Source organism: Oncorhynchus mykiss, chromosome 8 (assembly GCF_057628025.1).
Source record: "Oncorhynchus mykiss isolate SJ-2025 chromosome 8, ASM5762802v1, whole genome shotgun sequence".
NCBI classification, from domain to species: domain Eukaryota; kingdom Metazoa; phylum Chordata; class Actinopteri; order Salmoniformes; family Salmonidae; genus Oncorhynchus; species Oncorhynchus mykiss.
In genome coordinates this window covers 3840695-3912783 of record NC_143029.1, presented here as the reverse complement: position 1 = coordinate 3912783, position 72089 = coordinate 3840695, and the positions used below count along the sequence as shown (strand labels likewise).

Genomic DNA, 72089 nt, shown 5'->3' with positions numbered 1-72089 from the left:
CACCCCTGGGGGGCCCCATTGTTGAGGATCAGCTTGGCAGATGTGTTGTTGCCTATCCTTACCACCTGGGGGCGGCCCGTCAGGAAGTCCAGGATCCAGTTGCAGAGGGAGGTGTTCAGTCCCAGGGTCCTTAGCTTAGCGATGAGCTTTGAGGGTACTATGGTGTTGAACGCTGAGCTGTAGTCAATGAACAGCATTCTCACGTAAGTGTTCATTTTTGTCCAGGTGGCGAAGGGCAGTGTAGAGTGCGATTGAGATTGCATCATCTGTCGATCTGTCGGGGCGGTATGTGAATTGGAATGGGTCTCGGGTTTCTGGCATGATGCGGTTGACGTGATCAACCCCAAGCAGGCAGGAACATTATGGACCTATCAAGTATCAGACATGGGGGTGCTATTACGAGGAGCATGTTGTTGAACTAGTCCATCAGGCAACGAGCGACAGGAACGTCACTGAGGTGGCCATGGCAACTCACTCAGGTCAACAATCCTGCTGCTCATTCTCACTGCTTTTATACTTAGGCTGTCCATCACAATGTGTGTGTGTGTGTGTGTGTGTGTGTGTGTGTGTGTGTGTGTGTGTGTGTGTGTGTGTGTGTGTGTGTGTGTGTGTGTGTGTGTGTGTGTGTGTGTGTGTGTGTGGCACTCAAGGTATGAGCAAACTTGTAAAGAGAGTGTGGGGCATAGTGAATCGTTATGGTTTGGTACTTAGGAAACATGGCCTCAATTCTTAATTACTTAAACAGTTCAATTAAATTACATTGTTAATGAAGTTGTTCCACACTTGGCAAACGGCTCATCAGACAGACTGACAGACAGACAGACAGACAGACAGACAGACAGACAGTCTGTCAGGAATGTGACGATAAGAAAGGTGAGGAAGAGGAGGAAAAGAACATCTCTGACGGTTCATCTGGGATCAATGAAGTTGTCCTGAGGATTGGATGGAAGGGCAACAACCAATCATATTGTCCATTTGGAGGAGGAGGAAGAGGGCGAGGAAGAAGAGGAAGGGGAGGGAGAGGAAGTGGAGGAAGAGGGCGAGGGAGAAGAGGAAGGGGAGGGAGAGGAAGTGGAGGGGGAGGAAGATGAGGAAGAGGGCAAGGAAGAAGAGGAAGGGGAGGGAGAGGAAGAGGAAGGGGAGGAAGATGAGGAAGAGGGCAAGGAAGAAGAGGAATAGGAGAGAGAGAAAGAGGAAGGGGAGGGGAGGAAGATGATGAAGAGGAGGAAGAAAAGGAGGAATTCTGTGATAGTTCATCTCAGGTCTCTCCTGTGTCTGAGGGTCAATGAGATTGTTCCACGTATCGGGGTGGTAGCAACAACTAAAAGCTGTTAATAACCCACTACAGTCTGAGGGCTTGGGACTGGGTTGTTACTAAACTAACAGTCTGAGGGCCTGGGACAGTCTGAGGGACTGGGACTGGGTTGTTACTAAACTAACAATCTGAGAGCCTGGGACAGTCTGACGGACTGGAACTGGGTTGTTACTAAACTAACAGTCTGAGGGCCTGGGACTGGGTTGTTACTAAACTAACAGTCTGAGGGCCTGGGACTCGGTTGTTACTAAACTAACAGTCTGAGGGCCTGGGACTGGATTGTTACTAAACTAACAGTCTGAGGGCCTGGGACAGTCTGAGGGCCTGGGACTGGGTTGTTACTAAACTAACAGTCTGAGGGACTTGGACTGGGTTGTTACTAAACTAACAGTCTGAGGGCCTGGGACAGTCTGACGGACTGGAACTGGGTTGTTACTAAACTAACAGTCTGAGGGCCTGGGACTGGGTTGTTACTAAACTAACAGTCTGAGGGCCTGGGACTGGATTGTTACTAAACTAACAGTCTGAGGGCCTGGGACAGTCTGAGGGCCTGGGACTGGGTTGTTACTAAACTAACAGTCTGAGGGCCTGGGACAGTCTGACGGACTGGAACTGGGTTGTTACTAAACTAACAGTCTGAGGGCCTGGGACTGGGTTGTTACTAAACTAACAGTCTGAGGGCCTGGGACTGGATTGTTACTAAACTAACAGTCTGAGGGCCTGGGACAGTCTGAGGGCCTGGGACTGGGTTGTTACTAAACTAACAGTCTGAGGGCCTGGGACTGGGTTGTTACTAAACTAAGTCTAAGGATCTTGGACTGGGTTGTTACTAAACTAACAGTCTGAGGGCCTGGGACTGGGTTGTTACTAAACTAACAGTCTGAGGGCCTGGGACTGGGTTGTTTCTAAACTAACAGTCTGAGGGCCTGGGACTGGGTTGTTACTAAACTAACATTCTGAGGGACTGGGACAGTTTGAGGGCCTGGGATTGGGTTGTTTCTAAACTAACAGTCTGAGGGCCTGGGACTGGGTTGTTACTAAACTAACAGTCTGAGGGCCTGGGACTGGGTTGTTACTAAACTAACAGTCTGAGGGCCTGGGACAGTCTGAGAGCCTGGGACTGGGTTGTTTCTAAACTAACAGTCTGAGGGCCTGGGACTGGGTTGTTACTAAACTAACAGTCTGAGGGCCTGGGATTGGGTTGTTACTAAACTAACAGTCTGAGGGCCTGAGACAGTCTGAGGGACTGGGACTGGGTTGTTAATAAACTAACAGTCTGAGGGCCTGGGACAACAACTCATTTTAGAGCAAGATGAGCAAAACTCTAATGAGAGAACATTAGTTCTATTTGGATGTCAAATTTGCACCGATAAACGATGGGGAATATTCGCCTGGTCCTTCTGCAGCTTGCTTGTATGCTTGTCCCAACCAAATATGTATTGTCAAGGCTGTTGAAGGACGAGGACCAAGGTGCAGCGTTCCTTTATTAATCCAAATGACGCCAAACAAAACAATAAACAAAACAAACGGTGACGCTCACAAGCAAAGTGCTCTAAACAGAGACAACCTCCCACACACACAGGTGGGAAAAGGGCTGCCTAAGTATGGTTCCCAATCAGAGACAACGATAGACAGCTGTCCCTGATTGAGAACCATACCAGGCCAAACAACAAATAAATAGAAAACATAGAACACAAAACGTAGAATTCCCACCCCAACTCACTCCCCGACCAAACCAAAACAGAGACATAAAATGGATCTCTAAGGTCGGGGCGTGACACGTATATAACCATGGATTGCTGCGACTATGTCTTGGCCATTGAAAGGCTTTGGAGTCTGGACAGTAACATTAGTACCCTCTAAAATTAATACTAAGGAAAATATATTTGTTAAGCTCACATAATTGAATTTAAAAGGTATGCATGGTGTATGCAATGGAATACGCATGTAAATATATGCTATAGCTTCCAAAATGTTTTTTACAATTTAGGAGTAGTGCCATGATGGCTATGTTGTTGCTTCTATACAGTGCCCCCTGACAGTTACCCAGGGTTTATACACTGCTGGAGGAGAGCCAAGATGTCTGCCCAGTGGCTTCAATACAGTGCCCCCTGTCAGTCATCCAGGGTTTATACACTGCTGGAGGAGAGCCAAGATGTCTGCCCAGTGGCTTCAATACAGTGCCCCCTGTCAGTCATCCAGGGTTTATACACTGCTGGAGGAGAGCCAAGATGTCTGCCCAGTGGCTTTAATACTGTGCCCCCTGTCAGTCATCCAGGGTTTATATACATCATGGAGGAGAGCCAAGATGTCTGCCCAGTGGCTTTAATACTGTGCCCCCTGTCAGTCATCCAGGGTTTATATACATCATGGAGGAGAGCCAAGATGTCTGCCCAGTGGCTTTAATACAGTTTCCCCTGTCAGTCATCCAGCATGAATCGGTGTAGATAGCCAAAGTTAATTTACAAACACAAGAGATAAACTCAGGGAAAAAAGAAACGTCCCTTATTCAAGGACCCTGTCTTTCAAAGAGACACTAACAGCTTACAGACGGTAGGCAATTAAGGTCACAGTTATGAAAACCTAACACACTAAAGAAGCCTTTCTACTGACTCTGAAAAACATCAAAAGAAAGATTCCCAGGGACCCTGCTCATCTGCGTGAACGTGCCTTAGGCATGCTGCAAGGAGGCATGAGGACTGCTGATGTGGCCAGGGCAATACATTGTAATGTCCGTACTGTGAGATGCCTAAGACAGCGCTACAGAGAGACAGGACGGACAGCTGAACGTCCTCGCAGTGGCAGACCACTTGTAACAACACCTGCACAGGATCAGTACATCCGAACATCACACCTGCGGGACAGGTACAGGATGGCAACAACAACTGCCCGAGTTACACCAGGAACGCACAATACCTCCATCAGCGCTCAGACTGTCCACAATAGGCTGAGAGAGGGTGGACTGAGGGCTTATAGGCCTGTTGTAAGGCAGGTCCTCACCAGACATCACCAGCAACTACATCGCCTATGGGCATGTTCAGTTTATGTCTCAGTTGTTGAATCTTCTGCTCATACAAATATTTACATATGTTAAGTTTTCTGAAAATAAACGCAGTTGACAGTGAGAGGATGTTTTCTTTTTTTGCTGAGTTTATGTTAACTGGATAACAGTCGTTCAAGTTAGCTAGCTAGCTAGCAAAGTGATTACATTTCTTGCTAGCTAACCAACTGACGCCTGCATCTCTAGCTGTAGCCACCAAAAATGATATGAGGTAGGTCACTGACCTGAGATGGTTTCTGACACTGGCCATTGAAGGTGAGCATTTGCCCACTGAAGTAGGTTACAACGCCAAACTGCAGTCATGTCAAGGATGACAAGCACGCAGATGAGCTTCCCTGAGACGGTTTCTGACAGTTTGTGCAGAAATTCTTCAGTTTTACAAACCCACAATTTCATCAGCTGTCCGTCCGATGGCTGGTCTCAGACGATCCCGCTGGTGAAGAAGCTGGTTGTGGAGGTACTGGGCTGGCGTGGTTACACCTGGTCTGAGGATGTGAAGCCGGTTGGACAGACTGACAATATCTCTAAAAAATGAACATTAAATTATCTGGCAAAAGCTCTGGTGGACATTGCTGCAGTCAGCATGCCAATTGCACCCTCAAAATGTAAGACATTACTGTGTTGTGACACAAAACAGCACATTTTAGAGTGGCCTTTAATTGTCCCCAGTACAAGGTGCACCTGCGTAATGATCATGCTGTTTAATCAGTTTCTTGATTTGCCACACCTTTCAGGTCTTGGCAATGGAGAAATGCTCACTAACAGGGATGTTAACAAATTTGCCCACAAAAATTGAGAGAAATAAACTTTTTATGCATATGTCAAATTTCTGGGTTATTTTATTTCAGCTCATGAAATATTGGGATTTTATTTACATATTGTGTTTATATTTTTGTAGATTGTTCAAATGCAGGCAGACATTTTATAGTTACTTCGGAAAGTATTCAGACCCCTTAACATTTTGTTAAGTTACAGACGTATTCTAAAATGAATACCTTATTTACATAAGTATTCAGACCCTTTGCTATGAGACTCAAAATGTAGCTCAGGTGCATCCTGTTTCCATTGATCATCCTTGAGATGTTTCTACAACTTGATTGGACTCTACCTGTGTTAAATTCAAATTGAATGGACATGATTTGGAAAGGCACACTCCTGTCTATATGAGATCCCACAGTTTTCGTGAGAAGACCGATTTTAAGGATATCTCCAGGCCTGGAGTCCAAATATCTGAAAAGCCGAAAGACGGCCAAGACTGGAGGAACTCCCATCACTCAGAGTGACTGCTCTGCATGCTGGTTCCCAACCAGGGCGACTAGGATCTAACCACAGGGTGTACTTGAGAAGACTCAGGAGACCATAGGCCTACCGACAAAATGCACAAGTGGGGGTACTTCAGGGGTAATCCAGGCAGAGCAAAATTCTCTTGGTGGTACAAAAGGAGCCACTGGTCTAGAGAGGCCAGTCAACCATATGCTGGCTACTGCATGGTTCTTCATATCTCATCTCCACTGATCCTGAACGGTACCTTGTTCCCTTTTGACCAGGGCCAATACGACACCATGTAGGGAACACATTGGGTGTTATTTGGGATGCATGTCTACTGATCCTGAACGGTACTGTGGGCAGTACTAGTCCTCCTTTCCCTCCTACTGCCAGCGTCCCATAAAGCACCCTGTTCCCTATGTCGTACACTTAACGCGGGCCCTATCAAGGGAATAGGGTGCGATTGGGGAGGCACACCTGACTTTGACCTGATGGTTGACCTGGTGCTCTCTGACTGACTGACAGACTGACTGACTGATTGGCTGGTTGGCTGGGTGACTGAGGAGTAATGGAAGTGGATGGCTGGTTTAATAACAACCACCTCCCTCCCTCCCCTCACTCCCTCTCCATCCCTCATCTCCTCTCCCTCCCTCCCTCCCTCCCTCCCTCACTCCCTCCCTCCCTCCCCTCACTCCCTCCCCTCACTCCCTCTCCATCCCTCATCTCCTCTCCCTCCCTCCCTCCTCCCCTCTCTCACTCCCTCTCCATCCCTCACCTCTCTCACTCCCTCTCCATCCCTCCCCTCTCTCACTCCCTCTCCATCCCTCCCCTCTCTCACTCCCTCTCCATCCCTCCCCTCTCTCACTCCCTCTCCATCCCTCATCTCATCTCCCTCCCTCCCTCCCCTCTCTCACTCCCTCTCCATCCCTCCCTCCCCTCTCTCACTCCCTCATCTCCCCTCCCTCCCTCCCTCCTCCCCTCTCTCACTCCCTCTCCATCCCTCACCTCTCTCACTCCCTCTCCATCCCTCCCCTCTCAAACTCCCTCTCCATCCCTCCCCTCTCTCACTCCCTCTCCATCCCTCATCTCATCTCCCTCCCTCCCTCCCCTCTCTCACTCCCTCTCCATCCATCCCTCCCCTCTCTCACTCCCTCTCCATCCCTCTCCTCTCTCACTCCCTCTCCATCCCTCCCCTCTCTCACTCCCTCTCCATCCCTCCCTCCCTCCCCTCTCTCACTCCCTCTCCCACCCTCCCCTCTCTCACTCCCTCTCCATCCCTCACCTCTCTCACTCCCTCTCCATCCCTCACTCCCTCTCCATCCCTCATCTCCCTCCCTCCCTCCCTCCCTCCCTCACCTCCTCTCTCTCCATACCTCCCTCCCCTCTCTCACTCCCTCTCCATCCCTCACCTCCTCTCTCTCCTTACCTCCCTCCCCTCTCTCCTCAATTGCACCATCTCTATCCTTTACCTTGTCACTCCGTCTCTCTCTCTCTCTCCCCACCGCTCTCTCTCCCCACCGCTCTCTCTCTCTCTCTCTCTCTCTCCCCACCGCTCTCTCTCCCCACCGCTCTCTCTCTCTCTCTCTCTCTCTCTTTCCCCTCCCCTTCACCTCCCTTTCCCTCGCTCGGTGACCAGCTGCTCTGGTTAAGTTGACCGGACCGATCCAACCAACCCAGCACTAGCTGATGGAGTGCTGCTCTGACCACAGTCACGTGTCTGCAGTCTAAACACAGCCAAGGTAGGGCTCAGGTCTCCTGAGCCACAGGACAGTCGACTGTAGGGCTCAGGTCTCATGAGCCACAGGACAGTCGACCATAGGGCTCAGGTCTCCTGAGTCACAGGACAGTCAACCATAGGGCTCAGGTCTCATCAGCCACAGGACAGTCGACCGTAGGGCTCAGGTCTCCTGAGACACAGGACAGTCGACCGTAGGGCTCAGGTCTCCTGAGCCACAGGACAGTCGACCGTAGGGCTCAGGTCTCCTGAGCCACAGCACAGTCAACCGTAGGGCTCAGGTCTCCTGAGCCACAGGACAGTTGACCGTAGGGCTCAGGTCTCATGAGCCACAGGACAGTCGACCGTAGGGCTTAGGTCTCATCAGCCACAGGACAGTCGACTGTAGGGCTCAGGTCTCCTGAGCCACAGGACAGTCGACCGTAGGGCTCAGGTCTCCTGAGCCACAGGACAGTCGACCGTAGGGCTCAGGTCTCATGAGCCACAGGACAGTCGACCGTAGGGCTCAGGGCTCCTGAGCCACAGGACAGTCGACCGTAGGGCTCAGGGCTCCTGAGCCACAGGACAGTCGACCATAGGGCTCAGGGCTCCTGAGTCACAGGACAGTCGACCATAGGGCTCAGGTTAAAGGTAGTGTACTCTAAAAGGAATTAGGGTCCATCTGGCAGGAAAACAATGGTGTCCGAAATGGCACCCTATTAGTTCACTTCAGGCTTGGGCGGTATCCACATTTCCATCTCATCCAGGGATTTATGGTATTTCTGGCATAACACACAAGGGGGCGCTTCTGGTATTAAGTAGCACAAACGAATAGCGAAATAACATAGACGTTGTTAGCTAAATGCTAACGGGCGAAAACGAACATAAACGAATTGCAAAGCCAGGAAATTACAGTTCATACAGTTATACCAGCATAGCTCATTTTCAATGAGTGTGGACATTTAGAAGCAAAAGTGAATGAGAGAAAATTGTGCAAATGAAGTAAGTTGTGATGCATGCTTTTCTGAAAACTCAGAACTTCATGAACCTCTTCTTGGACATCTTTGACTTCTTCTCCAGGCTGAAGGACTGCTGTTTCTCCACTGATTGGGGCTTCCAAAACAAACACAAAAACTATCCAAACCATTATAGTAGCTTGTCGTTGCATAAACATGTCTGCTAAATGTGGAGTACATTATTTATGTTATGACTGGTCTCAACATGTGCCAAGACATCTGAATCTCTCTTTTTCCATCAAACTTGGCATAGATTGGATTTCTAATTTACTTCAGTTTAAAGTGGATTGATAACCAATAACCATACGAGCTAATAACCACGTGTCACGACCTGACCTTAGTTCCTTTTTATGTCTCTATTTTGGTTTGGTCGGGGCGTGAGTTGGGGTGGGCATTCTATGTTGTTGTTCTATGTTTTTGTATTTCTATGTGTTTGGCCGGGTATGGTTCCCAATCAGAGGGCCAGCTGTCTATCGTTGTCTCTGATTGAGAACCATACTTAGGCAGCCTTTTCCCACCTGGTGTTTGTGGGTAGTTGTTTCCTGTTTAGTGTTTTCACCTTTCAGTAATGTTTCGATTTTTATTTCTTACATTCACTTGGTTATTTTGTATTTTCGTGTTCTGGTATAAATAATAATCATGGACACTTACCACGCTGCGTTTTGGTCCGATCCTTCCTACTCCTCATCCGATGAAGACGAAGATCGTTACACCACGCTAGTTTCCATTAACTTGTCCAAAGATTTTTTTTTTAAGTTCTCATAAAAATAGACACAACCATTATTGCCTACTGAAGGGCATTTCCATGTGACTATCTCATAAGAATAGAAACAGCTGGATATAATGAAGTTGCACCCCAAAAAATGTTTTTACAACAATTGAAGACAGCCTGTAACGGATGTCGTCTGGAGATAGAGAGGAGGACCAAGGTGCAGCGTGATAAGTGTTCATGTCTTTTTAATAAACAAACTGAACACTGGAACAAAACAATAAACAATGTGAACAAAACGAAACAGTACCGTGTGGCCCAAACACTCACACGGAAACAAACACCCACAAACCAAAAGTGAAACAGTACCGTGTGGCCCAAACATTCACACGGAAACAAACACCCACAAACCAAAACGAAACAGTACCGTGTGGCCCAAACACTCACACGGAAACAAACACCCACAAACCAAAAGTGAAACCCAGGCTACCTAAGTATGATTCTCAATCAGAGACAACTAACGACACCTGCTTCTGATTGAGAACCATACCAGGCCGAACACAAAAACCAACCTAGAAAAACAAACACAGACTGCCCACCCCAACTCACGCCCTGACCATACTAAAACAAAGAATAAAACAACAGAACTAAGGTCAGAACGTGACACAGCCTGTATACCCTCCCACCTTTCTGTTTAATGTCTCAGGTAGCCAAGCAAATGCCCGCATGGATACAAGTAAAAAAATGTATTTTTTATATTCTAATAATTATCATGTGACGTATCGTTACGGACTGCGCCATGGTGAAATTTGCAACCCTTGTTAATATGAAATAATTGGACGGTGAAACTTTTATAAATTTGATATTTGAACAAAATTAATTTTGCAAGCAGTAGCCTATGCATTTAGAATTCAAATGGCAGTACTGCATCATATGATTAGTATTATCAATGCATCTGATTCATTTGATTAAAATGCAATTTAGTCAACTGGTCGATTGTTTGGTCAATAGGCAGATAATTTTTTTGCTGTAAAGTTGCAAATGTATTAATTTTTTTCATGCCACATGAGACACCTGTCTGATTCCCGCCTGTCTCAGTGGACTAATCCATTGAGGAAGCCACAGGGATGACACAGTCCATCAGCCTAAGATTCCCGCCTGTCTCAGTGGACTAATCCATTGTGGAGGCCACAGGGATGACACAGTCCATCAGCCTAAGATTCCCGCCTGTCTCAGTGGACTAATCCATTGCGGAGGCCACAGGGATGACACAGTCCATCAGCCTAAGATTCCCGCCTGTCTCAGTGGACTAATCCATTGCGGAGGCCACAGGGATGGCACAGTCCAACAACCTAAGATTCCCACCTGTCTCAGTGGACTAATCCATTGCGGAAGCCACAGGGATGCCACAGTCCATCAGCCTAAGATTCCCGCCTGTCTCAGTGGACTAATCCATTGCGGAGGCCACAGGGATGACACAGTCCATCAGCCTAAGATTCCCGCCTGTCTCAGTGGACTAATCCATTGCGGAGGCCACAGGGATGGCACAGTCCAACAACCTAAGATTCCCACCTGTCTCAGTGGACTAATCCATTGCGGAGGCCACAGGGATGCCACAGTCCAACAACCTAAGATTCCCGCCTGTCTCAGTGGACTAATCCATTGCGGAGGCCACAGGGATGGCACAGTCCATCAGCAACTTAAATCACACGTGACGTGAGAGTATGCCTAGTTAATTTCAATAAAGGTTCAATAAATAAAATATACACATTTACAAAAAAAAATACTTGGCACACCAAGCAATTAGATCAAATTGAGAAAATAAGGGGAATTACATTATTTTTCCATAAAATGGCTACTGCTTTGGATCTGACCCCATTTGTGAGACTATTCCCATAGGTCTACAGTACGTGTGAAGATATTGTGTCTTGGGTATAGTTTACAACGTTGAGTAGAACCCTATCAGTCCCTAGAGCCCATCAGTCTTTTCATTTATCTGACATGTCCAGCCATGACATTTAGCCTCACGATGAAGGGTTTTTACCATGTTCTGTTCAGGATAACCAGGACTACAAGTAGAAAACAAAACTATTTGACATAAACAGTTGCATTTAATTAGTTTTTTTTACAAATGTCAAAGCAAAAACCTGAAAAAAAAATCTATTTACGGTATAGAAATGCTGTAAGTACAAAAAATTGTTTGCACACAGGGAAATGAATATCCAACTAGTCAGTGAGAACTGTGTGGAGTTTGTGACGGCAACTATGACATTATTACAGTATTATAGAGACTATGTCCTGGGATTTACTATGGTCTTCTAGATTAACCCCTTACAGTATTATAGACACTATGTCCTGAGATTTACTATGATCTATGTAGAAAAACCCCTTACAGTATTATAGACACTATGACCTGGGATTTCCTGTGGTCTTCTATGTAGATGGACCCCTTAGCTTCTAATGACTATTGTGTACCTCCGGGATCCTTGTGAGCGTCATAGATCAAAAAACAGCTTTTCATAGACAGCTTTTAATAGTTTGTAGCTCAAACCATCCATCATTTGGATGATAGTCTGATAGTATTTATGATTGTCTTAACTCACCACCACTAATGAAATGTGATATTTATTCTACTTTGGTATTTTATTATTTTTACAAATCTTGTTTTTGCTTTGTCGTTATGGGGTATTGTGTGTAGCTTGATGAGGGGGGAAAAAGTGATGTAATCCATTTTAGAATAAGTCTGTAACGTAAAACAAAATGTGGAAAAAGTAAATGGGTTTGAATGCTTTCCGAATGCCAGATAATGCCTTATATCTGCCATGTCCATTACACATGTCATAATGCTTCATCAGTGACGTCGCTTAAACCAACCTGAGTCAATGGAAACCTTCCTATTGTTTAACAGTGGAATTTAGCATCAACTGCCTTCCCCTGAATGTTGCAATAGCACCCCCTAGTGGTCTACTACCTTCCCCTGAATGTTACACTAGCACCCCCTAGTGGTCTACTACCTTCCCCTGAATGTTACACTAGCACCCCCTAGTGGTCTACTACCTTCCCCTGAATGTTACACTAGCACCCCCTAGTGGTCTACTACCTTCCCCTGAATGTTACAATAGCACCCCCTAGTGGTCTACTACCTACCCCTGAATGTTACAATAGCACCCCCTAGTGGTCTACTACCTTCCCCTGAATGTTACAATAGCACCCCCTAGTGGTCTACTACCTTCCCCTGAATGTTACACTAGCACCCCCTAGTGGTCTACTACCTTCCCCTGAATGTTACAATAGCACCCCCTAGTGGTCTACTACCGTCCCCTGAATGTTACAATAGCACCCCCTAGTGGTCTACTACCTTCCCCTGAATGTTACAATAGCACTCCCTAGTGGTCTACTACCTTCCCCTGAATGTTACAATAGCACTCCCTAGTGGTCTACTACCTTCCCCTGAATGTTACAATAGCACCCCCTAGTGGTCTACTACCGTCCCCTGAATGTTACAATAGCACTCCCTAGTGGTCTACTACCTTCCCCTGAATGTTACAATAGCACCCCAAGTGGTGTTTTAACTTCCCCTGAATGTTACAATAGCACCCCTAGTGGTCTACTACCTTCCCCTGAATGTTACAATAGCACCCCCAAGTGGTGTTTTAACTTCCCCTGAATGTTACAATAGCACCCCTAGTGGTCTACTACCTTCCCCTGAATGTTACAATAGCACCCCCAAGTGGTGTTTTAACTTCCCCTGAATGTTACAATAGCACCCCTAGTGGTCTACTACCTTCCCCTGAATGTTACAATAGCACCCCCAAGTGGTGTTTTAACTTCCCCTGAATGTTACAATAGCACCCCTAGTGGTCTACTACCTTCCCCTGAATGTTACAATAGCACCCCCAAGTGGTGTTTTAACTTCCCCTGAATGTTACAATAGCACCCCCTAGTGGTCTACTACCTTCCCCTGAATGTTACAATAGCACTCCCTAGTGGTCTACTACCTTCCCCTGAATGTTACAATAGCACCCCCAAGTGGTGTTTTAACTTCCCCTGAATGTTACAATAGCACCCCCTAGTGGTCTACTACCTTCCCCTGAATGTTACAATAGCACTCCCTAGTGGTCTACTACCTTCCCCTGAATGTTACAATAGCACCCCCTAGTGGTCTACTACCTTCCCCTGAATGTTACAATAGCACCCCCAAGTGGTGTTCTATCTTCCCCTGAATGTTACAATAGCACTCCCTAGTGGTCTACTATCTTCCCCTGAATGTTACAATAGCACCCCCTAGTGGGTCAAGCATGCATATCTGATGAGTGTGTTTATGCACAATCTATTGTGCATTGTATTTTATATCCTCTGTGTGTGTGTGTGTGTGTGTGTGTGTGTGTGTGTGTGTGTGTGTGTGTGTGTGTGTGTGTGTGTGTGTGTGTGTGTGTGTGTGTGTGTGTGTGTGTGTGTGTGTGTGTGTGTGTGTGTGTGTGTGTGTGTGTGTGTGCGTGTGTGTGCGTGTGTGTGTGTGTTATTGAGGTTATCTTGTTTGGCAATCTAGCTGCCCTGGAAACAGAACACTTGAACATCAAAACTAGGAAATAGCTTGTAAAGAAGGATGAATTACCAGGGACCTCGTGATCTTATCATGATACTGAGGTAGTTGAAACAATATGTACTGTGATTCTATACTGTATGTATCACGATTCATCAGGATTCTTACTGCGATTTTATTGCAATTCAATGATTCAAACATCTTGCTCAAAGAAAGCGCCTTCGGGAAGGTATTCAGACCCTTTGACCTTTTCACCATTTTGTTACGTTACAGCCTTATTCTAAAATGGATTCAATAAATAACTAAAAATCCTCAGCAATCTACACACAATACCTCATAATGACATCACAATACCCCATAATGACATCACAATACCTCATAATGACATCACAATACCCCATAATGACATCACAATACCCCATAAAGGCAAAGCAAAAAATATATTTTGTTTTGCTATTTTTGCAAATGTATTCAAACTAAAAAAAACTGAAATATTATTTACATAAATACGTTGTTTACATAAGTATTCAGACCCTTTGCTATGAGACTCCAAATTGAGCTCACATGCGTCCTGTTTCCATTGATCATCCATCAGAAGTTTCTACAATTTGATTGGAGTCCACCTGTGGTAAATTCAATTGATTGGACATGCTTTGGAAAGGAACACATGTCTATTTATAAGTCCCACAGTTGACAGAGCATGTCAGAGCAAAAACCAAGCCATGAGGTCGAAGGGATTGTCTGTAGAGCTCAGAGACAGGATTGGGTCGAGGCACAGATCTGAGGAAGGGTACCAAAACAATTCTGCAGCATTGAATGTCCCCAAGAACACAGTGGCCTCCATCATTCTTAAATGGAAGATGTTTGGAACCACCAAGACAATTCCTAGAGCTGGCGCCCCATCCAAACTGAGCAATCGGGGGAGGAAGCGAACAAGAACCTGATGGTCACTCTGACAGAGCTCTAGAGCTCCTCTGTAGAGATGGAAGAAACTTCCAGAAGGACAACCATCTCTGTAGAACTGCACCAATCAGGCCTTTATGATAGAGTGGCCAGAAGGACAACCATCTCTGCAGAACTGCACCAATCATGCCTTTATGATAGAGTGGCCAGAAGGAGAAACATCTCTGCAGAACTGCACCAATCAGGCCTTTATGATAGAGTGGCCAGAATGACAACCATCTCTGCAGAACCAATCAGGCCTTTATGGTAGAGTGGCCAGAAGGACAACCATCTCTGCAGAACTGCACCAATCAGGCCTTTATGGTAGAGTGGCCAGAAGGACAACCATCTCTGCAGAACTGCACCAATCAGGCCTTTATGGTAGAGTGGCCAGAAGGACAACCATCTCTGCAGAACTGCACCAATCAGGCCTTTATGATAGAGTGGCCAGACGGAAAGGCACATGACAGCCCGCTTGGAGTTTGCCAAAAGGCACCTAAAGACTCCCAGACCATGAGAAACAAAATATCTCTGGTCTGATGAAACCAAGATTGAACTATTTGACCTGGATGCCAAGCGACACGTCTGTAGGAAACCTGGCACCATCCCTACGGTGAAGCATGGTGGTGGCAGCATCCCTACGGTGAAGCATGGTGGTGACAGCATCATGCTGGGGGGATGTTTTTCAGTGGCAGGGACTGAGAGACTAGTCAGGATTAAGGAAAGATGAACAGAGCAAAGTACAGAGAGATCCTGATGAAAACCTGCTCCAGTGCACTCAGGACCTCAGTCTGGGGGCGAAGGTTCACCTTCTAACAGGATAATGACTCTAAGCACACAGCCAAGACAATGCAGGATTGGCTTCTGGACAAGTCTCTGAATGTCCTTGAGTGGCCCAGCCAGAGCCTGGACTTGAACCTGATTGAGCATCTCTGGAGAAACCTGAAAATAGCTGTGCAGCAACACTCCCCATCCAACCTGATAGAGCTTTAGAGGATCTGCAGAGAAGAATGGGAGAAACTCCCCAAATACAGGTGTGCCAAGCTGGTAGCGTCATACCCAAGAAGAATCGAGGCTGTAGTCGCTGCCAAAGGTGCTTCAGCAAAGTACTGAGTAAAGGGTCTGAACACTTACGTAAATGTAATATTCATTTTTTCATTTCATAAATAAGCAAAAAAAAAATCTAATTTTGCTTTGTCATTATGGGCTATTGTGTGTAAATTGATGAGCGAGTACAAACGATTGAATCCATTTTAGGTTAAGGCTGTAACGTAACCAAATGTGGAAAATGTCAAGGGGTCTGAAAACTTTCCCAAAGCCCTGTATGTTTCAGATTCAGAGAGCCAAGAGGGAGCATTGGTTTTGATCAGTCATGGAAATAAAAGTGTTGAAAACGTATTGGCTCACCATTTCAAACGATGATTTGGGAGGCCAGAGAATGAAGAAATGCCAGAGTTTTGGCGCAGGTACAGCCGACTAGCGCTAGCTAACGTTAACTAGTACTCGTACTGTAGAATCAACATAATATTGTGATAGTCACCGTAGCGATTCCATCCCTACTAGAGGAGACACTACTTGGCGAAACACTGTACGTCACACTTCCTCTAGTTCCCTGAACACCTACCTCTTCCCCTGTATACTCTACTCTTGGGAAGAGACAGGCTGCAGATGCTAGGTGATCAGATAACTGCATAATTAATTCAATAGACCTTAACTGATTGACCATCAGTAATATCTAACTCACCTGGTGGCTGGCAGTGGTCACCAGCCCCAGTTGGTTGTTCTTCACTTGACTTTGATGTGTTCTGTTCTCCCTGATAGAGACAGATGAACATGTCATTCCTGCTGTCTCCAGAACAGACTGGGATAAGGTAAAATACAGGCTCTTTCCTGATTCTTCTCTCATACCTTCTTCTCTGAGGAATCACAGAAAGACTAGTTGACGTAGAGCTAGACTGTTAGTTTATCAGTGGTTTTGGGCTGGCACAATTACTGTATAATCAGGTGTCATGTTAACGCAGACAAAAAAATATCAAATGCGTAATAAATATCTTCCTGCATTTTGAAAATGCAGATCTGAGCTGTTTCTAATGGTCATTTCTGTACTAATTTTGTCCTTCAGTTGCCCTCCTCCGCTCGGATGAGAAATCTTTGCTCTCATCAGACCAATCAAATTCCCGCATTTACTAACGGGCATTCTATCAGCAGACGGCGTTCTGACTTACGTGTAGCTCCTTTTCCCGGTAGTTTACGCTGCGTATTATTCTCCAGGACAATGAAAGATTAACTTCAAGCAAAAACATTAGGACATATAGCTGGCTACATTCTTTCTGTGTAACTCGGTGTTGTCGTATGTGTGTCGAACAGCTTTGCTTTGGCGTAAGTTGCCTAATGTCTAGCCCGCTTTTTCTCTACTTGATGCACATGCGTTTTGGAAGCGTGGAGAAGATCGATTCTCCTATCTACCTACTGGTTCAACAGGCTGGCAGAGCTACCCACAGACTGGTGTGTGCCAGGGCACATTACAACAAAGAATCTAGTTAGTTTATATTCTTCTGTCACATTCATCTCTATCAACATCAATACATTTAACTGTTTGTTCCCCATAAAGAGTGCTGATTTCAAATCACTATCTTGACCTACATGACTGCTTGCTAAATTACGCACTGAACAGTTATGTGGTAACATTTTGGTTTGCACTACTCAAGTGTAATAAAGATGAATTGTCCCAGTGTCATTGTTATTAGAGACAAATGTCCAGTCATTCAGCTGGTATCTTCTGGTCTCTAACACAATATCCATTATCATTTTGACCCCATTACCATCACAATCACAATACACTTAAATGGTGTATAATTTAAAATTACTATTAAAATAGTACTCTTATTCAAAATATAATTTCCCAGTCGTAGCTCGTTTTTTCCCCCAGAGTTTCCAGTTGTTGTGTTAGTGTTGTTAAGAAGGTAGAAACTAGGGCCTGTAGGACCTGCCTTGTTGATAGTGTTGTTAAGAAGGTAGAAACTAGGGCCTGTAGGACCTGCCTTGTTGATAGTGTTGTTAAGAAAGTAGAACTAGAGCCTATAGGACCTGCCTTGTTGATAGTGTTGTTAAGAAGGTAGAAACTAGGGCCTGTAGGACCTGCCTTGTTGATAGTGTTGTTAAGAAGGTAGAAACTAGGGCCTGTAGGACCTGCCTTGTTGATAGTGTTGTTAAGAAGGTAGAAACTAGGGCCTGTAGGACCTGCCTTGTTGATAGTGTTGTTAAGAAGGTAGAAACTAGGGCCTGTAGGACCTGCCTTGTTGATAGTGTTGTTAAGAAGGTAGAAACTAGGGCCTGTAGGACCTGCCTTGTTGATAGTGTTGTTAAGAAGGTAGAAACTAGGGCCTGTAGGACCTGCCTTGTTGATAGTGTTGTTAAGAAGGTAGAAACTAGGGCCTGTAGGACCTGCCTTGTTGATAGTGTTGTTAAGAAGGTAGAAACTAGGGCCTGTAGGACCTGCCTTGTTGATAGTGTTGTTAAGAAAGTAGAAACTAGAGCCTATAGGACCTGCCTTGTTGATAGTGTTGTTAAGAAGGTAGAAACTAGGGCCTGTAGGACCTGCCTTGTTGATAGTGTTGTTAAGAAGGTAGAAACTAGGGCCTGTAGGACCTGCCTTGTTGATAGTGTTGTTAAGAAAGTAGAAACTAGAGCCTGTAGGACCTGCCTTGTTGATAGTGTTGTTAAGAAGGTAGAAACTAGGGCCTGTAGGACCTGCCTTGTTGATAGTGTTATTAAGAAAGTAGAAACTAGAGCCTGTAGGACCTGCCCTGTTGACAGTGTTGTTAAGAAGGTAGAAACTAGGGCCTGTAGGACCTGCCTTGTTGATAGTGTGGTCTAGAAGGTAGAAACTAGGGCCTGTAGGACCTGCCTTGTTGACAGTGTTGTTAAGAAGGTAGAAACTAGGGCCTGTAGGACCTGCCTTGTTGATAGTGTTGTTAAGAAGGTAGAAACTAGGGCCTGTAGGACCTGCCTTGTCGATAGTGTTGTTAAGAAGGTAGAAACTAGGGCCTGTAGGACCTGCCTTGTTGATAGTGTTGTTAAGAAAGTAGAAACTAGGGCCTGTAGGACCTGCCTTGTTGACAGTGTTGTTAAGAAGGTAGAAACTAGAGCCTGTAGGACCTGCCTTGTTGATAGTGTGGTCTAGAAGGTAGAAACTAGGGCCTGTAGGACCTGCCTTGTTGACAGTGTTGTTAAGAAGGTAGAAACTAGGGCCTGTAGGACCTGCCTTGTTGATAGTGTTGTTAAGAAGGTAGAAACTAGGGCCTGTAGGACCTGCCTTGTTGACAGTGTTGTTAAGAAGGTAGAAACTAGGGCCTGTAGGACCTGCCTTGTTGATAGTGTTGTTAAGAAGGTAGAAACTAGGGCCTGTAGGACCTGCCTTGTTGATAGTGTTGTTAAGAAGGTAGAAACTAGAGCCTGTAGGACCTGCCTTGTTGATAGTGTGGTCTAGAAGGTAGAAACTAGGGCCTGTAGGACCTGCCTTGTTGACAGTGTTGTTAAGAAGGTAGAAACTAGGGCCTGTAGGACCTGCCTTGTTGATAGTGTTGTTAAGAAGGTAGAAACTAGGGCCTGTAGGACCTGCCTTGTTGATAGTGTTGTTAAGAAGGTAGAAACTAGGGCCTGTAGGACCTGCCTTGTTGATAGTGTTGTTAAGAAGGTAGAAACTAGGGCCTGTAGGACCTGCCTTGTTGACAGTGTTGTTAAGAAGGTAGAAACTAGGGCCTGTAGGACCTGCCTTGTTGATAGTGTTGTTAAGAAGGTAGAAACTAGGGCCTGTAGGACCTGCCTTGTTGACAGTGTTGTTAAGAAGGTATAAACTAGGGCCTGTAGGACCTGCCTTGTTGATAGTGTTGTTAAGAAGGTATAAACTAGGGCCTGTAGGACCTGCCTTGTTGATAGTGTTGTTAAGAAGGTAGAAACTAGGGCCTGTAGGACCTGCCTTGTTGATAGTGCTGTTAAGAAGGCAGAGCAGCACTTTATTATGGACAGACTTCTCCCCATCTTAGCTCACTGTTGTATAAACATGTTTAAACCAGAGTTACTCCGAGCAGTTTAGTCACCTCAACTGGCTCAATTTCCACATTATTCATTACAAGATTTAGTTGAGGTTTAGTGAGTGCTTTGTTCCAAATACAATGCTTTTAGTTTTAGAAATATTTAAGACTAACTCCACACACCTTTGGCCATGTAGCATATTGTCGTGTTCATAACAACTTGGAACTGGGCGCTCGGAAAACTCCGACCTCCAACTTCAGTCTATTCAAGATAACTGGGAACTCGGAAAAAAAATCTCCAACTGGGAATAATGTTTCACACTGTCATCCAACTTGGGAACTCGAGCCTCTTTCTAGAGCTCTGACTCTCTGACCTGAAATTCACCGATGTTATGACCTCGGATATTTCCGAGTTTCCAGTTGTTTTTGAACGAAGCAACTTTATCAGAAGTAGCCTACGTCATCAATGATTTCGACGTGATTCCGGGAGTTTTCTTCTATCCCAAGCTACTTTCAAACACTGCCATCTACTGGCCACTGTATTTATTTAGTTAGGACGTTGTCCTAAAAGTTTTACCTGACCAGCAGCTTAGCAGGGAGTTTAGGGACGGACCTATATATATAACATTCAGAGACGTGAGGGTGTGAAGTTCAAAGTAAAACTACTTTGAACATTGTTTTGTGAAGCCAAACTTTCTGCACTGTTGTTCAACTAATTAGTTTTATTTAGTGTAGTATGAGCTTCTGTCTGGTATCCTAAATAAAACCATAGATTCCGTTTTTATATATATATATATATATATATATATATATATCGTAAACTAGAAGGCATAAGTGAGGCATGATGCAAGATGCGAACATGGTTGGTAATTACAACTGATTAATGGCTCAAATGATACCTTTTCTAGTGACCACCCAGAAACAGTGTTGCATCTTTTTTTTGGCATTGTATTCATGTAAGGAAACTGTTACAAGACATCAGTAGGTTTGTAATTAAACGCATTTATGGAGATCTTACACGATTGTGGAGAAATGTACTGCTTGAGTTCTTTACCTACGATATAAATAAGTTGAAACAATTTTATGTAATTAATTTCGTTATTCTTTTGGCCAAATTTCATATTCACAAATGTGAATTTACAAACAAAACAGCACATTTCCTTACATTACAAAAAGAGATTGAACTATATTTAAAATATAAATAAATGAATTATAAATATTAATATTAAATCCTCCAATAACAAAAAAAATCTGTTACAATTATTAAGTGTATGTATGTCCTTTAAGGTCCTTGTGTAATGTGATATTGCCCCTATCCCCCTAGCCCAATTGTCCTTTGTATATTATTCATATATACTTGTGTTCCCCCATGATTTGTTAACAACAAAAAAAGACTAATGGCTACTTAAACCAACAATTTTACCGCTGCGCACGACATTTTGACTAAAACAGTGGAGAAAAAAACTACGTGATAATGACACGCTGCTGTTTCTTCTTCTCTAGTTCAGATATGATTCATGTGCGCTGTGAACGGAAAAGGAAGCGCCAATGAACCCTTTTTAGCCCTTTTTTAAAGACACGAGTTAAACTAAATCGATGTTGACTTGTTCAGACAGCACGACATAACAAGCACCATTATTTATGTAATGTACGAACCACAAAATATTACTAAAAACATTAGAAGAAGCCCTTTCTGCACGAACGGACATCCTTCGGTCTTTAAATACGTTGACGGAAGCCCGTGTGTGTGCCCTAAAAAGTGCCTGTATAAAATGTGACTTCGATTCGATAATTCGATAACTAGATGCACAAACCCTTGATTCCTTTCATTTTAATGTAATTTAGTTATCTATATAGCTAAAAATTGCTTGTTATTCTCTCTTCTACTGAGATATTTCTATGTTTCCTACCCGAGTGAAGTGTAGGTTATGTTTTTAAACACGAGGGGGTGCCAATTCACCGTCATACAAATAAAGGTAGACGTCACGTTTATCAAGACTGTCATAACGTGCTTGAGACTGGCATCATTTTCTGTCTAAAATGTAACATAGACAATGGCAGCGAAAGCTACGAACAAGCGCACCAATACATACATCAAATTATACAAAATGTTCAGTAACAGCATTGAAAAACTGCCACTTGAATCATTCAAGTCTCTGAAGTTTAAAACTGCTGCAAACGTTGTAGGCTAGGAGGCCACATTCATCATGGGTTCAATGGGCTGATTCAACCCACAACAATAGTTTACAGTGACTGGTTGTAGGCTACTGTAATATATGTGCTGCAGGATTGAGCGTTTAGCTCAGCGTGCCTTATGGGAAGGAAGTGACTATTGGCTACCATGTGAATGAATATGAATGTTCCGTTATGTTAAGTGTGCCAGCAGATGTCATCAAACTACTATCACATTTACCACCAGTGCCCTTGAAGGCAGCTCAGCCAGGGGCGGGGAGTAATAGAATACATTGTAATCTCATTACAAAATAACTGTAATCACTTACATTACCAGCAAAAAATATCTATATATATATATTGTAATCAGATTAATTTCAGTTACTTTTGGATTACTATCCCTATCTAAGAAGACAACATGGAACGGTCAAAGGCATTTGGTGATTTAGTGGTCTCTGACCACATAGTGGTCTCTGACATCATAGTGGTCTCTGACATCATAGTGGTCTCTGACATCATAGCGGTCTCTGACATCATAGTGGTGTCTGACATCATAGTGGTCTTTAACATCATAGTGGTCTCTGACATAGTGGTCAGACTCGCTCAGCTGGAACAAACTTAAACTTGTGCCTTTTTTCAATGCTGTATTGATTGTCATTGAGAAAACAGAAAGGATTCATAATATATTTTATTTTGCAAAAATCCTTTCTGAATTTTAAAGTAACCCAATAAATTGTCATCTAGTTAAAAAAAATAATAAATAATCTGTAATCAGATAACGTTACTGATTTTGGGTAATCCAAAAGAAACGTTACCGATTACAATTTTGGACCGGTAACTAGTAACGGAACACATTTAGAAATGTACCTAGCCAATCGTGAGCTCTATTCAGTCTATTGGCTGAGTCCCAAATAGCACCATATATCCTATACTGTATAATGTACCTAGCCAATCGTGAGTTCTATTCAGTCTATTGGCTGAGTCCCAAATAGCACCATATATCCTATACTGTATAATGTACCTAGCCAATCGTGAGTTCTATTCAGTCTATCGTGTGAGTCCCAAATAGCACCATATATCCTATATTCTATAGTGTAGTGAGCTCTATTCAGTCTATTGACTAGTGTACAGCCCTAGTCTGTAGTGTACAGCCCTAGTCTGTAGTGTGTAGCCCTAGTCTGTAGTGTGTAGCCCTAGTCTGTAGTGTGTAGCCCTAGTTTGTAGTGTGCAGCCCTAGTGTGTAGTGTACAGCCCTAGTTTGAAGTCTGTAGTGTGTAGCCCTAGTTTTGTAGTGTGCAGCCCTAGTCTGTAGTGTACAGCCCTCGTTTTGTAGTGTGCAGCCCTAGTCTGTAGTGTACAGCCCTAGTTTGTAGTCTGTAGTGTGTAGCCCTCGTTTTGTAGTGTGCAGCCCTAGTCTGTAGTGTACAGCCCTAGTGTGTAGTGTACAGCCCTAGTCTGTAGTGTACAGCCCTAGTTTGTAGTCTGTAGTGTGTAGCCCTAGTGTGTAGTGTACAGCCCTAGTCTGTAGTGTGTAGCTCTAGTGTGTAGTGTACAGCCCTAGTCTGTAGTGTGCAGCCCTAGTGTGTAGTGTGCAGCCCTAGTCTGTAGTGTACAGCCCTAGTGTGTAGTGTACAGCCCTAGTCTGTACTGTAAAGCTCCTCTCTGTCTGTGGTCCAGCAGGGAAGAGTTTATTGATGTTTCCCATAAGCCTATTTTACAATGAATTAGCCTAATCCAGTGGTGAGTGATGGGAAAAGTTAGTGTGGAGAAAAGCTATGAGCTGGTTGATGCTCAGAACGCTGAACAATGAACAGTTGACCCTGGGCCAGGTAGGGTCTTACGCAAGCTTTAGGAAAAGGAAAATGTGCCTGTAAACTAGATATCTGAATCAAGACAAAATGTGCCTGTAAACAGATATGATCTGTACCGTATTAAAACAAGGTGCCCTCTGTGTAGCGAAGGGACTATAAACGTCTCTATCAGCTCACTAAGAGGGACGCAGGATCATACCTAGCTTTCAGTTACATTGGATGCTTCCGGAATGGCACCCTATTGGCTCTGGTCCAAATGAGTGCACTATAGAGAGGATACCCACTGGGTACAGACGTCATTTCAACGTCTATTCCACGTTGGTTCGACGTACTTTCCTTGAAATGATATGGAAACAACATTGCTTCAACCAGTGTGTGCCCAGAGGGCTGGGTTTAAAGGACCTTACCATCTCTATCACAGGGCAGATTGTTTTGGATACAGTACGGACCTTATCTATCTCACACTCACTGTTTACACTTCTCGTTCCGTCATGTGTGTTAAAGGAGTAGGTGTTTGCTTGCCTGGCCTGTCTGATTACTAGTTATCTAGAGGCTGGAGCTCTTCAAAGGTTGGGTCTTTATTAAACAAATCTGTCCCCTGGTTTGGCATGGTTGGTTGGTTGGGTAAGAAAACATGTGCCTCAGTCTCCCAAGTTTATTGTGTTTTAATCTCAGTAGAATAATCTTCTTGGGGGAATACAGCCTGACTCGGAGTAACCTTGAAGAGTGCTACGTAATGTACACACTGCAGTTCACCTTCTAACGTTGACAAATCAAGCTGCCTCTTGCCTGCCAGGGGTTCTGTGTTAGAGGGATGGGAAATGTTTGGAGTGTTTCCCGAAGCATCCTAATTCTCTATAGAGTACAATACTTTGGATCAGGGCTCTGGTAGTGCACTATGGGTAATAGGTTGGACATGTTTCTGTTTCCAGATTCCAGTGAGAGAGGAGATTGAGTACCATGTCAATTCCTGTGTTCTGTAGTAACACAAACGTTGTTCTGAGAAAACGAAGTGACACAAGGACCAGAAACAATTGTTATTGTGGGGAACGGGTGGCCTCGATTAGGGGCTACTGATTTCAAATGGGAACATTCTTCTCTTCGACCTCCACCTTTCAACTCTTTCCCAGGTCCTTAGTTGTGCAAGAGTTGTGTTTTCTGTTAATAACACCTGGTCAAATAATGGTTAATAAACAACTTAGAATATTTTATTTTATTTTCCTCTAATTCTTTTTTTCCTCTATTTCCCCCCCACCCCCAGTTTTTTTTATATAGTTCTTAAATTATTTACTCTCAATAATAAAATGATTCCATATCCATTATTCCATGTCAATGCTTAAATCACATCAGAAGACCATTTTAATTCCAGTTGAATTCCCTATTTATAAAGAGAGGAATGTATCAGTCTAGTGACGTTTCTGTCAGGCCTACTGCTGCTGTACATTACTGGTTTTATTCATGTTAGCTCTTGCCGAAGCAGCATCTATTCTTCCTGGGATCCACGCAAAAACATAAAACACAACAATTAACCAAACACTGATACACAAGAACAGTCACACAAATAAAAACTACAATGATATACAAACAACGCAAAAAAAAGAATAATGTGTTTGTAGATTGTGTGCGTCATTTTACAGTCCATATCGTGCCATGAGATGTTGTTTTAAAGTCATTTAGCTGTTTGCTGAGTAATTGGAGATGGAAGGGAGTGTGATCATGGCTCTGTATAACACTGTGAAGGTAGTTCCATGTGATCATGGCTCTGTATAAAACTGTGAAGGTAGTTAGGTAGACCCCTGGTGACATGTCTTGTGGGGTACGTATGGGTGTCTGAAGAGACCCCTGGTGACATGTCTTGTGGGGTATGTATGGGTGTCTGAAGAGATCCCTGGTGCCTGGTAATCATTGGACAGTAATCGAGATGTGACAAGATCAGAGCCTGAACAACTAGTACAGTGGATCTGTGTGCCTAAAACACAGAAAACATTTTTAAAACAGACATAGAGTGCCGTTGGAAGGTTTTCAGGCCCCTTGACTTTGTTACGTTACAGCCTTATTCTAAAATGGATTAAATACGTGTTTGTCCTCAGCAATCTACACACAATACCCCATAATGACATCACAATACCCCATAATGACATCACAATACCCCATAATGACATCACAGTACCCCACATTGACATCACAATACCCCATAATGACAAAGAAAAAACAGATTTTAATTATTTTTTACAAATGTATTCAATGTTTTAAAATGTAAAACAGAAATACCTTATTTACATAAGTATTCAAATCATTTGTTATGAGACTCGAAATTGAGCTCAGGTGCATCCTGTTTCCATTAATCATCCTTGAGATGTTTCCAAAACTTGATTTGATTCCACCTGTGGTAAATTATTTTGATTGGACATACCTGTCTATATAAGGTCCCAAGTTGACAGTGCATGTCAGAGCAAAAACCAAGCCATGAGGTGGAAGGAATTGTCCGTAGAACTCAGAGACAGGATTGTGTCAAGGAACAGATCTAGGGAAAGGTACCAAAACATTTCTCCAGCATTGAAGGTCCCCAAGAACACAGTGGCCTCCATCATTCGAAAATGGAAGAAGTTTGGAACCACAAAAACTCTTCCTAGAGCTGGCCACCCGGCGAAACTGACCAATCAGGGGGAGAAGGGCCTTGGTCAGGGAGGTGACGTCTGACAGAGCTCTAAAGTTCCTCTGTGGATATGGGAAAACCTTCCAGAAGGACAAGCATCTCTGCAGCACTCCACCAATCAGGCCTTTATGGTAGAGTGGCCAGAACGAAGCCTCTTCAGTAAAAGGCACATGATGGGCCGCTTGGAGTTTGACAAAAGGCACCTAAAGGACTCTCAGACCATGAGAAACAAGATTCTCTGGTCTGATGAAACCAATATTGAACTCTTTGGCCTGAATGCCAAGCGTCATGTCTGGAGGAAACCTGGCACCATCCGTAAAATGAAGTATGGGGGTGACAGCATCATTCTGTGGGGATTATTTTCAGCAGCAGGGACTGGGAGACTAGATTGAGGAAAAGATGAACGAAGCAAAGTGAAGAGAGATCCTTGATGAATACCTGCTTCAGTGCACTCAGGACCTCAGACTGGGGCGAATGTTTACCTTCCAACATGACAACGACTCTAAGCACACAGCCAAGACAATGCAGGAGTGGCTTTCGAGACAAATCTCTGAATGTCCTTGAGTGGCCCAGCCAGAGCCCGGACTTACAATGCTGGAGAGACCTGAAAATAGCTGTGCAGCGATGATCCCCATTCAACCTGACAGAGCTTGAGAGGATCTGCAGAGAAGAATGGGAGAAACTCCCCAAATACAGGTGTGCCAAACTTATAGCTGTCACGCCCCGACCTTAGAGAGCCTTTAATTCTCTAATTTGGTTAGGTCGGGGTGTGACTAGGGTGGGTACTCTAGTTTTTGTATTTCTATGTTGGCCTGGTATGGTTCCCAATCAGAGGCAGCTGTTTATCGTTGTCTCTAATATTGGGGATCATATTTAGGCAGCCTTTTCCCACTGGGAAAATATAGTTGCCTTGAGCACTGCATAGCTTCACATTCATTTTGCTACTCTTTAGTATTTTTGTTGTAATAAACATGAGGAACTCTACGTATGCTGCACCTTATTAATTATACAAACGATCGTGACAATAGTATCATACTCCTAATCATAATCTATTTAAAACATTTTAGAAAAATGCTGTAACGTCACAACATGTGGAAAAAGTCAAGGGGACTGAATACACCGTATCCCCATCTTGATAATAACTTAGTCAATGTGATTTTACAATACTGACCACCCAATGTTATACCTAGGAGCTTCATCAACATTCTCATTGGTCACACCCTTTACAGACAACTCCAGTTGAGGTTTAGATCTTAGAGAACGTTTTGAACGAAAATATAATGTTTAGATGTATTTAGGACCCGTTTATGAATCACCTATTCAGGTACTGATTGGAACTCGCTATTTAGAATTTCCGTGAGCTCACTGGCAGTAGTGTGTAAGGATGTATAGGTCTAATTGCCTTGTTTAGAGTTTAATGTTTCATGGTCTCTTTCCTCCGAGAAAACACACATCCTGTTTTCTCGGTACCCACGGTGATCCGGAGTGCGTTGCTGTGACAAGAGACAAGAGAACCTCTTTGCCCTGTTATCTTTTGGCTTTGTTCTTGCCAGACATCCCTGTGGTCCTTCACCCATCTCTGAGTCAGTACAAAGCCTTGACGACAGCTTTGAACACTCTCGGCATTCTCTCAACCAGCTTCATGAGGTAGTCACCTGGAATGCATTTCAATTGGCCTTGTTAAAAGTTCATTTGTGGAATTTCTTTCCTAAAAATATTTTATTAAATATAAACACAACATGTAAAGTTTTAGTCCCATGTTTCATGAGCTGAAATAAAATATCCCAGAAATGTTCCATTTGCACAAAATTCATATTTCTCTCAAATTTTGTGCACACATTTGTTTACATCCCTGTTAGTGAGCATTTCTCTTTTGCCAAAATAATCCATCCACCTGACAGGTGTGGCATATCAAGAAGCTTGATTTTCCCATTCAAGTCAACATTCTCAGATAAGGACCTCCAACCATCTTTGTGGTACCATTTGAAAGTATAAATCTATTTTATTCACATTTGACTACATTTATCAGCCAAAACACGACACCTTGTATTAAAGAGTTTATGGATTTGTAGATAATTGACAACCAAAACAATACATATAGTATATTAAATTGTTTGTAAGCTTTTAAATGATAATCGAGCTCAAGCGTTTATACTTCCCAGTGATGAAGACATGGATGTCTCATGGTAGGGTGGGGGTGTGCAATATGGGTCAACTCTGAGCACCTTTTATCTCCTGAAATGTTTCGACATTTAGATCCAAAAAGAAGTCACTTTCTGACCACTTCATCCATGGGAAAACATGTCTGGAAAAGTTTGTCAAATCAAAAGGAGTGAGGTCAAAAAGTGATCAAAAAATCTAATGGAATGACCCTCAAGAAAGTCTGTATAAGTCTGAACTGGAGAACTGGGCCAGAGGAAAACGGGACAGTCACGAGGCAATGAGCTGGAGAACTGGGCCAGAGGAAAATGGGACAGTTGAGAAGCAATGAGCTGGAGAACTGGGCCAGAGGAAAACGGGACAGTCACGAGGCAATGAGCTGGAGAACTGGGCCAGAGGAAAACAGGACGGTCACGAGGCAATGAGCTGCCTAAATTATTTTTAAAAATAGCAATGAACACAGCCGTTCAGATGAATGATTTTTGATTGACTGCCAGCCTTTCAGAGAGAAAGAGAGACAGAGAGACAGAGAGACAGAGAGACAGAGAGACAGAGAGAGAGAGAGAGAGAGAGATAATCACTGTAGCATAATAGCAAAGGCCTGTAAGGACACTCCTAACGTGTAAAACTACGCTAACCCTAACGTAGCAGGCATAAAAGAAACGCCTGAGTGCTTTCTGTTCCTGATGAGGAGAAAAAAAGGGGGTTCTCTTCTGCGCTGTTGGAGCAGTCCAGTCAATGTGGAGTAGGAGTTAAGATGGAGGGCTCTATTTGAACTCATTGGTAGATGTAAGTGCAGGCGGTAGCGTTCAGGGTTCAGGGGTGTCTCAGAAATATTTTTGCTGTTTTCACTGTCACAATTATTGGCGCACTTGCTGTCGTTAGCGCGAAAGGGATGGTTTCTATGAAAAAAAAATAGTTGTGGGCCCTCACTGGCCTTGGTTGAGGCTTGGCCCCTCACTGGCCAATCAGAACGTGCTCCATGGGTAAATAGGGGTTGCTTCAAATTGTGTATTTACGGTCTTTACAGTGTTTTTACGGTCTTTACAGTGTATTTACGGTCTTTACAGTGTATTTACAGTGTATTTACAGTGTATTTACAGTCTTTACAGTGTATTTACAGTGTATTTACAGTGTATTTACAGTCTTTACAGTGTATTTACAGGAAAGCATTTGAAAGAGGACATTGTCAGATACTGGAAAAAAAAATATTTGGGGGGGTTAAAATCCTATATTTAAACAGCGTAGGCTGAATCAAACAGAAGGGAAAGGTTACATTATTTAATAATAATAATTTAATCAATTCTGAAATTAAATATAGTTTTGTGGAACAGTGGAAGAATTCAGTCTGAGTCGTCAGGCCACGCCCTCGTAACCCCTCCTTGACATCCATCTTGTTACCGGAAGAGAAGAAGGAACAAAAACAAGTTCCAGGGCTCTCAGGCCCTCCCATTGGCTCAGGCCCTCCCATTGGCTCAGGCCCTCCCATTGGCTCAGGCCCTCCCATTGGCTCAGGCCCTCCCATTGGCTCAGGCCCTCCCAATGGATCAGGCCCTTCCAATGGATCAGGCCCTCCCAATGGATCAGGCCCTCCCAATGGTTCAGCCCAGTGTGCATGTGCATGTGAACGTGCACACTGAGAGACATTACAAAACCAAGCTCTGCTATCCAGGAAGACTAACAGTGAGAGACATTACAAAACCAAAACCTCCAATCCTCCTCTACCCCCACCCCTCCCTCTTTCAAGGCTTTGGTTCTAAGAAAAGAGAACCAACCGGCTCTAATTTCTACGCCACAGTAACACCAGCCACATACAGACGTGACAGTAATTTGACCCCCCCCCCCCCCCAGGATTCTTAGAACCAGTAGAGGTGTTCTATGAATGTGATGGAACCTGCTTCTATCTGCCTCTAGATGTAATCAGTACACATTTAGCTGACAACCACAATGTGTTGGTCTAACATCACAAGACATGAAGCTCCCTCCCAAATGTGTGGGAGGCATTTGGAATACGTTGTTAAGGCTGTCATTTGTTATGGAGGTGTTAAAAATAGGATGCATTGTGTTGAATCTTTATGTGACGTGTGAGTGATGTTGACTATTCCGCTTACATCCCTCAGATGTACAGAACAGTGTTCAGCAACAGTTATACGTTGTTGGTTAGGAAAACAAATGATTTACCTGAAAAGGAGTACATCGCACCTTTATGACTTAAAGCTGGGAACCTCACTACACGCCCAATTTTTCAGTTTTTGATTTGTTAAAAAAAATTGAAATATCCAATAAATGTCGTTCCACTTCATGATCGTGTCCCACTTGTTGTTGATTCTTCACAAAAAAATACAGTTTTATATCTTTATGTTTGAAGCCTGAAATGTGGCAAAAGGTCGCAAAGTTCAAGGGGGCCGAATACTTTCGCAAGGCACATGACTGTATATGACTTAAAGCTGGGAACCTCACTAAAGTTAGAGATTGCAAGGAATGCAGAGGAGCAATCTTCAAACCCATGTATCGTAAAAAAAAAAGTGTGTCAAACATTTCAACAAGATGCAATCTCAACGTTTTAGAAAGGAAGGACAAGGGAGAGAATATCTGTGGGAACTGAAACCACAAGAGAGAGAGAGAGACCAGTGATTATGCAGAGCAGGTTTCACTGCTATCACTCCCCCTCTCCCCTGTCCTCCCCGTCCTCTTCCTACATCCCTCCCTCCCCCTCTGTCTCCCTCCTCTCATCCACTCCCTCCCTTCTGGGCCTCACCCTCTCCATCCTTGACCTCTGTCTCCCCCTCTGTCTCCCTCCTCTCATCCACTCCCTCCCAACCCGGTCCTCCCCCTCTCCCTCCCGGCCCTCCTCTTCCTCTCCCCCTCCTCCCGGTCCTCCCCCTCCCCCCCTCTCCCCTACTCTGTCCTGCTCCTCTTCCTCCTTTGCAGCAGAACAAAACCCTCCAAGGTCACTCAGGCCAGAAGACCATTATTACTGACGTGCTGAAATTGAAGAAAGGTGCCAGCATGTGGAGACAGAACTGCTACTCTCTGGTTTGTTGTACAGTGTCAGTCAATCACTCAGAGAGAGAGAGAGACACACACAAAACACAGAGCCACAAACACTAGGAGACTCAGACGGATGCTCGTCCCATTATTTGCTCTGTATTGTTGTTGCGTCCTGTTCTTCCCCTGAGCTAACAGTAGAATGCTATTGGTTTAATATTAATCCTCTGAGCTAACAGTAGAATGCTATTGGTTTAATATTAATCCCCTGAGCTAACAGTAGAATGCTATTGGTTTAATATTAATCCCCTGAGCTAACAGTAGAATGCTATTGGTTTAATATTCTTCCCCTGAGCTAACAGTAGAATGCGAATTGGTTTAATATTCATCCTCTGAGCTAACAGTAGAATGCTATTGGTTTAATATTCTTCCCCTGAGCTAACAGTAGAATGCGAATTGGTTTAATATTAATCCCCTGAGCTAACAATAGAATGCTATTGGTTTAATATTAATCCCCTGAGCTAACAGTAGAATGCTATTGGTTTAATATTAATCCCCTGAGCTAACAGTAGAATGCTATTGGTTTAATATTCTTCCCCTGAGCTAACAGTAGAATGCGAATTGGTTTAATATTAATCCCCTGAGCTAACAATAGAATGCTATTGGTTTAATATTAATCCCCTGAGCTAACAGTAGAATGCTATTGGTTTAATATTCTTCCCCTGAGCTAACAGTAGAATGCTATTGGTTTAATATTAATCCTCTGAGCTAACAGTAGAATGCTATTGGTTTAATATTCTTCCCCTGAGCTAACAGTAGAATGCTATTGGTTTAATATTCTTCCCCTGAGCTAACAGTAGAATGATATTGGTTTAATATTAATCCCCTGAGCTAACAGTAGAATGTTATTGGTTTAATATTCTTCCCCTGAGCTAACAGTAGAATGCTATTGGTTTAATATTCTTCCCCTGAGCTAACAGTAGAATGCTATTGGTTTAATATTAATCCCATGAGCTAACAGTAGAATGCTATTGGTTTAATATTAATCCCCTGAGCTAACAGTAGAATGTTATTGGTTTAATATTCTTCCCCTGAGCTAACAGTAGAATGCTATTGGTTTAATATTAATCCCCTGAGCTAACAATAGAATGCTATTGGTTTAATATTAATCCCCTGAGCTAACAGTAGAATGCTATTGGTTTAATATTAATCCTCTGAGCTAACAGTAGAATGCTATTGGTTTAATATTCTTCCTCTGAGCTAACAGTAGAATGCTATTGGTTTAATATTAATCCCCTGAGCTAACAGTAGAATGATATTGGTTTAATATTAATCCCCTGAGCTAACAGTAGAATGCTATTGGTTTAATATTCTTCCCCTGAGCTAACAGTAGAATGCTATTGGTTTAATATTAATCCTCTGAGCTAACAGTAGAATGCTATTGGTTTAATATTCTTCCCCTGAGCTAACAGTAGAATGCTATTGGTTTAATATTCTTCCCCTGAGCTAACAGTAGAATGATATTGGTTTAATATTAATCCCCTGAGCTAACAGTAGAATGTTATTGGTTTAATATTCTTCCCCTGAGCTAACAGTAGAATGCTATTGGTTTAATATTCTTCCCCTCAGCTAACAGTAGAATGCTATTGGTTTAATATTAATCCCATGAGCTAACAGTAGAATGCTATTGGTTTAATATTAATCCCCTGAGCTAACAGTAGAATGTTATTGGTTTAATATTCTTCCCCTGAGCTAACAGTAGAATGCTATTGGTTTAATATTAATCCCCTGAGCTAACAATAGAATGCTATTGGTTTAATATTAATCCCCTGAGCTAACAGTAGAATGCTATTGGTTTAATATTAATCCTCTGAGCTAACAGTAGAATGCTATTGGTTTAATATTCTTCCTCTGAGCTAACAGTAGAATGCTATTGGTTTAATATTAATCCCCTGAGCTAACAGTAGAATGATATTGGTTTAATATTAATCCCCTGAGCTAACAGTAGAATGCTATTGGTTTAATATTCTTCCCCTGAGCTAACAGTAGAATGCTATTGGTTTAATATTAATCCCCTGAGCTAACAGTAGAATGCTATTGGTTTAATATTCTTCCTCTGAGCTAACAGTAGAATGCGAATTGGTTTAATATTCTTCCCCTGAGCTAACAGTAGAATGCTATTGGTTTAATATTCTTCCCCTGAGCTAACAGTAGAATGCTATTGGTTTAATATTAATCCCCTGAGCTAACAGTAGAATGCTATTGGTTTAATATTAATCCCCTGAGCTAACAGTAGAATGCTATTGGTTTAATATTCATCCCCTGAGCTAACAGTAGAATGCTATTGGTTTAATATTCATCCCCTGAGCTAACAGTAGAATGCTATTGGTTTAATATTAATCCCCTGAGCTAACAGTAGAATGCTATTGGTTTAATATTCATCCCCTGAGCTAACAATAGAATGCTATTGGTTTAATATTAATCCCCTGAGCTAACAATAGAATGCTATTGGTTTAATATTAAACCCCTGAGCTAACAATAGAATGCTATTGGTTTAATATTAATCCCCTGAGCTAACAGTAGAATGCTATTGGTTTAATATTCATCCCCTGAGCTAACAGTAGAATGCTATTGGTTTAATATTAATCCTCTGAGCTAACAGTAGAATGCTATTGGTTTAATATTCATCCCCTGAGCTAACAGTAGAATGCTATTGGTTTAATATTAATCCCCTGAGCTAACAGTAGAATGCTATTGGTTTAATATTAATCCCCTGAGCTAACAGTAGAATGCTATTGGTTTAATATTAATCCTCTGAGCTAACAGTAGAATGCTATTGGTTTAATATTCATCCTCTGAGCTAACAGTAGAATGCTATTGGTTTAATATTAATCCCCTGAGCTAACAGTAGAATGCTATTGGCCAAGAAATGCATGTCACACTGAAATGGCACCCTATTCCCTGTTGGACCTTGGTCAAAATAAGTGGACTATATAGCGAATAGGTTTCCATTTGGAATGCCGCTGAGCAGCTGCCTGGGTCTACCGTGTAAAAGGTTGTGGCAGGTTGCGTTTGGCACAGTGGCCCAATCAGCCATAGTTTTATGTAACTCCACATACCTCAGGAAGGTTATATGAGGTGGCTGATATTAATCTGGCTCTGAGAATTGAGACCTTCATACTGTGAGAACATATATTAATTCATGGTATCTAACTTCTTGACCGGTGTGTTCGTGTACCTGTTCGCTTTAGTTCACACATGACATCCAGACAGCCTCAACATGCCATGTGACGTGTGATATGGTTCACTGATAGGCTGATAGAGACTGATGTTTGTGATATGGTTCACTGATAGGCTGATAGAGACTGATGTGTGTGATATGGTTCACTGATAGGCTGATAGAGACTGATGTGTGTGATATGGTTCACTGATAGGCTGATAGAGACTGATGTTTGTGCTATGGTTCACTGATAGGCTGATAGAGACTGATGTTTGTGCTATGGTTCACTGATAGGCTGATAGAGACTGATGTTTGTGCTATGGTTCACTGATAGGCTGATAGAGACTGATGTGTGTGATATGGTTCACTGATAGGCTGATAGAGACTGATGTTTGTGCTATGGTTCACTGATAGGCTGATAGAGACTGATGTTTGTGCTATGGTTCACTGATAGGCTGATAGAGACTGATGTTTGTGCTATGGTTCACTGATAGGCTGATAGAGACTGATGTTTGTGCTATGGTTCACTGATAGGCTGATAGAGACTGATGTGTGTGCTATGGTTCACTGATAGGTTGATAGAGACTGATGTTTGTGCTATGGTTCACTGATAGGCTGATAGAGACTGATGTTTGTGCTATGGTTCACTGACAGGCTGATAGAGACTGATGTTTGTGATATGGTTCACTGATAGGCTGATAGAGACTGATGTTTGTGCTATGGTTCACTGATAGGCTGATAGAGACTGATGTTTGTGCTATGGTTCACTGATAGGCTGATAGAGACTGATGTTTGTGCTATGGTTCACTGATAGGCTGATAGAGACTGATGTTTGTGCTATGGTTCACTGATAGGCTGATAGAGACTGATGTTTGTGCTATGGTTCACTGATAGGCTGATAGAGACTGATGTTTGTGCTATGGTTCACTGATAGGCTGATAGAGACTGATGTGTGTGCTATGGTTCACTGATAGGCTGATAGAGACTGATGTTTGTGCTATGGTTCACTGATAGGCTGATAGAGACTGTGTCCCAAATAGCACTTTATTCCCATAGGCCCCTGGTCAAAAGTGTGGCGGTTAGTGTGTTTTTGACATGAATCATATCCTGGAGGCAGCTCTGCAGAGTGGTCACTAGCTGGCACAGCCACAAAGACAAAAAAAAAAAAAAAGATTTTAAACCTAACCCAAACCTTAACCCCACTGCTAACCGTAACCAATTTGTTTTACACTATAGCCAATTTTGACTTTGCAGCTGGTCTATCTAATGTCTCCATGACAAGAACCATGTCAATAAACGTCAACCTGCTCAATATGTAGGGAATACGGTGCCAGGGGACCCAATTGAAGACTGGCTGATTTGGTTCTGGGTTTCGAGATTAGTCGGTGATAGCACTTTGAAATGCACACGACCAGTAAACAAACTGTCCCACCCTGATCTGCTTCACCTGTCCTTGTGTCCACCCACCCCCAGGTGTCACCCATCTTCCCCACTTATCCCCTGGGTATTTATCCCTGTGTTTCCTGTCTCTCTGTGCCAGTTCGTCTTGTATATTCCAAGTCAACCAGCGTGTTTTTCCCGTACTCCTGCCTTTTCTATTCTCTTTTTGCTAGTTCTCCCTGTTTTGACCTTTGCCTGTTTCTGGACTCTGTACCCGCCTGCCTGACCATTCTGCCTGCCTTGACCACGAGCCTGTCTGCCACTCTGTACCCACCTGCCTGACCATTCTGCCTGCCTTGACCACGAGCCTGTCTGCCACTCTGTACCCGCCTGCCTGACCATTCTGCCTGCCTTGACCACGAGCATGTCTGTCACTATGTACCCACCTACCTGACCATTCTGCCTGCCTTGACCACGAGCCTTTCTGCCACTCTGTACCCACCTGACTGACCATTCTGCCTGCCTGACCATTCTGCCTGCCTTGACCATGAGCCTGTCTGCCACTCTGTACCTCCTGGACTCTGAACTGGTTTTGACCTTGTTGCCTGTCCATGACCATTCTCTTTCCTCCTCCTTTTGGATTATTAATAAATATCAAAGACTCAAACCATCTGCCTCCCATGTCTGCATCTGGGCCTCGCCTTGTGCCGTTATACAAACTATATAGGGCTTGGCCTATATGATCATTGGCAGTTGGGATTCAACCAAATATTTACGGTAGAGGTGTGGTTTAAAACATCTGGGATCTTTTCATGTTATACGTGAGGTCAACTGCCAATGATCATAGAATTACAGTAAACTTCAAATATTATCAAATAATTAAATTACAGTTGATAAGGGTTTTATACACATTTTCTCTATAAATATCCTCTAAAATATATGTAAACAGACCATAGATGTCTGAGATCTTGTAATCTTGGAAAGATGTGATTCCTATCATAAGATACAGTATCAGTACTGTACCGTCACTGATTTCCGCATGGCTGTGGATTGACCACATTGCTTGAATGGAATGTTGACCGATCGTGTAACGGGAATCTTCCGTCGAAGGAGAGGAGAACCAAAATGCAGCGTGGTTGAAATTCATGTTTGTTTTTAATAAGAAAACTATACATGAATAAACTACACAAAAAAAAACAACAAACGTGTTAACCCGAAACAGTCCCGTGTGGCACAAACACTGACACAAGAGACAATCACCCACAAAACCCAACACCAAACAGGCTACCTAAATATGGTTCCCAATCAGAGACAATGACTAACACCTGCCTCTGATTGAGAACCATATCAGGCCAAACACAGAAACAGACAAACTAGACACACAACATAGAATGCCCACTCAGATCACACCCTGACCAAACAAAACATAGAAACATACAAAGCAAACTATGGTCAGGGTGTGACAGATCGTTTGAAAAATGGATTCCTCTAAACCTGTCTGACTACACAGCTAACAAATATACAGTGCAGATAAACTCTTCACATTCATTGTTTAACACTATCTTTGTTTTTCGATGTGGGACACGCATATATATACGGTGGGGAGAACAAGTATTTGATACACTGACGATTTTGCAGGTTTTCCTACTTACAAAGCATGTAGAGGTCTGTAATTTATATCATAGGTACACTTCAACTGTGAGAGACGGAATCTAAAACAAAAATCTAGAAAATCACATTGTATGATTTTTAAGTAATTATGTTATAGTTATGGCTGCAATCCCACTACCGGGATCGATATGACAACTACCAGTGAAAATAGAGGGCGCCAAATTCAAAACACAGAAATCTCATAATTACAATTCCTAAAACATACATGTGTCTTATATCATTTTAAAGGTAATCTTGTTGTTAATCCCACCAAAGTGTCCGATTTCAAATAGGCTTTTCAGCGAAAACACTACAAACGATTATGTTAGGTCTCCACCAAACCTCAATAAGCACAGCCATTTTCCAGCGAAATATAGCATTCACAAAAAGCAGAAATAAAGATAAAATTCATCACTAACCTTGAATTATCTTCATCAAATGACACTCATAGGACTTCATGTTACACAATACATGCATGTTTTGTTTGATAAAGTTCATATTTATATAAAGAAATCTGAGTTTACATCGGTTTATTAGATTCACTAGTTCCAAAAACATCAAGGGATTTTGCATAGCCACATCGTTTCGAAATGGTTGGTGATCTGTTTGTTAACTTGGCTTTCAAAGATTTTAGAAAAGACAGGGCAGGATGCATATGGATATCTATAGCAGTTTGGGTCTAGAGTGTCTCCACCTTTGAAGAGGGGGATGACTGTGGCAGCTTTCCAATCTTTGGGGATCTCAGACGGGCTAGTAATAGGGATAGGCTAGTAATAGGGATAAAACAAGATAATTTTAGAAAGAGCTCCAGATTGTTTAGCCCAGCTGATTTGTAGGGATCCAGATTTTGCATCTCTTTCAGAACATCAGCTGTCTGGATTTTGGTGAAGGAGAAGCAGGGGGGGCTTGGGCAAGTAGCTGCAGGGGGTGCGGAGCTGTTGGCCGGGGTAGGGGTAGCCAGGTGGAAAGCATGGCCAGCTGTAGAAAAATGCTTATTGAAATGATAGATTATCGTAGATTTATCGGTGGTAATAGTATTTCCTAGCCTCAGTGCAGTGGGCAGTTGGGAGGAGGTGCTCTTATTCTCCATAGACTTTACAGTGTCCCAAAGCTTTTTGGAATTAGTGCTACAGGATGCAAATTTCTGTTTGAAAAATGATTGCCTTAGCTTTCCTAACTGACTGAGTATATTGGTTCATGACTTCCCTGAAAAGTTGCATATCGCGGGAGCTATTCGATGCTGATGCAGAATGCCACATGATGTTTTTGTGCTGGTCAAGGGGAGTCAAGTCGGGGGTGAATCAAGGGCTATATCTGTTCTTAGTTCTACATTTTTTGAATGGGGCTTATTTAAGATGGCAAGGAAAGCATTTTTAAAGAGCAACCAGGCATCATCTAATGACAGGATGAGGTCAATATCCTTCCAGGATACCCTGGCCAGGTCGATTAGAAAGGCCTGCTCGCTGAAGTGTTTTAGGGAGCGTTTGACAGTGATGAGAGGTGGTCGTTTGACCGCGGACCCATTACGCACGCAGGCAATGAGGCAGTGATCGCTGAGATCCTGGTTGAAGACAGCAGAGGTATTTATAGAGGGCAAGTTGGTCAGGATGATATCTAAGAGGGTGCCCATGGTTACGGATTTATGTTTGTACCTGGTAGGTTCCTTTATAATTTGTGTGAGATTGAGGGCATCTAGCTTAGATTGTAGGACAGTAAGGGCGCTAAGCATATCCCAGTTTAGGTCACCTAACAGTACTAACTTTGAAGATAGATGGGGGGCAATCAATTCACATATGGTGTCCAGGGCACAGCTGGGGGCAGAAGGGGGTCTATAACAAGCGGAAACATTGAGAGACTTGTTTCTGGAAAGGTGGATTTTTAAAAGTAGAAGCTCAAATTGTTTGGGCACAGACCTGGATAGTATGACAGAACTCTGCAGGCTGTCTCTGCAGTAGATTGCAACTCCGCCCCCTTTGGCAGTTCTATCTTGTCTGGAAATGTTACAGTTAGGGATGGAGATTTCAGGGTTTTTGGTGGCCTTCCTAAACCAGGATTCAGACACGGCTAGGACATCCGGGTTGGCAGAGTGTGCTAAAGCAGTGAGTAAAACACACTTACGGAGGAGGCTTCTAATGTTAACATGCATGAAACCAAGGCTTTTACGGTTACAGAAGTCAACAAATGAGAGCGTCTGGGGAATAGGAGTGGTGCTGGGGGCTGCAGGGCCTGTGTTAACCTCTACATCCCCAGAGGAACAGAGGAGGAGGCATTGAGTGATGATGAGAGAGGTTTAGTCTTGAGGCATCAGTTAAGCCAGGTGAGGTCACTGCATGTGTTGGGGGTGGAACAAAAGGGCTAGCTAAGGCATATTGGGCAGGACTAGGGGCTCTACATTGAAATAAGACAATAATCACTAACCAAAAACAGCAATAGACAAGGCATATTGACATTAGGGAGAGGCATGTGTACCCGAGTGATCATAGGGTCCAGTTAGTAGCACTAGATGAGTCAGGGAGCCAATTCCGTAGTCGCTGCTACGATAGGCGAGCTGGAGACACGGCGATTCAGACAGCTAGCGGGCCAGGGCTAGCAGATGGGCATCCGGCAATGTCTCAACCTAAGCAAAGAGGCACTGAGTTTGAAGGTAGGCTTTGAAATACATCCACAGGTACACCTCCAATTGACTCAAATGTTGTCAGAAGCTTCTAAAGCCATGACATAATTTTTTTGAACTTTCCAAGCTGTTTGAAGGCACAGTCAACTTAGTGTACGTAAACGTCTGACCCACTGGAATTGTGATACAGTGAATTATAAATGAAATAATCTGTCTGTAAAAAATTTGAAAAATGACTTGTGTCATCCACAAAGTTAGATGTCCTAACCGACTTGTCAGAGTTACACATGGAATAACATGTATGTGTCTCACTGCTTTGCTTTATCTTGGCCAGGTCGCAGTTGCAAATGAGAACTTGTTCTCAACTAGCCTACCTGGTTAAATAAAGGTGTTCTCAACTAGCCTACCTGGTTAAATAAAGGTGTTCTCAACTAGCCTACCTGGTTAAATAAAGGTGTTCTCAACTAGCCTACCTGGTTAAATAAAGGTGAAATAAAATTAAATAAAAAGATCTGTACACAATTCCTAGATGGTGAAAATGTCATAGTTCTTCCATGGCCTGCATACTAACCAGACATGTCACCCATTGAGCATGTTTGGAATGCTCTGGATTGACAAGTGTGTTCCAGTTCCCGCCAATATCCAGTAAGTGAGCTTTTATTAAAGAACAAATTCTTATATTCAATGACACCCTAGGAACAGTGGGTTAACTGGTCTAGGAACAGTGGGTTAACTGGTCTAGGAACAGTGGGTTAACTGGTCTAGGAACAGTGGGTTAACTGGTCTAGGAACAGTGGGTTAACTGGTCTAGGAACAGTGGGTTAACTGGTCTAGGAACAGTGGGTTAACTGGTCTAGGAACAGTGGGTTAACTGGTCTAGGAACAGTGGGTTAACTGGTCTAGGAGCAGTGGGTTAACTGGTCTAGGAGCAGTGGGTTAACTGGTCTAGGAACAGTGGGTTAACTGGTCTAGGAGCAGTGGGTTAACTGGTCTAGGAACAGTGGGTTAACTGGTCTAGGAGCAGTGGGTTAACTGGTCTAGGAACAGTGAGTTAACTGGTCTAGGAGCAGTGGGTTAACTGGTCTAGGAGCAGTGGGTTAACTGGTCTAGGAGCAGTGGGTTAACTGGTCTAGGAGCAGTGGGTTAACTGGTCTAGGAACAGTGGGTTAACTGGTCTAGGAGCAGTGGGTTAACTGGTCTAGGAGCAGTGGGTTAACTGGTCTAGGAGCAGTGGGTTAACTGGTCTAGGAGCAGTGGGTTAACTGGTCTAGGAGCAGTGGGTTAACTGGTCTAGGAGCAGTGGGTTAACTGGTCTAGGAACAGTGGGTTAACTGGTCTAGGAGCAGTGGGTTAACTGGTCTAGGAGCAGTGGGTTAACTGGTCTAGGAGCAGTGGGTTAACTGGTCTAGGAGCAGTGGGTTAACTGGTCTAGGAGCAGTGGGTTAACTGGTCTAGGAGCAGTGGGTTAACTGGTCTAGGAGCAGTGGGTTAACTGGTCTAGGAGCAGTGGGTTAACTGGTCTAGGAACAGTGGGTTAACTGGTCTAGGAGCAGTGGGTTAACTGGTCTAGGAACAGTGGGTTAACTGGTCTAGGAGCAGTGGGTTAACTGGTCTAGGAACAGTGGGTTAACTGGTCTAGGAGCAGTGGGTTAACTGGTCTAGGAGCAGTGGGTTAACTGGTCTAGGAGCAGTGGGTTAACTGGTCTAGGAGCAGTGGGTTAACTGGTCTAGGAGCAGTGGGTTAACTGGTCTAGGAGCAGTGGGTTAACTGGTCTAGGAACAGTGGGTTAACTGGTCTAGGAGCAGTGGGTTAACTGGTCTAGGAGCAGTGGGTTAACTGGTCTAGGAGCAGTGGGTTAACTGGTCTAGGAGCAGTGGGTTAACTGGTCTAGGAGCAGTGGGTTAACTGGTCTAGGAGCAGTGGGTTAACTGGTCTAGGAGCAGTGGGTTAACTGGTCTAGGAGCAGTGGGTTAACTGGTCTAGGAACAGTGGGTTAACTGGTCTAGGAGCAGTGGGTTAACTGGTCTAGGAGCAGTGGGTTAACTGGTCTAGGAGCAGTGGGTTAACTGGTCTAGGAGCAGTGGGTTAACTGGTCTAGGAACAGTGGGTTAACTGGTCTAGGAGCAGTGGGTTAACTGGTCTAGGAGCAGTGGGTTAACTGGTCTAGGAGCAGTGGGTTAACTGGTCTAGGAGCAGTGGGTTAACTGGTCTAGGAACAGTGGGTTAACTGGTCTAGGAGCAGTGGGTTAACTGGTCTAGGAGCAGTGGGTTAACTGGTCTAGGAACAGTGGGTTAACTGGTCTAGGAACAGTGGGTTAACTGGTCTAGGAACAGTGGGTTAACTGGTCTAGGAACAGTGGGTTAACTGGTCTAGGAACAGTGGGTTAACTGGTCTAGGAACAGTGGGTTAACTGGTCTAGGAACAGTGGGTTAACTGGTCTAGGAACAGTGGGTTAACTGGTCTAGGAACAGTGGGTTAACTGGTCTAGGAACAGTGGGTTAACTGGTCTAGGAACAGTGGGTTAACTGGTCTAGGAACAGTGGGTTAACTGGTCTAGGAGCAGTGGGTTAACTGGTCTAGGAACAGTGGGTTAACTGGTCTAGGAGCAGTGGGTTAACTGGTCTAGGAGCAGTGGGTTAACTGCCTAGTTCAGGGGCAGAATGACAGATTTTTTTTACCTTTTCAGCTTGGTGGATTTCATCTTGCAACCTTTCGGTTACCAGTCCAACGTTCTAACCACTAGGCTACCCTGCCGCCCCAACTTAAGAGGAGTGGGACAACATTCCACAGGCCACAACTCTATGTGATGGAGATGTGTGGCGCTGCAAATGGTGGTCACACCAGATACCGACTGGTTTTCTGATTCCCAGTCGTGTGAAATCCATAGACTAGGGCTGTATATAGTGCAGTAAAAGTCAGTCACGTGTCATTGCGTGTTTTGATTACATTGATGTTCCTACCCTATAGTATTTTACAGGACACCATTAACACCTTGGAACAGCTTAACATTCCTTGGCTCATACAGGAGCTGTCATGACTGTTGTACATGGCTCAACGTAACACTGGTTCATCGCAGCCCCTCCTTATGCTTCAGGTTCACCGCAGTAGCTACCCAGTCTTGTTTTTTATTTATTTATTTAACCAAATTGTCAGTCAAATGTTAATCAAATAAATGCCTCGTGATGCAGTGAAAAATTAAAGGAAGAGTCTGTTTACACTGTAACAGTGAGGAGAAAAATTAAAGGAAGAGTCTGTTTACATTGTAACAGTGAGGAGGAAAACAGTGCGTTATACTGTAGGATTGTATTGATGTTTTAATGTTGACTGTTTTCTGCCCAGGGACTACAGATGAAAATGAACTATCTATATAAAGATGGTGCAATGGCATGTTGTACACGGTCCCTAACAAATACATGGCATATTAAGAGGATACAGAAAAGAGATACTGTAATGACAAAGCAGATTTGTGATTGAAAGAACACACATTTGTTTCCAGACTTACACACAGAAAGCATTGAAGTCATTTACAACGATAGCATCCGAAAAGAAAAACATACAACCACCACAAAACCATTTCCCTTTTTAATAACATCCACATGGACCCGTTTTGGCGAACAGACGGAGTGAAAACGGACATCCCTGACAGGTCACTTACGAACTAACGGAAACAGTCAAATAGGACGCATACCAAATGGCAAATCCCTTTTATAGTGTATAGGGAATATTTAAGGAATATGGTGGACACTATCTAGGGAGTCGTTTGAGAGTCATTTGTGGAACATTCACACTTTACATACAAGCAGTGCAAGGAGCACATTGATTCAACATCATTCCCAGTCAGTTATCACCAGCAGACAGAATACATAGAAGAATGAAATCAGTGGGAAAAACAAAACCCAGCTGAAATAACATGAAATAATAGAAAAATGTGAGCTGGTACTCAATGTGTGCTTCCACACATCGATATTAAAACGCAGAATTATAACTGTTCAATGATAAAAAACCCTTTTAAAGGGTTTCAAACTGCATCATATTATATATTAGTCAAACTTAAACTTAATGTGATTATGGCCATACATTTAGGCCCTCTGATACCTGAATTCTCAGCTCTTATCAAAAACAATTATACAATCGTTAACCCCTTTACAATAGCCTTTACATAGCTCACCACAGAGAGAAGAAGGGTTCGAGCACTTAAGATTGACCAACGCTACATTCTTTGATTGTTTGCCTTGAAAATGTCACAATGGTACAATAGAGTGAACAATGCAGAGCCGTGCAAGTCAACCTCTCTGAGATGTTTCATCTAAACATGTTCTCTCAGACCCTGTGTTCTAATCCCTTTTCCCAGAAGGGGAGAGTCAAACGTCTATTTCTCACGCGACCAACCTTTACATTGTAGTAGCTTGTTCTGCCACACAGACTGAGACAGACGGAAACAGACAGAGAAATACAGAGAAAGACAAAGACAAACAAAGACAAAGAGAGGAGAGAGAGAAAACAGTGACTATTTCCAGACCAGTCTTTTTACGACCACGTTTCTCCCTCCTCTCTAACAAGTCTTCATAGACCACGTGTCTCCCTCCTCTATAACAAGTCTTCATAGACCACGTGTCTCCCTCCTCTCTAACAAGTCTTCATAGACCACGTGTCTCCCTCCTCTATAACAAGTCTTCATAGACCACATGTCTCCCTCCTCTATAACAAGTCTTCATAGACCACGTGTCTCCCTCCTCTATAACAAGTCTTCATAGACCACGTGTCTCCCTCCTCTATAACAATATTTTTTACAGTATGTACAAAGAAACAACACTAATCCAGCACGCCACCGAGAAGCACGTCACCGCTGGCCCCTCAGTTGGTCTGTGCGATGCGCGAGTCTGAGCCGATGTAGTTGAGCATGGTCTGGACGAGCTCCGGGAGGTCGTAGTCGTGTTTCCAGCCCCAGTCGTTCCGCGCGTTAGAGTCGTCAAAGTTCATTGGCCAGCTGTCAGCTGAAAAGGGAGAGAAGAGAAGAGGATCCGTTTTGTTGGGGGCATGTTCATAATGTTGGGGGCGTGCCCATAATGTTGGGGGTGTGTTCATAATGTTGGGGGCTTGTTCATAATGTTGGGGGCGTGTTCATAATGTTGGGGGCTTGTTCATAATGTGAATGTCTTTTATTACTGGCACTGACTTCGCTGACAGCTAGTTATTGAGGAAACATTTGCTTACTATATGTGGTTGTCCGTCTCACTTAGCTTCCTTAAGAATGCACTGACTGTAAGTCTCTCTGTGTAAGAGCTTCTGCTAAATGACTCACTGACTGTAAGTCTCTCTGGATCGGAGTGTCTGTTAAATGACTCACTAACTATAAGTCTCTCTGGATAACAGTGTCTGCTAAATGACTCACTGACTGTAAGTCTCTCTGGGTAAGAGCGTCTGCTAGTCTCTCTGGGTAAGAGCGTCTACTAGTCTCTCTGGGTTAGAGCGTCTGCTAATCTCTCTGGGTAAGAGCGTCTGCTAGTCTCTCTGGGTAAGAGCGTCTGCTAGTCTCTCTGGGTAAGAGCGTCTGCTAGTCTCTCTGGGTAAGAGCGTCTGCTAGTCTCTCTGGGTAAGAGCGTCTGCTAGTCTCTCTGGGTAAGATCGTCTGCTAGTCTCTCTGGGTAAGAACGTCTGCTAGTCTCTCTGGGTAAGAGCGTCTGCTAAAATAATGTCTTCTTACTCTAAAGGCTGTAAAGTAGTTAGTAAAATTGTCACATGATACTTTTGTTGCTAGTTTCTACATTTAACTCAAATATAAATGCTTGGAAGTTCAAGAGAATCTCGAAAGACCCTTCAGTGGCGCATTTAGACAAGGCTCCCTCGTTCATCGATCTTCGATCTCAAAGGTATCACCCACCAGTATCAGGATAACTTTTTCCAAAATTCCCAGAAATCCCCAGTTGGATGATTGCCAGAATCAGGAAGGAATCCTCCAACTAGGTTTTCAGGAAATAGGAATTTTGCAACCCACCCAACCAACCAGTCTGAATAAAGGATCAATTAAATGTATTGATCTTACCGATGGCCTGTCTGACTTGATCGATGTCGTAGGTGACCTCCAGGTCCGGCAGCTGTTTCTGGACCTCCTGAGCCAGCTCTTCAGGGGAAAAGCTCATGGCGTTGATGTTATAGGTCCTCATGGAGAGGGTGTCTGCGGGCGCTTCCATCATCTCCACGGTGGCACGCAGACAGTCGTCGATGTACATCATGGGCAGCCGCGTGTCTGGCTTCAGGTTGCACTCAAACTTCCCTGTTTTGACGGCATCATGGAATATGGCTACCGCGTAGTCTGGAGAAAGGGAGGAGAGGAGAGGTTTAGATAGGTTTGGTCTGATCATTGTAATTGATGACTTTCAATCTATTTAGATTATACACACAAAGATAGGGCTGTTGACCACCACAGTCACGAGTCAAATTCCACGTGACTGTTGAGTCACGGTAACTAGGTGTCTCCAAAACTGTATGGTACTCAGGGCTCTATTGTCCCTCCATCAGGCCACTAATGGCCTGGTACTCAGGGCTCTATTGGCCCTCCATCAAGCCACTAATGGCCTGGTACTCAGGGCTCTATTGTCCCTCCATCAGGTCCTAACGGTCAGGTACTCAGGGCTCTATTGTCCCTCCATCAGGTCACTAATGGCCTGGTACTCAGGGTTCTATTGTCCCTCCATCAGGTCCTAATGGCCTGGTACTCGGGGCTCTATTGTCCCTTCATCAGGTCACCAATGACCTGGTACTCAGGGCTCTATTGTCCCTCCATCAGGTCCTAACGGTCTGGTACTCAGGGCTCTATTGTCCCTCCATCAGGTCACTAATGGCCTGGTACTCAGGGTTCTATTGTCCCTCCATCAGGTCCTAACGGTCTGGTACTCAGGGTTCTATTGTCCCTCCATCAGGTCACTAATGGCCTGGTACTCAGGGTTCTATTGTCCCTCCATCAGGTCCTAATGGCCTGGTACTCAGGGCTCTATTGTCCCTCCATTAGGTCCTAATGGCCTGGTACTCAGGGCTCTATTGTCCCTTCATCAGGTCACTAATGTCCTGGTACTCAGGGCTCTATTGTCCCTCCATCAGGTCCTAACGGTCTGGTACTCAGGGCTCTATTGTCCCTCCATCAGGTCACTAATGGCCTGGTACTCAGGGTTCTATTGTCCCTCCATCAGGTACTAACGGTCTGGTACTCAGGGTTCTATTGTCCCTCCATCAGGTCACTAATGGCCTGGTACTCAGGGTTCTATTGTCCCTCCATCAGGTCACTAATGGCCTGGTACTCAGGGTTCTATTGTCCCTTCATCAGGCCACTAATGGCCTGGTACTCAGGGCTCTATTGTCCCTCCATCAGGTCCTAATGGCCTGGTACTCAGGGCTCTATTGTCCCTTCATCAGGTCACTAATGGCCTGGTACTCAGGGCTCTATTGTCCCTTCATCAGGTCACTAAGGGCCTGGTACTCAGGGCTCTATTGTCCCTTCATCAGGTCACTAAGGGCCTGGTACTCAGGGCTCTATTGTCCCTCCATCAGGTCACTAATGGCCTGGTACTCAGGGCTCTATTGTCCCTTCATCAGGTCACTAATGGCCTGGTACTCAGGGCTCTATTGTCCCTCCATCAGGTCACTAATGGCCTGGTACTCAGGGCTCTATTGTCCCTTCATCAGGTCACTAATGGCCTGGTACTCAGGGCTCTATTGTCCCTCCATCAGGTCACTAATGGCCTGGTACTCAGGGCTCTATTGTCCCTTCATCAGGTCACTAATGGCCTGGTACTCAGGGCTCTATTGTCCCTTCAACAGGTCACTAATGTCCTGGTACTCAGGGCTCTATTGTCCCTCCATCAGGTCACTAATGGCCTGGTACTCAGGGCTCTATTGTCCCTTCATCAGGTCACTAATGGCCTGGTACTCAGGGCTCTATTGTCCCTCCATCAGGTCACTAATGGCCTGGTACTCAGGACTCTATTGTCCCTTCATCAGGTCACTAATGGCCTGGTACTCAGGGCTCTATTGTCCCTCCATCAGGTCAATAATGGCCTGGTACTCAGGGCTCTATTGTCCCTCCATCAGGTCACTAATGGCCTGGTACTCAGGGCTCTATTGTCCCTCCATCAGGTCACTAAGGGCCTGGTACTCAGGGCTCTATTGTCCCTCCATCAGGTCACTAATGGCCTGGTACTCAGGGCTCTATTGTCCCTTCATCAGGTCACTAATGTCCTGGTACTCAGGGCTCTATTGTCCCTCCATCAGGTCCTAACGGTCTGGTACTCAGGGCTCTATTGTCCCTCCATCAGGTCACTAATGGCCTGGTACTCAGGGCTCTATTGTCCCTCCATCAGGTCACTAATGGCCTGGTACTCAGGGCTCTATTGTCCCTTCATCAGGTCACTAATGGCCTGGTACTCAGGGCTCTATTGTCCCTTCAACAGGTCACTAATGGCCTGGTACTCAGGGCTCTATTGTCCCTCCATCAGGTCACTAATGGCCTGGTACTCAGGGCTCTATTGTCCCTTCATCAGGTCACTAATGGCCTGGTACTCAGGGCTCTATTGTCCCTCCATCAGGTCACTAATGGCCTGGTACTCAGGACTCTATTGTCCCTTCAACAGGCCACTAATGACCTGGTACTCAGGGTTCTATTGTCCCTCCATCAGGCCACTAATGGCCTGGTACTCAGAGCTCTATTGTCCCTTCATCAGGTTACTAAGGGCCTGGTACTCAGGGCTCTATTGTCCCTTCATCAGGTCACTAACGGCCTGGTACTCAGGGCTCTATTGTCCCTCCATCAGGTCACTAAGGGCCTGGTACTCAGGGCTCTATTGTCCCTCCATCAGGTCACTAAGGGCCTGGTACTCAGGGCTCTATTGTCCCTCCATCAGGTCACTAATGGCCTGGTACTCAGGGCTCTATTGTCCCTCCATCAGGCCACTAACGGCGTGGTACTCAGGGCTCTATTGTCCCTCCATCAGGTCACTAATGACCTGGTACTCAGGGTTCTATTGTCCCTCCATCAGGTCCTAATGGCCTGGTACTCAGGATTCTATTGTCCCTTCATCAGGTCACTAATGGCCTGGTACTCAGGGCTCTATTGTCCCTCCATCAGGTCCTAATAGCCTGGTACTCAGGGTTCTATTGTCCCTTCATCAGGTCACTAATGGCCTGGTACTCAGAGCTCTATTGTCCCTCTAACCACTCTGACATCAATGCTAATGCAATGGAAAATCAAATCGAACACTTTCATAAGAGCCAGTGAATAGGATGAGCTGATGTGCAGTGAGATTCGGCTCCTCGTAGCTGGTTGATGCATGGGAATGATATAACTGCTCCTATTAGTCATGTTGCGCAACACTTCAATAGGTTACGCAATTCTATAGTTACGCTTTCTATAGGCTAGGCCTACTATATTTATTTCTCGACTTTACTAATATTAAGCACATTGCTTCTCTTTACAACAGGAGTATAGCCTACCTGGCTGGCATGAAAATGAACCGCAGGGAAAGTGTCTTCCGTTTGCTATTCAAGTGCTTCTGGTTGACGTGTATTTTCTTTATCTTGGCCCTGTTCTGACAGATGCATTATGGTCCAATCTAAATCAAAACTAATTTCACACATTATTTATTACATGTAAAGACCAGATTAAATTGAGAATAGTCAGTCTGATGAGTGACAATATTATCACTTGTGAATGATGTGTGCAGTCTGAGGCAGTCAACTTTTTCAAATCATAGTTGCATGCATCATGTAGCCTCGCCCATAGACAATCAATTCATAACTCAAATTAATTTTGATGCCCAGTGTGTGAAGTCTATATGTTTGGTATCACAGCATCATGTAGCCTCGCCCATAGACCAATATGTTTCGATAAGGTTGGTATCACAGCATCATGTAGTCTAGTCTATAGACATATATGTTTTGATAAGGTTGCCAAATAACTCCAAACGTTGCCAATAGGCCTCGGACCCATGGAACTTCACAATTGCCCCTGGTGTTCTCCCTACGATCTGGAACGACACCATGTCTTCCCCCTACAAGAAGGAGGAGATCCTTCTGACTTAGATAACTAACATTCAATTTCCAAACAATCTCGATTATTCAAAGTTTTAGACTCTCTGGCCAATCAAAGAACATGTTTAAATTCTCACTCCATTATACATTTGGACCAATCAGGTTTTAGACCAGGACAAAGCACGGTTTCAGCTGCTACTCTTGTTCTAGATGATGTGTTAATGAACCTGCTTAGATTATACAAATCATTGTGCAGCCTTATTTATAGACCAAGGCCTTTGATACTGTTGACCATCACACTCTGATTCAAAGGTTGAAATAGGCCTGGATCAGGTATCTTGCAAGTGCTTTGCAAATTATTTCTCAGACAGGATTCAATATGTAGCTGGTGGCAGGTAGCCTAGTGGTTAGAGCGTTGGGCCAGTAACCAAAAGGTTGCTGGATCGAATCCCCGAAATGACAAGGTAAAAAAAAAAAATAATCTGTCGTTCTGCCCCCTGAACAAGGCAGTTAACCCACTGTTATCCACCAGGTCTAGATAATCCACCAGGTCTAGATAATCCACCAGGTCTAGATAATCCTAGGTTCTCTTGACTACTTCTATAAATAATATTGGTCTTTCTGTTAACTTGTAACAGTCATTATGTATTCCCATTGTCCCAACTGTTCACCAGGCTATGTTAGAGCTGCAATCCGCTTTACAGAAAGCGTACAGTACAATATGTTACACATTTGTGAAACGTATGATATGTTACGTAATCTAGCTAGCTGGCTAATGTTAGCTAGCTGGCTAATGTTAGCTAGCTGGCTAATGTTAGCTAGCTGGCTAATGTTAGCTAGGCTAGGGGTTCGTGTTAAGGTTAGGTTTAGGTTAAAGGGTTAGCTAGAAGGGTTAAGTTTAGGAGTTACGTTAAATGGATAATGTTAGGGATAGGGGAAGAGTTAGCTAACATGCTAAGTAGTTGCAAAGTAGCAAGTAGGTGAAAAAATGCTAATTAGCTAATATTGTCTGTGATGAGATTCGAACTTGCAACCTTTGGGTTGCTAAACGATCGCATTATACGCCCAACCACCCTACTTTCGTTTTTGCCTTAAGTAACCATCTGTCTCATCTAACCATACCAAACGTAACATGTCATACTAATTTGAGTGTCCAGTGTTACGTCTAGTGTATGAGACCAGGCTGTGTCCAGGGAGTTTACTAGCTTGTACATCAAGCTGCCTCACACTGGCTACAGAAACAGGACATTCAGGAAAATCCTGGCATAGACAAGACTAACTTCCTTACAGTTACCAAAGCAACAACCACAACCCCGTCCCAAAGTGAGGTTACCAAGCATGGTGGGAGGGGTGTGTCGAGGAGGGCAGGGGTTGAGACATGGGTTACATACTGCATCACGTTCTCACATCATCACCCTGGCTAAAATTGCCGAAGGCCATAACGATAATGTTCTAGAACATGTCCCCATTACATAAACTCCAACGACACGTTGAAGTCAGGAGGCAGAAGTTCTACAACATGTCCCTGTTAGATAACCCCCAACGACACGTTGAAGTCAGGAGGGGTGGACTCAAATAGTGTTATGACAGTGAGGAGCCTGGTGTTCCGCTTTGTTGTGTGTGTGTGTGTGGGGGGGGGGTGTCTCTCTAACTCACCTGTCGTTCCTCCTCCAGGCTGTGAGTCAGCAGATATGATTCCTGGGTAGCGCAGACAGCGGAAGTCAAGGCCGTAGCGGTGGTGGTAGTACTGTTGGAGGGATGACAGGCAATAAGAGTTAGGATGTTTCACTTATAGCGACATTACAGACCAATGATTTCAGATGATTTGAAGGGGTCAAATTCTTGGTACATGTAAATGGGGAATTAAGGTGATTCTGGTTCTGGACTGAGGTTGAATGGCTTGAGGCTGAATGCTGATTGGTAATTTCTTCTGTATTCATGTGTTTTTATCTCACCTCTCCCATGAGCTCTGCGTGAACCTTGGAGACTCCATAGATGGTCCTGGGTCTCTGGACACAGAGGTCAGGGGTCGGGTTCCGGGGTGAGGTGGGCCCAAAGGCTCCGATGGTGCTGGGGACGAACAGACGCAGGCCGTGCTCCGCTGCAATGTCCAGGATGTTGTGGAGACCTGACGAACAGGAAGTTCACAGTTACTCTCTTTGGGCACCTCACAGGCCAGGTTAAAAGGAACCTTTGGTGTGGCAAGGATCTAGGCTGAGCCAAGATGACGGTTTCTCCATTGCTCACCAGTGATGTTGACGTCGCGAGCCAGAGATACGTTGGCCTCTCCCACGGCGCTGAGCAGGGCACTGTAATGGACCAACCACGTGATGCGGTTGTTCACCACAATCTCACGCAGGTTCTTATAGTCCAGGATGTCAGAGTAGATGAAGGGGCCTGAGGAGAAACAGGAAGCACCATAGAAACAACAAGCATCAATATAAAACAGTGGTCTCACTTAAAGCCCCAAGTATAATTGTAATGTCTTCTGGATTTTGGATGAGAATTACTAATAGTACTCATGATAACGGTTGGTTAAACAGTGCCCTGGACAATTCCTATAGACTTACTTAGTAGTGGCTGGCCCTGCATCAGTCAATGTAGCAGACAGTTCATTACAGGTTATTGACTAACCAATCACCATTCATCAAGCATTGTAGTAGACAGTTTTGACCAATCAATCACCATTCATGAACTGTTCAAAACACATTCACTTCCTGGTGACGTTCTGTACAAGAAGCTTTTCACAAGGATCAATATCACAACTAACCAAATCATTCCCTAATTTAACTACGGAACCCTCCAGATGTCTTTTCAATTAACATTTCAGAAATGTTAAAGCAAACTACGGACAAGTTTACATTCTCCTGAATTAATGAATTAATAAATGTAACATTAGCCAAACGGGAATCAGATTAATGCTTCCTTCCTGGTTGTAACGACTAGGGCTGTAGCGGTCACAAAATGTATTCAGCCGGTGATTGTCAAGCAAATATAACTGTCGGTCTCACAGTAATTGACCGTTAATTAACATAAACACACTTAGCATCTCATGGCTTCCACGCACAGCCTACAAGCCACTGATGCAGACCTTTGGAACATCTACATTTTAAAAAGTCTAATAAATCCATGTAATATAGTCTACACCAACACAATACATCCATTATTTATTTTAGTCAGGTCTAATTAAGCATGATGTAACATGTACGCTAATAAAAAACTGGTGACAAATAGCGCCGGAGAGGGGGAGAGGCTCCTGCCTCAGGACACTCAGGACACCAACCAGAGGGACAGTCCCGAGGACCAGAAGTAGACTTGACAGCACCCCCTCCCTGATGAGCGGTTCCAGCCGCAGGACGCCGGCCAGTGGGTTGGTCCCGGGGACCAGGAGCAGGCCGGTCGTCTCTGCTGAGGCGCGGGAACCTGACGAGCCGGCTGAGGCACGGGAGCCTGACGAGCCGGCTGAGGCTTACGAACCTGTCAAGCCAGCTGAGTTTTGAAAGCCTGACGAGCCAGCTGAGGCATCCCTGGTAACTCTGGGAGCGGCCCATGGAACAGATGTCACCAGTAAAAAAAAACTGTTTCTTCCCTTTGGTGAGGCGTTATTCTGTAACTTGTACGCTAATAAACGGGATGCAAGTACAGGGAGTGAATTTAGTAAATAAATGAACATGGAACAAAACGAGAAACGTGAGTAGTGTACAGACATGAATCATACAACCAGAAACAATAACGCCTGAGGAAAGAACCAAAGGGAGTGACAGATATAGTGGAGGTAATCAAGGAGGTGATGGAGCCCAGGTAGAGTCTCGTGAGGTGCAGGTGAGCGTAACAATGGTGATAGGTGTGCATAATAATGAAAAAACTGGCGACAACGAGTGCCAGAGAGGGGGAGAGGGAGTAGACATGACACATGATATGAAGACATTTTAGCTATTTCAGAAGAACAGAATAGCATATTCTGAGTTGTCCTTATGTCAGGTCCTGATCAATTGAAAAAAAGCTGAATAAAATCGAACGGATATTTTATCCAAATGATTTGAGGGAGTGTTGCACATGCAGCTATTCTGTGTTGAGAGGTTAACAAAGACACAGGTATTTTGATTCTTATACATTGTAAGGTTGCATGATGCGACTCGGGTCTTTCTCACAGGCTACAAGTGAAGACAGACACATCGGGGAAGCATCCTTATCCAATTCCGAGGCGCATATTGAAGATATTGGAAGAACTGTCCACATTTACTTTTCGTCAGCCAACTAAGATGAGTAGGCCTAACGAACAGCAAAAACACTAGCCTCTGTCAATCTACTATCCCTCATAGTACCAAAGTTGACCTATTGACCTCTGTGAGAGAAATAAATATTCCAAACATAGTCGGGGACAGTTGTGGGATGTGATAGATCCCACATTAATACAACCACTAGCAATGTGGCTGACGCAACAGATAGATAGAGCCCACATTAATACAACCACTAGCAATGTGGCTGACGCAACAGATCAAAACACTTAGCTTTCAATATTGATAAACTATTAGTCTATTTCTCCATATTATAAGTGCTGCAATGCTCACATGGCAATAGGTAGAAGTAGGTACATGGTAGAAGTAGGTACATGGCAGTAGGTAGAAGTAGGTACATGGTAGAAGTAGGTACATGGTAGAAGTAGGTACATGGCAGTAGGTAGAAGTAGGTACATGGTAGAAGTAGGTACATGGCAGTAGGTAGAAGTAGGTACATGGTAGAAGTAGGTACATGGTAGAATTAGGTACATGGCAGTAGGTAGAAGTAGGTACATGGTAGAAGTAGGTACATGGCAGTAGGTAGAAGTAGGTACATGGCAGTAGGTAGAAGTAGGTACATGTCAGTAGGTACATGGCAGTAGGTAGATGTCGTGAAATTTGTTTGATTAAGAATGGACCATTATGATTCACCTGTCTGAAACAGGGGCAGCGGGAAAAAATGTGATTTTCCCTGTGGTTTAATTTCCATGCCAGCCAGGTAGGCTATACTCCTGTTGTAAAGATAAGCAATGTGCTTAATATCAGGAAAGTTGAGAAATACATAATAGTAGGCCTAGCCTATAGAAAGCTGATGGAATCCTCCTCTTTTTAATAGAGGCCATCACACTATTTTATCACGCAATTGCATAGCCTATTGAAATGTTATGCAACATGAGCTCATGGGCTCTCATGAAGTGTTTAAATTAGATTTTCAAATACATTTCCGTTGATGTCAGAGGGACAATAGAGTGGTGAGTACCAGGCAATTAGCAAGTTTAGTAGGCTACTAATGACCATCAGCAGCATCAGAGCTTGGAGAAGCCTAATTATTGAATAAACGGTCACGTGGAATTTGACTGCCTTCATAACTCGTGTGGTGTGTGTGGTGGAAATACGGTCACCGAAACAGCCCTAGTAACACCATAATTTAGCCCGTTAGCTGGTGAGCTGATCAGACGCCAACAGAATATTTACACAGTCTGGTGAATGAACAACCTAGAACAACCTAGTCTGACGTCAACCCAGTGTGATGCAAATACAGCCAGATCGGTAGATAGACAGACCGGTCGACTTCAGTAGCACAGTAAACCACCATCCTACTTCAACACATGCCATTGTGTGCCTGTAGTCTCACCTCACAGACATCACGCCGTATTCACAACAGACCAATTGAGTAATACTCTTAAGTGTCTCAGAGTAGGAGTGCTGATATAGGATCAGGTCCCCTCTGTCCGTGAAATCTTGGTTGTTCACTGTGATCTAAAGGGCAAAACTGATCCTAGATCAGCAGATGCTTGAAACTGTGTATAACGTCTGAGAGGTTATATTGTGTTGACATGTTGTGTATCACTCACCGCTGTAGAAAACGTGGCTTGGAGGCTTCCTGATATCTGACAGGATTACATTCTTGTTTCCAAACCGCTTCCTGGGAAACAGGAAGTTACATTTAAAAACACAAGAAGAAGAAGAAGAAGAAGAAGAGGATGCTTGACTAAAACATTCCCTCCTAAAGACTACGTTCAGTGGTTGGTTCTTGATCACTGGGTTACCACAGTGCTTTGAAGGCTTTATGTATGCTATACAAAGGCTTTATAAGTTGTAGTTTGTTTTAAGTGGGACCTAGATTAAGTACTAATAATAAGCATCCAAATATGATCCTAAATTAATGTATACCATATGTATATACTGTTAATAAACAGCAACACTTGTAGAAGGGCAAGCATACGCTATTACAGAACACTGTAATGGTCTTACCTCAACCTTTTAGCCAGCCCTACCCCCAACTGTCCAAGGCCGCCTGAGGGAGGGAAAGAGGGAGGGAGGGAGACAGAGAGAGACAGAGACATAGACAGAGACAAAAGAAAAAACACATTACTATTAGAGGACATTAGAGACGTTATCGTTACAGATCAGCAACATGACGACAGGGTTGCCGTGGAGATCAGGATACGTCAGGTTAAGTCAGGCGTAGAGAATCTACATCGGAGAAGGAGAAGGCCCTAGCTTCACACCTGCAGCTGTTCTGTTCACACAACAAACCAACCTCTTCATCAATACAGCTATCTGTTGCTTGGGAGTCTCGTTTAGTTTAAGTTAGACAACGTGTCTTTACTTAGATAAACCATAGATAGAGGTCCTATTGTGTTAGGTTGTAAGGTTGTGTAATTAAGGTTCGCTTCCCACAAATAGAGCTATGCCTGTCTGTTGCTTGAGAATCCTTGTTAATGTTCAGTTAGACAAACCTCATCTTATTCAGAGAGAAATTGTGTTATTGAGGTTAGTCCCACAGACTACAGCTAGCTTGAGAGTCATTAGAGGAAGATGCTTCTTCAAATCATTAATAAGAGATTCTATTGTGTTATGTTTCTTCCTTTAGGTGATCTCTCAGGGGGGGGGAGGGGGGGGAGGGGGGGGGGGGGGGGGAGGGGGGGGGGGGGGTCTTAACTGAGTGATTCATTGATTGGTCTTACCTGTGATGAGAACCTTGGGGTGGTCCGTCTCGGAGAAGGACACGGAGTGGAAGCTGGCGTCCGAGGTGACCTGGCGGGGCGAGAAGCTGATGGTCCGTACGGCCACTGTGATTGGCTGACAGCCACATCCTGGGTTCAGGAGGGCCTGCTTGGCCACCTTGCTGAGAGTTCTAATAACAGGCATCTTGACAGTCACCTAAAGGAGGAGGATGGGGGGGACATTGTAAGGACCCCACTCACCTGAATACTTTACAAATAAGTAGAATGCTTTTGTTGTCAAGGACTCAAACTCATGGTTCAGAATACATTACCTATAATAAATGTTTTTATTTGCTAGCTACAGATACAATTAAAACATATTGGATCATCAATCAGATGCATTGATCCACCATCAATCTTTTGCTAATTTGCAGCATCAGACCTCAGATGGGCTAAAGGTATTGGGCTGAATAAATAAAAGTTAAATAAAAAATATATAAACAGAAGTGGGGGGGGCAGAAAGTACACAAGAAATCTGAATACTTTACACTAGAGGAATGTCTGTCATAAAATCCTAGAGCAAAACAATTGACATGTATGTGTTCCTGAGAGTCTCACCTTTGCACATATTAAGATGTTGGGACGCTACAGACAGAAGTTGTCAGATCGGCTGTACCGACTTCAGATGCTTGTGGGGGTCTTAGAGCAAAATAAGGAATTGTGTTTGTCAGAGTCTCAACTTTCCACAGATGAGACCCTGTAGGCCAAACCGTTCGAACGCTACAGACGATTTTGTGAGAAGGCAAATTTTCGGAGTGTCTCAAGGCCTGACCAACACTACTCTAGCTCTGTCACAGCAGATGCGGAAGTGCAAGATAGGCTTGTGGTGGATTGAGACGCATTCCAATGCAAAAAAACCCAGATATCTATAGCTTAAACTGACAGATTTTGCTGGGGATTAAAAAAATAAATTAAAAAAATTAAATTAAAAAAAAGATTTCCGCGTGGGTGCGGACATCAACCTTAGCGGGTTAACTTATTGTCCTGCTGAAAGGTGAATTCATCTCCCAGTGTCTGGTGGAAAGCAGACTGAACCAGGTTTTCCTCTAGGATTTTGCATGTTTCTGTTTATTTTTTTGTCCTGAAAAAACTCCCCAGTCCTTAACAATTACAAGCATACCCATAACATGATGCAGCTGTGCTTGAATATACGGAGAGTGCTACTCAGTAATGTGTTTTATTGGATTTGACCCAAACATAACACTTTGTATTCAGGACAAAATGTTAATTGCCTCGCCATATTTTTTGCAAATGAGATGCATTTTCTGTACAGGCCTAATTCTTTTCACTTAGTCAATTAGAGTACTGTAACTACAATATTGTTGATCCGTCCTCAGTTTTCTTCTATCAGCGTCAGATCGTTTAACTGTGTGGGTTGCAGGTGAGATTACAGGGTACAGTGAAATCTCAGCCTCCCCCACTCCAACATGCAGGATTAGTGAAATAATACAATGAAAATGGTAATTAAACAATAGAAATAGAATCACAACCATTAAAGTCTAACTGTTTTTTAGTCACCATTGGCAACATGGGGAAATCCCTGAGTGGTGTCCTTCTTCTCTGGCTACTGAGTTAGGAAGGATGCCTGTATCTTTGTAGTGTCTGGGTGTATTGATACACCGATAACATATTGCAGCCTGAATTTAAATACATTTAGTTAATTACATGCCTCAAATGGTGATGTTCACTGACCATTCAATATCTTTTTTCCAGGTTCAGTGTTTTCACATGCCTACAATCATTAGGGCAAATAATAGTAGCAGGCGTGCAAAACCACTCAATGTGCAAATATGGTGCAGCTATGACTCGCTCTTGTCCCGCTATGACTCGATCTCGTCTCGTTATGACTCGCTCTCATCCCGCTATGACTCGCTCTCGTCTCGTTATGACTCGCTCTCGTCCCGCTTTGACTCGCTCTCGTCCCGCTATGACTCGCTCTCGTCCCGCTATGACTCGCTCTCGTCCCGCTATGACTCGCTCTCGTCCCGCTATGACTCGTAATGTATCTAACTCTAGCCTAGTCTAATTTGTCTAATTGAATAAACACTTTTCATTTGGTCTGCGTCTGCCAAGAACATTCAAACATATAGTGTAGTGTAGCCATGAAGTGATTGGCCTCATTTTCCCCACAGTTGCAAGTGCAACATAATAAATTGTCCTTGATACTCATTTTACTCGCTGAATGAATTCCTCTTTCAAGGTAAATTAGCGCCCTCATGCATCTCCATCTGTTGAGCCAAGCCTAGCACATTGAGACAATGAGAACCTCTAGCAACCCAGAGGGTTGTGTGTTCAAATCTCATCACGGACAACTTCAGCATTTAACTACTTACCATGTTGGCTTCCCCTAACCTAAACCCTAACATTAACCTCTAATGCTAGCTAACGTTAGCATAAGTCATCTATCTAACATTAGCCAGAACAAATTGGATTTCATAACATATTATACGTTTTGCAATTCGTACCATTTGTACATTTAGAAAATTAGTATACATACTGTACAAATTTCAATTTGTAACATATCATGCGGAAAGGATGACAGACATTCACTAATTAATACAAAGCCTACCATACAAAACGTAATGTATACTAAAGATTTACGTACAGAATCATACGAAATGCCCTGAGATCACGTTGAGCCAAGGACTGGCTATGTAAACGCAGCATTCCTATAGCCAAAGGCTTTAGTTAAAGTCGGAAGTTTACATACACTTAGGTTGGAGTCATTAAAACTTGTTTTTCAACCACTCCACAAATTTCTTGTTAACAAACTATAGTTTTGGCAAGTCGGTTAGGACATCTACTTTGTGCATGACACAAGTCATTTTTCCAACAATTGTTTACAAACAGATTATTTCACTTAAAATTCACTGTATCACAATTCCAGTGGGTCAGAAGTTTACATACACTAAGTTGACTGTGCCTTCAAACAGCTTGGAAAATTCCAGAAAATGATGTCATGGCTTTAGAAGCTTCTGATAGGCTAATTGACATAATTTGAGTCAATTGGAGGTGTACCTGCGAATGTATTTCAAGGCCTACCTTCAAACTCAGTGCCTCTTTGCGAGAAAAATCAAAAGAAATCAGACCTCAGAAAACATTGTAGACCTCCACAAGTCTGGTTCATCCTTGGGAGCAATTTCCAAACGCCTGAAGGTACCACGTTCATCTGGACAAAGACTAGCACGCAAGTATAAACACCATGGGACCACACAGCCGTCATACCGCTCAGGAAGGAGATGCGTTATGTCTCCAAGAAATTAAGGTACTTTGGTGCGAAACTTGCAAATCAATCCCAGAACAACAGCAAAGGACCTTGTGAAGATGCTGGAGGAAACAAGTACAAACGTATCTACATCCACAGTAAATTAGTCCTATATCGACATAACCTGAAAGGCCGCTCAGCAAGGAAGAAGCCACTGCTCCAAAACCCTGATAAAAAAGCCAGACTATGGCTTGCAAACTGCACATGGGGACAAAGATCGTACTTTTTGGAGAAATGTCCTCTGGTCTGATAACTTGGCTATAGACACTGGGTACCTGTATTGAGTAGATGTGCAAGAGTACGACGTCGTTGAGGTAGATATGTACACGTAACATATTGATATGCACTATTGAGTCGTTTCATCTTACTGTGCAAAGGGAAGGCATGCAGGCGGCTGGCTATACAAGCTGCAAATGCGTCAATTTCCTCCTTTACTCTATTTAATAGAGAGAAGGCAACAACAACAAAAAACAGGAAAAATGTGTACTTTGTTCATGAAACACCATTTACCACCACCATGCTAGAGTAGGTAATGCTAGTCCCGGTTGTTGCATTTCACTTTCAGCCAATCAATTATTTTTCCCGCCTTCTCGCCATTAAATTGAGTTGAGGAAATGGATGCCTTTGCAGTTGAATGGAGAATGTGTAATGTAAGAAATTGGTCCACGGGGAGTAAATGAATACATTCCCTTTGGACGGTAAGATTAAACTGCTCAATATCGCCATCTACCGGGCTTTGGTCCAACTCCTCACACTGGTTCATATGAACGGTGTCCTGGGACTGATTGAAAAAGCCTACACCGAACAAAGGCCGGGTATCGGCCACGTAACGGAAATGCTATAAATCACTTTGGCAGGTTTTAATTTCAAGCATTATTGTAATATCTTCTTCTCTATATCGTCTTATTTGCTTAGGATACTTTTTTTTGGAACGAAGGTTAGATGTGCCAACAGTTGAATCGATCGAGTTGTTTTAATTCTACTAGATTGCTGATTTCGAGAAATATTAACAATAAGCGACAGTCTCTATAATATAGTTATTTATATCCTTAAAATATCCTTAAAATAAAAGTTCTAATTTGCGCCAGCATAAAAAAAACTCAATGTTTTCCCATATAATTGTCCATTTTGCTTCAAGAAATTTGAATAAAACCCCAATTCAGTTTACACAACATATCTGCTTTAACTTAATACGTTAAAATGAATAATTACTCACCAAATAAATTGTCTGGATCTTTATGCAATTCGAAGAGTGTTTCTTGTTTCTTTGCGCCTTGGTTAGGTATGCTTCTCCCCAAGTTTGGCTGGTCCGTCCTCTTCGCTGTCAACTAGACAAGCTATACGACGCTCGTAAGTTTTCATAAATTATGTCTCAGCACCAGGCGTTATATATCAGCAGAAGCCATCTGGGTTCAAGAGAAGCCGGTTTCCCCTCGGATTGGCGGAGCCTCGGAGGTGCGGTCCCACTGCCGCGCCGAGTCCACACCCACATGACGTCAATGAGGGGAGTGTTCTGTCAGGATATTGACTGAGCCTGCACACCAACTCAACGACTATATGTGAAAATCTGAGGCCCCACTCAAACCTAACCCGTAAATATAGAACATGCACTATAGGCTACAGTCAAATACGGCAGAACGATTTTTTAACAGGGGGTGCAGGATTTTTTGTTGTTGCCTGATTTAGTTTCTGCTGATAATTTCCGTCATTTTGTAAGGCTTTTTGTTAGTCAACTTGTCTATAATTAGATACATACAGCTTATCTTTTGTCATTATATTTTGCCCTAGAAGACTAAATCAACCCTTGTTCAACAGAATAATGTAATAGATCGATGGAATAAATGCTTAAATCTAGTTGACATCGGTAAAGTTCTCGGTCATCTTTCGCGGTGCAAATACGTTTAGGGGAGGAAAATACAATAAAGCGAAAAAAAAAACGGGAAAGATTATATATATATATATTTTAAGTACTATCTGCTTTTATGATGAAGACAGATACAATCTGTAGAGGTGCTAACTGACTATTGCGCTCTCTCACGATGCAGAAATAAATTCAGCATATTTCTCCGCTCCTGTTCCCAGGTCCAAATTTAGCCTACATTTGGAGTATCATTTTACTGCAAGAAACGCTTAATTCTGCAGAAGTTATTAAGGGTTAGGGTTAGGGTTAGGTGACGTCATAAACAGGGTAGTGGGGAGTTATTAAGGTAATGTGAGAAGTTATAGACCTACAGTCAGTGTCCAGATTTCAGTTTCCATTTAACCCATCTAAACAGCAGGCTACAGTTCCCTTGACGTGCCACAAGGCCTATTTTGAAATCCCATCTTGTGAATGTTGAATTTGTATAGCGCCTCACAATCACCACACAACACAGCCGGCACTCACAATCACCACACAACACAGCCGGCACTGCTGCCTCACAATCACCACACGACACAGCCGGCACTCACAATCACCACACGACACAGCCGGCACTCACAATCACCACACGACACAGCCGGCACTCACAATCACCACACGACACAGCCGGCACTGCTGCCTCACAATCACCACACAACACAGCCGGCACTCACAATCACCACACAACACAGCCGGCACTCACAATCACCACACAACACAGCCGGCACTCACAATCACCACACAACACAGCCGGCACTCACAATCACCACACAACACAGCCGGCACTGCTGCCTCACAATCACCACACAACACAGCCGGCACTCACAATCACCACACAACACAGCCGGCACTCACAATCACCACACGACACAGCCGGCACTCACAATCACCACACAACACAGCCGGCACTCACAATCACCACACAACACAGCCTGCACTCACAATCACCACACAGCATCATTTAGCGATTGGCTGTGTTGGCTATTTGGCGCGAGTACAGTTAAACCCTAACATTTAGGTTTATGCACTAAGACCGAAAAACCCTCAATGTAGCCTATAGATATAAATTGCACAAGAATGATACATTCATAAAACATGTTAAGGTACTGTTTCTCTTTATTCAACCCGCCCGCCCTTCAGCCAGGCAATATTGAATGACCCGTAACCCGCCCGGACTGCGGGTTATGACTCAAGCCGCTCATCACTATTGTCACTAGTGTGAAGGGACATGAGGGAGAGGTGACAAAACTGAAAAAAAATGCCACAAAAAAACCTCCTCCTCTAATGTCTGGAAGTCAAATTTCTTGCACAGTCTATTTGCAAAAAAAAAAAAAAAAAAATGATACTGAGTCAACCAGTGATTTCTGTAATTGTGGTAAGAAGCGTTATTCCGGTATACTGTGTAATGTATTACCTCAGAGCTGGTATTTGGCAACGGACCTCAAGTGGGGGTATGGAGCAGCATTATGATAAAATACGGAATAAGGCATATGACGCTAAGGTGCTGTAAAACTGTTACCAGAGAAATGTTCTGGTACCTGATATCGACAGATGGCTAGTATTCGATGTCCGCGGATGCATTGTCTTTTGGCCAAGATATGAAATGAAATCATAATTGACTGTAGGCGCATATAAAGCACACACAACAGACACCGGTGGTTCCGTGATGACTGAAAACACTACGTTGGGACAAACCAATGACGAATTTCCATGGAAAGGCGATTCGTTTTAAAATGATTTCATTCCTCCCTCGCCCTGCAAGTGTTAACTCATGATAGATCATCAGAGGTGTCCACTTAATTCGAGGGCTGAGGGGAGAGTGTGTCTTTTTACGTATTTGGAATGCAGCCATAGGCGGATGTGGCGGACTGAGACACAGCCCATACAAATAAATATATCTTTAGTTTAAATAAACAGATTCTGATGGGGATTTTATATTATGTTAATACTCTAGGGGATTGGGCCTACAGATCATGTGACTAGGACTACAGATCATGTGATTAAGGCCTACAGATCACGTGATTAAGGCCTACAGATCATGTGACTAGGACTACAGATCACGTGATTAAGGCCTACAGATCACGTGATTAAGGCCTACAGATCACGTGATTAAGGCCTACAGATCACGTGATTAAGGCCTACAGATCACGTGACTAGGACTACAGATCACGTGATTAAGGCCTACAGATCACGTGATTAAGGCCTACAGATCATGTGACTCGACCTACAGATCATGTGATTAAGGCCTACAGATCATGTGATTAAGGACTACAGATCATGTGATTAAGGCCTACAGATCATGTGACTAGACCTACAGTGTGAACATGTTGGTTTTTCCACACCCTTCGTTTGACTTTGAGGTTTGTTTGTATCTGAGGAGAGGCAGGGCAGGGCCGACCACGGACTAACCCGAGTAACCAGAGAGCAGGCTCATAACTCAGATGACTTGTGATTGGTCGATAGGTGCACACCCCCTTTCCGTCATCAGGGGTATGGGAATTAGGAAACAAGACACTAAGTCTAGGGGGTTAGGCCTACAGATCATGTGACTAGGACTACAGATCATGTGATTAAGGACTACAGATCATGTGATTAAGGCCTACAGATCATGTGACTCGACCTACAGTGTGAACATGTTGGTTTTTCCACACCCTTCGTTTGACTTTGAGGTTTGTTTGTATCTGAGGAGAGGCAGGGCAGGGCCGACCACGGACTAACCCGAGTAACCAGAGAGCAGGCTCATAACTCAGATGACTTGTGATTGGTCGATAGGTGCACACCCCCTTTCCGTCATCAGGGGTATGGGAATTAGGAAACAAGACACTATGTGCGTCCCAAATAGCCCCTAATATAGTGCACTACTGTTGACTAGAGCCCTATTCCCTATATAGTGCACTACTTTAGACCAGGGCCCTATTCCCTATATAGTGCACTACGTTAGACCAGAGCCCTATGGCACCTTATTCCCTACATAGTGCACTACTTTAGGCCCCTGACTCCAAAGCAACAGGTTAATCAGTGATTCAGAGCGACACACTTTTTAAAATACACAAAGTTCAGTGACCTCAAGGAAATTACTCTGGGTTATGTCCCAAATCTAGCCCCCTGGACCCTGATACCTGGAATTGAACAGGTATTTTTGATTACAAACTAGTCGGAATAAGCTGTATTAAATTAGTTGGATGAGCTGTATTAAACTAGTTGGATGAGCTGTATTAAACTAGTTGGATGGTTGATTAAGCTGTATTAAACTAGTTGGATAAGTTGTATTAAACTAGTTGGATGGTTGATTAAGCTGTATTAAACTAGTTGGATAAGCTGTATTAAACTAGTTGGATGGTTGATTAAGCTGTATTAAACTAGTTGGATGGTTGAATAAGCTGTATTAAACTAGTTGGATTAGTTGTATTAAACTAGTTGAATAAGTTGTATTAAACTAGTTGGAGGGTTGAATAAGCTGTATTAAACTAGTTGTATAAGCTGTATTAAACTAGTTGAATAAGTTGTATTAAACTAGTTGGAGGGTTGAATAAGCTGTATTAAACTAGTTGTATAAGCTGTATTAAACTAGTTGGATGGTTGAATAACCTTTATTAAACTAGTTGGAGGGTTGAATAAGCTGTATTAAACTAGTTGGATAAGCTGTATTAAACTAGTTGGATGGTTGAATAAGCTGTATTAAAATAGTTGGATGGTTGAATAAGCTGTATTAAACTAGTTGGATAAGCTGTATTAAACTAGTTGGATAAGCTGTATTAAACTAGTTGGATGGTTGAACAAGCTGTATTAAACTAGTTGGATAAGTTGTATTAAACTAGTTGGATAAGCTGTATTAAACTAGTTGGACAAGTTGTATTAAACTAGTTGGATAAGCTGTATTAAAGTAGTTGGATAAGTTGTATTAAACTAGTTGGATAAATTGTATTAAACTAGTTGGATAAGCTGTATTAAACTAGTTGGATGGTTGAACAAGCTGTATTAAACCAGTTGGATGGTTGAATGAGCTGTATCAAACTAGTTGGATAAGCTGTATTAAACTAGTTGGATAAGCTGTATTAAACTAGTTGGATACGCTGTATTAAACTAGTTGGATAAGTTGTATTAAACTAGTTGGATAAGCTGTATTAAACTAGTTGGATAAGTTGTATTAAACTAGTTGGATAAGTTGTATTAAACTAGTTGGATAAGCTGTATTAAACTAGTTGGATAAGCTGTATTAAACTAGTTGGATAAGCTGTATTAAATTAGTTGGATAAGCTGTATTAAACTAGTTGGATAAGCTGTATTAAACTAGTTGGATAAGTTGTATCAAACTAGTTGGATAAGCTGTATTAAACTAGTTGGATGGTTGAATAAGCTGTATTAAACTAGTTGAATAAGATGTATTAAACTAGTTGGATAAGCTGTATTAAACTAGTTGGATGGTTGAATAAGCTGTATTAAACTAGTTGAATAAGCTGTATTAAACTAGTTGGATAAGCTGTATTAAACTAGTTGGATGGTTGATTAAGCTGTATTAAACTAGTTGGATGGTTGAATAAGCTGTATTAAACTAGTTGGATTAGTTGTATTAAACTAGTTGAATAAGTTGTATTAAACTAGTTGGAGGGTTGAATAAGCTGTATTAAACTAGTTGTATAAGCTGTATTAAACTAGTTGGATGGTTGAATAACCTTTATTAAACTAGTTGGAGGGTTGAATAAGCTGTATTAAACTAGTTGGATAATATGTTTTAAACTAGTTGGATAAGCTGTATTAAACTAGTTGAATGGTTGAATGAGTTGTATTAAACTAGTTGGATAAGTTGTATTAAACTAGTTGGATGGTTGAATAAGCTGTATTAAACTAGTTGGATGGTTGAATAAGCTGTATTAAACTAGTTGGATAAGCTGTATTAAACTAGTTGGATGGTTGAATAAGCTGTATTAAAATAGTTGGATGGTTGAATAAGCTGTATTAAACTAGTTGGATAAGCTGTATTAAACTAGTTGGATAAGCTGTATTAAACTAGTTGGATGGTTGAACAAGCTGTATTAAACTAGTTGGATAAGTTGTATTAAACTAGTTGGAGAAGCTGTATTAAACTAGTTGGACAAGTTGTATTAAACTAGTTGGATAAGCTGTATTAAAGTAGTTGGATGAGTTGTATTAAACTAGTTGGATAAATTGTATTAAACTAGTTGGATAAGCTGTATTAAACTAGTTGGATGGTTGAACAAGCTGTATCAAACTAGTTGGATAAGCTGTATTAAACTAGTTGGATACGCTGTATTAAACTAGTTGGATAAGTTGTATTAAACTAGTTGGATAAGCTGTATTAAACTAGTTGGATAAGTTGTATTAAACTAGTTGGATAAGTTGTATTAAACTAGTTGGATAAGCTGTATTAAACTAGTTGGATAAGCTGTATTAAACTAGTTGGATAAGCTGTATTAAACTAGTTGGATAAGTTGTATCAAACTAGTTGGATAAGCTGTATTAAACTAGTTGTATAAGCTGTATTAAACTAGTTGAATAAGATGTATTAAACTAGTTGGATAAGCTGTATTAAACTAGTTGGAGGGTTGAATAAGCTGTATTAAACTAGTTGGCTAAGCTGTATTAAACTAGTTGGATGGTTGAATAAGCTGTATTAAAATAGTTGAATAAGTTGTATTAAACTAGTTGGATAAGCTGTATTAAACTAGTTGGATGGTTGAATAAGCTGTATTAAACTAGTTGAATAAGATGTATTAAACTAGTTGGATAAGCTGTATTAAACTAGTTGGATGGTTGAATAAGCTGTATTAAACTAGTTGAATAAGCTGTATTAAACTAGTTGGATAAGCTGTATTAAACTAGTTGGATGGTTGATTAAGCTGTATTAAACTAGTTGGATGGTTGAATAAGCTGTATTAAACTAGTTGGATTAGTTGTATTAAACTAGTTGAATAAGTTGTATTAAACTAGTTGGAGGGTTGAATAAGCTGTATTAAACTAGTTGTATAAGCTGTATTAAACTAGTTGGATGGTTGAATAACCTTTATTAAACTAGTTGGAGGGTTGAATAAGCTGTATTAAACTAGTTGGATAATATGTTTTAAACTAGTTGGATAAGCTGTATTAAACTAGTTGAATGGTTGAATGAGTTGTATTAAACTAGTTGGATAAGTTGTATTAAACTAGTTGGATGGTTGAATAAGCTGTATTAAACTAGTTGGATGGTTGAATAAGCTGTATTAAACTAGTTGGATAAGCTGTATTAAACTAGTTGGATGGTTGAATAAGCTGTATTAAAATAGTTGGATGGTTGAATAAGCTGTATTAAACTAGTTGGATAAGCTGTATTAAACTAGTTGGATGGTTGAACAAGCTGTATTAAACTAGTTGGATAAGTTGTATTAAACTAGTTGGAGAAGCTGTATTAAACTAGTTGGACAAGTTGTATTAAACTAGTTGGATAAGCTGTATTAAAGTAGTTGGATGAGTTGTATTAAACTAGTTGGATAAATTGTATTAAACTAGTTGGATAAGCTGTATTAAACTAGTTGGATGGTTGAACAAGCTGTATCAAACTAGTTGGATAAGCTGTATTAAACTAGTTGGATACGCTGTATTAAACTAGTTGGATAAGTTGTATTAAACTAGTTGGATAAGCTGTATTAAACTAGTTGGATAAGTTGTATTAAACTAGTTGGATAAGTTGTATTAAACTAGTTGGATAAGCTGTATTAAACTAGTTGGATAAGCTGTATTAAACTAGTTGGATAAGCTGTATTAAACTAGTTGGATAAGTTGTATCAAACTAGTTGGATAAGCTGTATTAAACTAGTTGTATAAGCTGTATTAAACTAGTTGAATAAGATGTATTAAACTAGTTGGATAAGCTGTATTAAACTAGTTGGAGGGTTGAATAAGCTGTATTAAACTAGTTGGCTAAGCTGTATTAAACTAGTTGGATGGTTGAATAAGCTGTATTAAAATAGTTGAATAAGTTGTATTAAACTAGTTGGATAAGCTGTATTAAACTAGTTGGATGGTTGAATAAGCTGTATTAAACTAGTTGAATAAGCTGTATTAAACTAGTTGAATAAGTTGTATTAAACTAGTTGAATAAGTTGTATTAAACTAGTTGGATAAGCTGTATTAAATGGAGCCCCAGATCATCAGCTAGGACAGCAGGGCTACTAAAGAGGGCTAGGACTACAGCCAGGTTTCCACACAGCAGGGCTACTAATGAGGGCTAGGACTACAGCCAGGTTTCCACACAGCAGGGCTCCTAAAGAGAGCTAGGACTACAGCCAGGTTTCCACACAGCAGGGCTACTAAAGAGGGCTAGGACTACAGCCAGGTTTCCACACAGCAGGGCTTCTAAAGCGTGTAGGGCACCTGCTGTGTACTGCTAAGGGACATGGTATATGAGAGAAAGACACACACACACAGAGAGAGAGAGAGAGAGAGAGAGAGAGAGAGAGAGAGAGAGAGAGAGAGAGAGAGAGAGAGCGGTGGGGAGAGAGGGAGAGAAACCATTTGTGGAAACCATTTGTACATTGTTAAAACACTGTATATATAATATGACATTTGTAATGTCTTTATTGTTTTGAAACTTCTGTAAGTGTAATGTTTACTGTTAATTTTTATTGTTTATTTCACTTTATATATTATCTACCTCACTTGCTTTGGCAATGTTAACACATGTTTCCCATGCCAATAAAGCCCTTGAATTGAAGAGAGAGGAGAGAGGAGAGAGGAGAGAGGAGAGAGGAGAGAGGAGAGAGGAGAGAGGAGAGAGAGAGAGAGAGAGAGAGAGAGAGAGAGAGAGAGAGAGAGAGAGAGAGAGAGAGAGAGAGAGAGAGAAGGACCTCAACATGACAGCAGGACATATGCCCATGCCTTGAGCAGAGCAACAGGCCCAACCCCCACTATTACAGCCGAGCCACATCCTGCAACAGGCCCAACCCCCACTATTACAGCCGAGCCACATCCTGCAACAGGCCCAACCCCCACTATTACAGCCGAGCCACATCCTGCAACAGGCCCAACCCCCACTATTACAGCCGAGCCACATCCTGCAACAGGCCCAACCCCCACTATTACAGCCGAGCCACATCCTGCAACAGGCCCAACCCCCACTATTACAGCCGAGCCACATCCTGCAACAGGCCCAACCCCCACTATTACAGCCGAGCCACATCCTGCAACAGGCCCAACCCCCACTATTACAGCCGAGCCACATCCTGCAACAGGCCCAACCCCCACTATTACAGCCGAGCCATATCCTGCAACAGGCCCAACCCCCACTATTACAGCCGAGCCACATCCTGCAACAGGCCCAACCCCCACTATTACAGCCGAGCCACATCCTGCAACAGGCCCAACCCCCACTATTACAGCCGAGCCACATCCTGCAACAGGCCCAACCCCCACTATTACAGCCGAGCCACATCCTGCAACAGGCCCAACCCCCACTATTACAGCCGAGCCACATCCTGCAACAGGCCCAACCCCCACTATTACAGCCGAGCCACATCCTGCAACAGGCCCAACCCCCACTATTACAGCCGAGCCACATCCTGCAACAGGCCCAACCCCCACTATTACAGCCGAGCCACATCCTGCAACAGGCCCAACCCCCACTATTACAGCCGAGCCACATCCTGCAACAGGCCCAACCCCCACTATTACAGCCGAGCCACATCCTGCAACAGGACCAACCCCCACTATTACAGCCGAGCCACATCCTGCAACAGGCCCAACCCCCACTATTACAGCCGAGCCACATCCTGCAACAGGACCAACCCCCACTATTACAGCCGAGCCACATCCTGCAACAGGCCCAACCCCCACTATTACAGCCGAGCCACATCCTGCAACAGGACCAACCCCCACTATTACAGCCGAGCCACATCCTGCAACAGGCCCAACCCCCACTATTACAGCCGAGCCATATCCTGCAACAGGCCCAACCCCCACTATTACAGCCGAGCCACATCCTGCAACAGGACCAACCCCCACTATTACAGCCGAGCCACATCCTGCAACAGGCCCAACCCCCACTATTACAGCCGAGCCACATCCTGCAACAGGACCAACCCCCACTATTACAGCCGAGCCACATCCTGCAACAGGCCCAACCCCCACTATTACAGCCGAGCCACATCCTGCAACAGGACCAACCCCCACTATTACAGCCGAGCCACATCCTGCGACCTAAGAGGTATGTATCAGATGTTCAACATGCTCTGCACACACCTACCGTGATGATCCAGGGCCTAAACCACACAGAAATAACACTAGACACTATGGAACACAGAGCTTTTACTATGTCATCCTGGAATATACAAGGTCAGAGGTCATCTGCCTTTGGGCTAAAGAGCAGGAACCCAGACTTCATCAAAGAAATCAGAAATACAGACATTGTCATCCTACAAGAAACATGGTATAAAGGAGATGGACCCACTGGTAGCCCTCTAGGTTACAGAGTGCTGGTAGTCCCATCCACCAAACCACCAGGTGTGTGGTATAGAGGAGATGGACCCACTTGTTGCTGTTTAGGTTACAGAGAGCTGGTAGTCCCATCCACCAAACTACCAGGTGTGTGGTATAGAGGAGATGGACCCACTGGTTGCCCTCTAGGTTACAGAGAGCTGGTAGTCCCATCCAT

The 72089-nt window shown here is 43.3% G+C and overlaps 1 protein-coding gene across 1 annotated transcript; it reads right to left on the bottom strand.

Annotated features, from left to right (window-relative positions):
- Positions 1 to 43543: 43543 nt before the first annotated feature.
- On the bottom strand, positions 43544 to 63234 carry LOC110529158 (L-threonine 3-dehydrogenase, mitochondrial). The gene is made up of 9 exons (XM_036984572.2): positions 61763 to 63234; positions 57243 to 57438; positions 56527 to 56569; positions 56127 to 56197; positions 52520 to 52669; positions 52228 to 52400; positions 51929 to 52019; positions 46296 to 46565; positions 43544 to 45246 (listed from the first exon to the last, which is right to left on the bottom strand). The coding sequence occupies exons 2-9, from the start codon at positions 57424 to 57426 to the stop codon at positions 45107 to 45109; spliced, it is 1122 nt and encodes a 373-aa protein (XP_036840467.1). The 5' UTR covers positions 57427 to 57438; positions 61763 to 63234; the 3' UTR covers positions 43544 to 45106.
- Positions 63235 to 72089: the final 8855 nt, after the last annotated feature.

Excerpts from the sequence above, each read along its gene's own strand:
- LOC110529158 (XM_036984572.2), bottom strand. The coding sequence starts at position 57,426 with ATGCCTGTTATTAGAACTCTCAGCAAGGTGGCCAAGCAGGCCCTCCTG. Across the intron at positions 56,198-56,526 it reads GGGCTGGCTAAAAGGTTGAG|GAAGCGGTTTGGAAACAAGA; the intron begins GTAAGACCATTA and ends CCTGTTTCCCAG. Across the intron at positions 45,247-46,295 it reads TCAAGTCAGACAGGCCATCG|CTGACAGCTGGCCAATGAAC; the intron begins GTAAGATCAATA and ends CTCCCTTTTCAG.